Source organism: Aquarana catesbeiana, linkage group LG07, assembly GCF_042186555.1.
Source record: "Aquarana catesbeiana isolate 2022-GZ linkage group LG07, ASM4218655v1, whole genome shotgun sequence".
NCBI lineage: Eukaryota > Metazoa > Chordata > Amphibia > Anura > Ranidae > Aquarana > Aquarana catesbeiana.
In genome coordinates this window covers 239184507-239256595 of record NC_133330.1, presented here as the reverse complement: position 1 = coordinate 239256595, position 72089 = coordinate 239184507, and the positions used below count along the sequence as shown (strand labels likewise).

General features: G+C 40.1%; 1 protein-coding gene across 1 annotated transcript; it reads right to left on the bottom strand.

Annotated features, from left to right (window-relative positions):
• Positions 1 to 20666: 20666 nt before the first annotated feature.
• Positions 20667 to 69506, bottom strand: GFI1 (growth factor independent 1 transcriptional repressor). The gene is made up of 7 exons (XM_073593146.1): positions 69221 to 69506; positions 43898 to 44304; positions 41338 to 41514; positions 34573 to 34958; positions 34223 to 34360; positions 31867 to 32032; positions 20667 to 24220 (listed from the first exon to the last, which is right to left on the bottom strand). Exons 2-7 carry the CDS (start codon positions 44013 to 44015, stop codon positions 24042 to 24044), a joined length of 1164 nt encoding a protein of 387 aa, XP_073449247.1. The 5' UTR covers positions 44016 to 44304; positions 69221 to 69506; the 3' UTR covers positions 20667 to 24041.
• Between the last annotated feature and the right edge of the window lie 2583 nt (positions 69507 to 72089).

Genomic DNA, 72089 nt, shown 5'->3' with positions numbered 1-72089 from the left:
CTGCTGAGCACAGATTCCATTTTTGTAACTAAAACACTTAATTAAAGGTTAGTGATACTTGATGTGACCTCAGGACAACAAATTGTGATAAAAAAGGAAGCAAAGCTTTTCACATTCACTACACTTTGTAGAAGTTGAAATAGCTGCACTTTCTGGTCACAGATTGCTCATTTCCTCCCCTTACCGTAAAAACATTACTCTCTGTTTGGTCTTTTCTCCCAATCTGATATTTTCCAGTATATGTCAGGTATATTTTAATATCTCCATTTGATGTTACACAAAGGGAGGTTACAGAAAATATCCACTTTTATCATTGCATCATAATAAATCACAATTGAACTGTACACAAGCCATGTATTTTCTATTTTGTATTTTCCATATATAAAAAGGTATAATTGTTTAAGTGCAGACACATGTGGTTCATCCTGTCTTCCCTAAGCAAGACATACATTAAGTAAATTACCTTCAATGATGGTATAATCTAAGTTTGACAGTGCTCAATTAGAACACTTTACTAATGATACTATGGGCTTGATTTACTAAAGGCAAATAGACTGTGCACTTTGCAAGTGCAAATGCACTCTGTAATGCACAGATGTTCCAGAGCTTAGTAAATGACGCAAAGCTTCACTTTAAAAAGAATACCCAATCATGTGCAAGAAAAAAAACAAAAAAAAAACATTATTTTTGCTTGACCGTGATTGGATTATGGAAGTCAGCAGAGCTTCCCCTCATTTACCAAGCTCTGGAGCAGCTGCACCTTGTAGAGTGCAACTTCACTTGCAAAGTGCTCAGTCTATTTGCCTTTAGTAAATCCACCCCCCTATAACACGTAAATGGTATGTGTAATAATACATACGTAGACTGGCATCACAACGCAAAGAACTACAGTGCCTTGCAAAAGTATTCACCCTCCTTGGCATTTTTCATGTTTTGTTGCCTCACAACCTGGAATTAACATGGATTGTTTGAGGATTTGCATCATTTAATTTACAGAACATTTCCACAACTTTGAAGATGTTTTTTTTTTATTGTGAAGCAAACAACAAATAGGACAAAATAACAGAAAAAGTCAATGTGCATAACTATTCACCCCCATAAAGTCAATACTTTGTAGAGCCACCTTTTGTGGCTATCACAGCTCCAAGCCGCTTTGGATAAGTCTCTATGAGCTTGCCATATCTTACCACTGGGATTTTTGCCTATTCCTTCTTGCAAAACTGCTCCAGCCAGTGGCGTCTCCAGCTTTCATATTTAGGGGGGGCACATGGGGGGGACAGGGACAGGGACAAAAGTAGGGGGGGCAACTATAAAACGCAATATATATATATATATAAATATATATATTTATTTATTATTTTTTCCAAAGGATAGAATGCACTCCAGAGGTCTTGTTAGAAAGAGATATGTTAGCCGAAGATTGCAGCTGCAGGAGGCCACTTAGATTTAAAGAGTGTAATTGTTCTTTTAATGTTGGGCTAACATACATGCTCATCAATGCCGCCTACCAGTGCAGTTTATCAGTGCCCATTGATGCTGCCTATTAGTGGTCAATGCCCATCAGTGCTCATCAATGCCGCCTATCAGTGCCCATCAGTGCAGCATATCAGTGCTTATCAATGCCACCTATCAGTGCCGCCTATCAGTGCTCACCAATGCTGCCCATCAGTGCTCATCAATCCCACCTATCAGTGCCTCCTATCAGTTTCCCTCTATTGCCTCCTATCAGTGCCCATTAGGGCATGCAGCGAACACTCGAAAGTGGGAATGGCCTAAGAGAAATAGGTTAAATAGAATCTGAAAAATGTGCATAGAAACTAAAGTGCTTAGTGGTAATTCACTAAAATATTTTAAAAAATGATAATAACATGGAGAAAACAGCACACTGCAGTGTGAATAAACAAACACTTAGAGAAATACCTAAATATTAAATAAATGTGCTAATTCATGCCGATTTCATGCTGTGCAAAATGAATTAAAGTGCTGAGTGCAAACAAAGTGATACATAACTAGAGTAAGTGAATAAAGTTGAAGCCATCATATTAAATTAATTTATGCATTACGAACAAAAGTGGATCTCCTGACGGCTATTAGCCACCATTTCATTGTTCCTCCACCAAAAATAAAGTGATGTGCAATAAAACAAAAGTTCATCTGGATATTTGAGATCTTTACACCCACTTTGGTGTGCCACCACCACTACTGTGAGCATACAGGGCGCTACCAGAGGCTGCAGCCACAATACATAGGCCCAAACACACTTAATTGTAATCCGGCAACACAATCCCACTCTGACTGGTTCCAAATGAATAACCTGCATTGCAATTTTCAAAGGTTCGCCAACTGACATCATCACACGGTAGCTGCAGTCATAATAAATGCATAAAAAATAAAATCTACCATAGTGCATAAATCCTTTCAAAGATTATTTATTTGAAAGTTCAAGTATTGCACTTTCAAATTTCAGTACAAACAAATGGCCACTGCCCTCACCTATAACTGGCCTTTGCTTCAAGGAGCACATAGAAGGGCAACCATGCAAAACAAAACCAAAGACATTCCCAGATCAACTTACTGACCAGCCTGCAACCAACCAAATGATCCTGTCTAACAGTGTGCGTTTTGTTGATTGCTAAATGTTGATTGCTCTTCAGAGGGCAAAACTAGTGTGCATGAGCCAAAAGGGTTAAAGATGGAGCAAGCAGAGACAGGAAAGGGACAGAACACCCAGACCTGATAGATTCCTTTCTTCCTGTCACAGAAGTCTCTGTAATAAACATGATTTTTGCTGATATAAATCAATGTATGCGGTCTGTGTGTTGTGTCTTCTGATGCTGAGGATCTAACAGCCTGATAATTACAACATATATAACTCATAAGAGTATGTTTTCCCCTTGTCCTGCCCCCCTATGGAGAACACTGCCTGCACTAAACCTCACACCTATCACTCTGCAAGCTGCTGCACATCCTTCTTCTCCCCTCCACGAAGAATACATAAAAAGAGACTCACATGGGAGTTACAGAGCTGAGGGGTGTGGCTTCTTTTTCCTCTGGAGCTGCCTGAAATCAAAACACGGTGCAGGGGAAGTGGGAGGGGTCGTAGCACAGGCACAGCTTGATTGGATAATACTGATCAGGTGCTTCCAGGATCCCTCCCTCCTTATGCTGCACGGGGCACAGGAATAAGATCCTCTAGCCCTGCAACTGACATGCTGTTTGTGATCTCCATACACTGGAGTCACTGGTAGCAGCACACCCAGGCTACAGTAAATATCTTCCTGAGGCAGCTGCTGACGGGGGTGCTGTTTGTGAAATTATGGGGGAGTTAAAGCACCCACCTGGCGCCACCCCTGTATCAGTTTTCCCAACAGCTCAGAGCCGGCATTGACAGTTCTCTCTCCCCTCCTTCCTCTCTCGCATGGAATGATGAGAGAGGAGACACAGCCAATCTGCTCCTTCTCCCCTCTCCTGTGTGTGTACCATGGGAAGTGTGAGCTCATTGGTTTCACACTTGACTTCCCTCGAAGCACACACAAGAGGGGAGAAGGAGCAGATCGGCTGTGTCTCCTCTCTCATCATTCCGTGCGAGAGAGAAAGGAGGGGAGAGAGAACTGTCAATGCCGGCTCTGACGTCACTGGTTGCTAGATGCGAGGCGGCTCTAGTAACCAGTGGCTGGGAGTAGACTCAGGTGGTGGAGGAGGAGCCAGAGCCAGCAATACGGCGGCTCAGTCTATACCTGTCCCATGCATTCCCAGTGTCCATTTTTTTAATTGGGGGGCACAGTATAATGTTGGGGGGGCCATGGCCCCCTCTGCCCCCCTAGTGACGCCACTGGCTCCAGCTCCTTCAAGTTGGATGGTTTGCACTTGGGAAAAGCAATCTTTAAGTCTGACCACAGATTTTCTATTGGATTGAGGTCTGGGCTTTGACTTGGCCATTCCAGCATATTTACATGTTTCCTCTTAAACCACTCAAGTGTTGCTTTAGCAGTGTGTTTGGGGTCATTGTCCTGCTGAAAGGTGAACCTCCGTCCTAGCCTCACTCACACACAGAGTGGTACAGGTTTTGCTCAAGAATATCCCTGTATTTAGCACCATCCATCTTTCCCTCAATTCTGACCAGTTTCCCAGTCCTGACTGCTAAAAATCATCCCCACAGCATGATGCTGCCACCACCATGTTTCACTGTGGGGATGGTGTTCTTTGGGTGATGTGATGTGTTGGGTTTGCGCCAGACATAGCGTTTTCTTTGATTACCAAAAAGTTGAATTTTAGTTTCATCAGACCAGAGCACCTTCCCTCCATATATTTTGGGAGTCTCCCACATGCCTTTTCGCAAACTCAAAACGTGCCATTTTGTTTTTTGCTGAAAGTAATGGCTTTCTTCTGGCCACTCTGCCATAAAGCCCAACTCTATGATGCGTACGGCTTATTGTCGTCCTATGTACATATACTCCAGTCTCTGCTGTGGAACTCTGCAGCTCCTCCAGGGTTCTCTGTGCTGCCTCTCTGATTAATGCCCTCCTTGCCTGGTCCGTGAGTTTTGGTGTGCGGCCATGTCTTGGCAAGTTTGCTGTTGTGCCATGTTCTTTCCATTTGGTTATGATAGATTTGATGGTGCTCCAAGATTTGGATATTTTTTTATAACCTAACCCTGACCTGTACTTCTCAGCAACATTGTCCCTTACTTGTTTGGAGAGTTCCTTGGTCTTCGTGGCAGTGTTTGCTTAGTGGTGCCTCTTGCTTAGGTGTTGCAGCCTCTGGGGCCTTTCAAAAAGGTGTGTATATGTAATGACAGATCATGTGACACTTAGATTGCACACAGGTGGACATCATTTCACTAATTATGTGACTTCTGAAGGTAATTGTTTGCCCCAGAGCTTTTTATGGACTTCATAGCAAAGGGGGTGAATACATACGCACATGCCAATTATCAGTTTTTTATTTCTGAAAAATAGTTTTATGTATATATTTTTCTAATTTTACTTCACCAACTTAGACAATTGTGTTCTGATCCATCACATATAATTCAGATTAAAAAAACATTGAACTAAAGGCTGTAGTGTAACAAAATAGGTAAAAAGCCAAGGGGGGGGGGGAATACTTTTGCAAGGCACTGTATTTAGGTGAACTCTACAGGGCAAGATTTTTTCTAAAATTTTCTAGACTATGTAGATTAGCTGGACAGTCGGTTACCCTGCTACATAGACATACGTACATCCAACACTTCACTATTGTTCATATGACTGGGTCCTGGACTGATATGGTAATCCTGTTGGTACATCAAAAGCCAATATTGTTAGTTGTTTCATTCACATTTCCTTATATCATACAAAGGTTACAAAGTCAGGGCTAGATCTTAAATTTGTGTTAACTGTTTTCCTAAAATAGTATAATTTTAAATAATTTGAGTATTCCTCCTCCATTAATGGGCTTTTTGGGTCAGAACTGCTTCTCTCTCCTTATTCAGGTCAATTGAAATGAAAACGTTGCTTGAAGCAGGTTGATGCAGGAGGTAAATACACCTGGGAATTACCTCTAATTTGATGTCAGAAGCATTTAAAACTGGTTTCAGATGTGAATGGCATGTGCCTGAAAGCACACTGCATTTTCCTATTGACACAAGCTCAAAGTCTATCGATACAGGTCTCTGCAAAACAGCACAGCCCCATCTAGAATGGCAGGGGACCAGAACTTTTGCTGAAGCAGCAGTCTGATTTAGACCCCTTTGACACTGGGGCACTTTTCAGGTGTTTTAGCGCTAAAAATAGCGCCTGTAAAGCACCTTGATAGCGCCTCTCATGCCTCCCCAGTGTGTAAGCCCGAGTGCTTTCACACTGGGGTGGTGCGCTTGCAGGACAGGAAAAAAAGTTGGGTCGGTAGGGGATGCGGTGTATACAGCGCTCCCAAAATGCCCTGCCCATTGAAATGAATGGGCAGCACTGCCAAAGCCCCTGCAAAGCGCTTCGTCAGCGCCACAATGCGGGTGCTTTTTACTCTTTCTACGGCCACTAGCGGGGGTTAAAAGTGCCCCGCTAGCGGCTGAAAATCAACGCTATAACAGTGGTAAAGCTCTGCTAAAACTAGCGGCGCTTTACTGTTAATGCTTGCACCGCCCCAGTGTGAAAATACCCTAACTCATCCCTCTGTCACTTTGTTCTTTCCTCCTATCAGCATGTTGTTTGATAGCACATAAACACTGCAGCACAACTAGGGTTGCCACCTCATCCCTTTAAAACTGAATACATATTATTTACACAGGTTCTGTGGCTAATTAAGGTGGTAATTAAGTTCACTAATCAGTCTTAACTTCATTGTCATTATCTGTCTTAACTTCATTAAATCACTTAATTGTCATTCATCTGTCTTAACTTCATTAAATTAGCCTCAGACCCTGTGCAATTAATATGTGTTTGGTTTTAAAGGGATGAGGTGGCAACCCTAAGCACAACAGATTGTCTCCTGGTGTTGCTTCTCCCTCTCCCAGTTTGAGCTCTGCTGTACAAGGACTGCAGTAGAACGATACCATATTATTTTTTTTAAGATACCTACATATGCTCTAAAAACACATATAAAGTTGTTGTAAAGGCTGAAGGTATTTTATCTTCATGCATTCTATGCATGAGGGTAAAAAACCTTCTGTGTGCTGCACCCCCCACAGCCCCTCCCCCCCTCCCCCATACTCACCTGAGCCCCCTCTCAATCCAGCAATGTGCACTTGAGTCTCGGCTGTCCCAGGTCTCTCTCTCCTCATCGGCTGGGACAGCAACGGGAGCCATTGACTCCCACTGCTGTCAATCACAGCCAGCGAGTCAATGAGGAGAGAGGGAGGAGGCGGGGATGAGCCCGGCTTTAAGTGTCTTATAAACGCATAGAGCAGGGCTGGAGAGCAAACACACACCAGTGCCCCCTTAGCAAGCGCCTTGTTGTTGGGGGCACTGGTCAAGGGGAAGGAGCGCAGATGAGGGACCTGTGAAGAAGAGGATCAGGGCTGCTCTGTGCAAAACCACTACACAGAGCAGGTAAGTATAACTTTTTATTTTATTTGTTTTTTGAGCTGAACCTCTAATTCCACTTTATTAATGTACTGTATTATTGAATACAGAGTTACAAAAAAAAAAAAACATATGTACAGGTCATTTTGTGATTTATTATTACTAAAATCTCTTTTCCATTTTAGTCTGTATCCAGACATAAATTTCCAAAAACTAAACTAACAAATTGAAATACGTCTTCATTGTAACCATGAACAACACAAGAATTCCCCAGTTCACTGTCCCACCTAAACAAAAGTTAAAGCTGAATGTGAATAAAGAGCTATATTAAACGTAAATGTCTCCAACATATGTTTTTCTTGTAAAGTATAAGAAGAATGTTAACTGATCTATATGAGGAGAGAGGGAGGAGGCGGGGATGAGCCCGGCTTTAAGTGTCTTATAAACGCATAGAGCAGGGCTGGAGAGCAAACACACACCAGTGCCCCCTTAGCAAGCGCCTTGTTATTGGGGGCACTGGTCAAGGGGAAGGAGCGCAGATGAGGGACCTGTGAAGAAGAGGATCAGGGCTGCTCTGTGCAAAACCACTACACAGAGCAGGTAAGTATAACTTTTTATTTTATTTGTTTTTTGAGCTGAACCTCTAATTCCACTTTATTAATGTACTGTATTATTGAATACAGAGTTACAAAAAAAAAAAAAAAACATATGTACAGGTCATTTTGTGATTTATTATTACTAAAATCTCTTTTCCATTTTAGTCTGTATCCAGACATAAATTTCCAAAAACTAAACTAACAAATTGAAATACGTCTTCATTGTAACCATGAACAACACAAGAATTCCCCAGTTCACTGTCCCACCTAAACAAAAGTTAAAGCTGAATGTGAATAAAGAGCTATATTAAACGTAAATGTCTCCAACATATGTTTTTCTTGTAAAGTATAAGAAGAATGTTAACTGATCTATATGGTTGTAATTGTTTGCTGTAAATCTGATCATAAGAATATCAAGAGTATGAAAATAAGGCTGAAACAAAAAACTCAGCAATTCTGATTCTTTTTCTTATTTTTCTTATATCTATTTTTTTTTTCTTTCCACCCAGAAATGATTCACCTTGTTATTGCCTTTTACTTCTCATATCATTTGAAATGCAAATTATGACTTAGTCACATCACTTTCCAGAAACATGCGATAGACCGTTGTATGGCGTTGGTTGGGAAATGAAGCTGATCAATCAGATAGAGTTTAGCAGGGCTGCATTCTATTAGCAATGAACACTTGATATGTAATGTAATCAGCATAGTGTGGATGAACACAGACTGAGCCGGGCTCTTGAAAGGTTAAGCCTTCCCAGAGATAGCTGTGCCTTTCCACTTTTCATGCCGGGATCGGAGCTTTACCAAATGGCTAGCTGGAGGTGTTATTAAAAATTTACAGGGAGAAACAAAGGTGTGCTCCAATATCTTGTGTTGCCTTCTCTACTGTTACTCTAGCAAACAAAGGGTATTAAACCTGCTTCATGAATAATGTGTTATATAATATGCAGCATGCATTTTTAATACAGCTAGGTAATAACATTAACAAAGATATTTTGCAATCTTAAAATGTCACATACTACCCAGTTCAGCAATGTGTACAGATTGTAGTTTAATTCACACTGTACCACATTCACACTTTAACTGTATAGAATATGTAAAGTTAGCAGTAAACTATAGATGTGCAGCAAACCATTTATAGAGTAAGGATGTTCAGTCAAATTTTACCTTTACTTTACCGTTACTAGTTCTTTACTTTATGAATTATATCCAATGTTAACCTTAAAGTGGTTGTAAAGTCAAATAAAGATTACTGCCAGACCCTCTGTTCTACTAAGCTAAACTACACTGTGTACATGTTTGTATAAAATACCTTCTTTCAGCTCTTTTCTGGTCGTCATGTGACCTCCGGCCACTCTCCTCCCCCGATCTACAGGCTACAGCGGGAGGGGCTGTGATCCCTCTCTGTTATCAGCTGGGAGGTCACATGACTGCTGTGCTGTCCACTCAGCCTCTCCCACTGTAGCCCTTAGATCAGGGGAGGAGAACAGCCGGGGGTCACATGACCGACCAGAAAAAACCTGAAGGAAGGTATTTAGAGGCATAATTTTATGCAAACATGTACACGGTGTAGTTTAGCTTAGTAGAACAGAGGGACTGGCAGTAATCTTTCTTTGACTACTGCCGACTACGAATAGCAGCAAGAGGGGAGGGAAAGATATCGCTCATAGTCTCACACACAGGAGCTTACAGGCAGGAAGGGTGGGGGAGAAGGGGGAGAGAGGAGAGCAGCTGGATAACAGAGGCACGTAAACTCACCACAGTATCATGGATCAGCAGCTGTAATTACCATGGTCAGGTTGCATAAAGGGACACAGGAACAGGCAGGATTAACCAGGTTTTTTACAGCATAGAAAGGGACAGAGTAGACAGCACAAGCACTGTGAAAAAATAAAGCGTATCTCGCGCCACATTTAAGTGAAAAAAAATGCTAAAATATGTATATAACTAAGCTGCTAACCCTAAACTAATTGATATATATCAAGCACTGTGCTGTTTAACCTGCTATAAGGGAACAGGATATTTTTTTTTAGTTGGGTTAAAACCTCTTTAGTACTGTTTAGAATTATTTTGCATTTATTTGTTCTTACTTTTGAGATGAGATTATCTTATGTAGTGATGCTCTAGTTACATTGCAACCAATCAGTTAACTTTTGTAGCCTGAGGCTCATGTGGGTTTCCCGAAACCTGGTGCAAGGCTTCATCCAATTGAAGGCCCTAGAATGCACACTGTGAAGTGCACAGTGCATTGGAGGCGCTCGGGGGGCAAACATTCCGCCGAGTACACCACAAATTTGTGTGTTCGCTGAACAGGCGAACAGGCAATGTTCAGGCCGAACCTTTGCTTGGCTCGAACTGTTTGCGTAACACTACTTGTGAGTACTGCAGCACCCCTACTGTAACATGCAGCTCTATGGTGAGTTATGTGAAAATTATGCAAAAAAAGTGCATTTAACTGCCAAATTTTTCGAAAAGCTACGGATACATTTTACCTTGTAAAGTGTTCAGATCTATCCAAGAAAGTTCAGCAAATGTTTTTAATTCAATGGTGCCACTATAATGTGTTTGGTGTAAACTATCAGTGTAGGTAAGCCAATACCTGGGGAGCCAGACAGGGGTGGATCCAGAGTCTAGTCTCGGGATGGGCACTGCCAGAAAATACGTTTTTTGAGGGGGCAATTTATCGGGGAAATGGCTGGTGTTGGCGTTTCAATCTTCATGGCACCATGGTTGTTATGGTGTCAGGATGATTGAAGTGCATTATTTCTATTATTATATTAGTTTGGTCCGAATGATGAGAACACCCATTCTAAAGACACCTCATCCCAAAGAACATTAAATCAAGAAAAAGGGGAAAATAGGAGATGGGGGGATTTTTGCGGTGTCTAGCATAAATTTATACACTTGACTTATTGTAAGTAAAAAATATAGATTTTATTAACATATTCATTTTAAAAGAAAAACAGACAATACAAACTTTTGAGTTAGCAATAAAATATTATATGCATTTGGTGGTCATCGTCTTATATAGGTGGGTAATAAATCGCAGCAAGAGATATTGCACATTAGCCCGACATGTTTCGCTATTTTAGCTTCCTCAGGGGATGTGCAAAAGATTTATTAAAATTGAGACCACTAAATAAACAGAAAAAAGCAGAGTTATAACACAAATTTACAGATCACTATATCATTTACACATACAGAGTATCAATGTTGATTATGAACCCAGTTGCTTATAGATATTTAGACACTTACCCCATGCAATATTTGCACCTTTAAACTGCCTGGCCGGTTCCCTGACTTGATCCCAGATACATCGAATCCGAGGGAGTCAATATGGCAAGGTCATAGATGGCTGATAGGGAGACACTAAGGGATATTGGGGTTGCCATAAGGTTAAATCTTTGATTAAACGTGTTTAAAAATAAAATAAAGTTTATAATTTATGTGGAGAAATATTTGGGGAATGGGGAACTGAGGGGAAAGATGAGGAGAAACAGTTGGTGGGAAAGGGAAGAGAGAGGGGGGGAGGGGGGAAGGGGGGGGGAGAGGAAAAAGGAAAAAAAGGGGGGGGGGAGAAAGGGGAAAAGAGGAGGAGAAAATGGAAGGGAGAGAAGAGGAAACGGAATGTTTGAAGAGAAAGGTGGGGGTGGGGGGGAGGGAAATCGGTGTATCTCATTATAGTAATGTATAGTTTTATACTCACACTGGGTTCTATATTAATTCGATTATCTAAAAGTCCATGAGAAACACTGGCGATTGAAGAGTTTTGATCAGATCTTACGTGGATTTAACTGCAGAGGCAGACTAGAAAATAATGATGATGATAAAGAATCTATCTTTGAAGTTTCTATTTATTTTAAAAGGAGCAGGAAAGTGACAGGTTTGTTTAAGTGAAGTAGAAGTGCAGGCGGTTGTCTAGATTATTTGAGTTGTTCGTTCAATTCAAATGGCTTCAACAGTTTCCCTGTAAGGAACAGGTGGAAGCATTGAGAAATTTAGCCAACCGACCGGAGTAGCTGACTACACAATTGACAGAGAGATGGGTGAGTGTTTAATAGAGAGCATTACAGGTGACAAAAGGTACAGCTCACCACATATAGGTGCTCTGGCATGGGATAGATAGTTGTCTGATAGCCGGCTTCACGATACCCGACACCCAAAGATGGGTGTCTAACCACACATCGTAAATAATAGTGTGAGCTGATAGTTCTCAGGTGAGAGCAGATTCATGCAAAGTTGCATAGTAGTTTGCAATGTGAGTTAAGAAAGAGAGGATGCGTCCATGTCTGTGTCATCTTACCTTGCAGCTCGCTGGTCACAACACTAGTGTCGCCCTCCGGCTCAGGCTGATCTGACAGCCTGACGCGCCGGTATATATCGGTCCTCCAACGAGCCGGTAGTATAGTGATATAGTGATCTGTAAATTTGTGTTATAACTCTGCTTTTTTCTGTTTATTTAGTGGTCTCAATTTAATAAATCTCTTGCACATCCCCTGAGGAAGCTAAAATAGCGAAACATGTCGGGCTAATGTGCAATATCTCTTGCTGCGATTTATTACCCATCTATATAAGACGATGACCACCAAATGCATATAATATTTTATTGCTAACTCAAAAGTTTGTATTGTCTGTTTTTCTTTTAAAATGAATATGTTAATAAAATCTATATTTTTTACTTACAATAAGTCAAGTGTATAAATTTATGCTAGACACCGCAAAAATCCCCCCATTTCTATTATTACATTGTTATATAAAATGAAATAGTGCAACTCACCATAATGCAGAATCAGTGGGAGCCCTGAGCGTGTCACTTGCCACGTCGCCTGCCACTAGATGCGGATTGTCACTTGCCATGTCGCCTGCCATGTGTTGCAGAGTGTCACTTGCCACATCACCAGTCACACATTGCGAATTGTCACTTGCCACATCGCCTGTCACCAGATGCAGATTGTCACTTGCCACATCACCTGCCACACGTTGCAAATTGTCACTTGCCACGTCGCCTGTCACCAGATGTGGATTATCACTTGCCACATCACCTGCCACTCATTGCGGATTGTCACTTGCCAGGTCGCCTGTGCCCAGATGCGGATTGCCACTTGCCACGTCACCTGTCACACGTTGCGGATTGTCACCTGCTTTGTCACTTTCCTGCTAAGGTGGTCTCCTGCTGTGTCCCAGAGTCAGGCAGCAGATTACCTGTGAGGAAGCAGAGAGATGATGTAATCTCTCTGCTGCCCACGGCTGCCTGCACAGTGAGGGCTCCCTGATTGGCCAGCAGCCCGCTCACACACAGAGCCGCACAGCTGCTCACCCGCGCTCTCACCTGCAGAGACACTCACTCACCCGCGTTCTCAGGAGGGGTCAATAGCCCCGTTGCCCCCTCGGATCCTACCCTGGAGCCAGAGCATTACAACCAGTTCAGGTTGGGAATGAGTGGTGGCCTGGTGAAGGTGGGTCCACCTGCTTGGTGGTGGTAGGGAGGTTCTCCCAGTTACACACTCCTGGTAACCTAGACCCCCATAACTCATGAGCATTGGGTGCTTGGTAGGACCCCTGCGGACTAGGCCCAGAGCCATTAGAGACAGAGAGGCCTCTTGTAAGTATCTGCTTTCCAATATGGCTCTAAAGCTGATTTGAATGTGGCACTTAAACCGTACAGTGAACCAGATGGATGGTTGCAAGAGTCTAAAACCTCTATTCTCAAGGCTTCCAGTGATTCTAGTCAGTAGTGAACTCTCCCCGAAATTCCTGGCTCAGGCCCTCTAATAAACAAGGGGTGTGAGAGGAGTCCAGGTCCTTCTGCTCGTAAAAACAAGCACAAGAGTGAGGGTAAGACTCAATAGAACATGGTCCTCTAGCCAGAAGCACAAAAGATGTAAACAATTGAATGATAAATCAATCCACATAACCTGAAAGAATAGTTTTAGTTGGAATGACCCTTTAACTAAACAGGTAAACATTAAACTTAATCAAGGGCCTCAAGAAAACAATTAGGGCCACATTCAGTATATAAAGAAAAACTGTTGCTGTCTGCCCCTTCTAAGGCCCATATATACTTCTGGTTAGATTGCTGTACAAGAGTATCACAGACATGTATAAACCTCTACACAATCAATTTAAAAAAATGTAACTCTTCCATTACATATGATTTGTATACAGTAAAAATTGTCAGAGAGCTAACATTTTATCTGAGCCAACCTAACAGAAGAACTTCACTAGAATAGTCAGGAACTGCTCAACTACCGGCAACTGTTGAGACAATTAACAATTTGATGAGAACTGATGTGATGTATAACATAATGTATATAGTGCAGGAGTGAGAATGTCTGTATAATTCCCCCCTCTCCCCTTCACTCTTCGCAGTCCACCCATCTTCACAGTCTCCTACTATTCTCATGCTTCACAACCCCCTTCCTCAGTCTTTACAGTGTCCCCTCATTCACAGCCCCCCACTACCTTCAGGCTCCACAACCCCTCACCCTCAGTCTTCACAGTCTCCCCTCATTCACAGTCCCCCCATCCTCAGGCTTCACAGTCCCCCACTACCCTCAGGCTTCACAGCCCCACCCTCAGTCTTCACAGTCTCCCCTCATTCACAGTCCCCCCATCCTCAGGCTTCACAGTCCCCCCATCCTCAGGCTTCACAGTCCCCCCCATCCTCAGGCTTCACATTTCCCCCATCCTCAGGCTTCACAGTTTCCCCCATCCTCAGGATTCACAGTTCCCTCATCCTCTGACTTCACAGTCCCCTCATCCTCAGACTTCACATTTCCCCCATCCTCAGGCTTCACAGTTTCCCCCATCCTCAGGATTCACAGTTCCCTCATCCTCTGGCTTCACAGTCCCCTCATCCTCTGGCTTCACAGCCCCCCATCCTCTGGCTTCACAGTTTCCCCCATCATCAGGCTTCACACACCCCCATTCTCTGACTTCACATCCCCATGCTTTACAGTTCCCCTTCCTATCCTCAGGCTTCACAGTCCCCCTCCCTATCCTCTGGCTTCACAGTTCCCCCATCCTCTGACTTCACAGTTCCCCCCATCCTCTGGCTACATAGTCCCCGTATCCTCTGGTTTCACAGCCCCCATCCTCTGACTTCACAGTTTCCCACCCATCCTCAAGCTTCACAGTTCCTATCCCCATCAGTCTGCAAAGTTCACCACACCCTCAGGCTTTTCACAGCCCCCTTCTATCCTCAGTGTCACCAGCCTCCGCCAGCTCATCTGCACAGACTCCTCCACCCAAATCCACACACCCCACCAGGCTCAGACACATCTCTTGCAAGCATGTGTGATTCCTTTCTCCCAGGCTCTAGTGGGTGACATCAGCACCCTGCCCCCTCCCAAAGAAGAAGTACCTGCCCCCAGCTCGAGATGTGTCATCCATGGGTGTAGAGTGTGTGAGAGCACAGTGCCCCCCCCCCCCCCTCAGAGCCCACAATTTGCACCCATCGATGATATGCCACTGATTTTGATCCATCAATGGCAGTTCCCATTCACAATAAGTCAATCTAAAAATCGACTTTTTACAAACGGGCTAATTGGAAAATTTGTGTTTAATCAGTGCCGCAGCCAATTAGGAGCCCACAGTCAGAATACAATAACACAGCGGGAGGATTCCCCCATCCACCTTGCTTTTACTGGGTCATGTATGGTCAGTTTTAGGTGACCCAAGGCCTTGAAGCCAAAGTGAGAAGTCAGCAATGGCAGCTATCAAAATTCTATTAAAATGCATTTTAACCCATTGACGTGGACTCTATCCAAAGAAATTTCCTTTGCACAATAAATATAGCTTTGCTGTTGTATATTTTACATTGGAACAAACTGGTTTCTAGTTTCTGCAGCAGTCATGCAGTGCTTACTTGAGGACAACCATTACCGGGTCTCAGACTTAGATTTTCCTGCCAGAGAACAGTCACAGCGCACCTGACTTAACCGCTAATTCCTGATGGCTAGCAGCATTGTCTTCCCACAATGAGAACAGCAGTTCCTCAAAACACACAAACTGTCTCCAATCCAAGTTTATTTGTATGCTATCTGACATTTTAGTCACTGAGAATATGGCTCTCATAGTCTTTCACTTCCTTCCTAGAAAACAAGAATGGTTTAGAAAGAATTTCCTTCTGTATTTTCGAGGGAGCAAAGGAAATTTAAAATAATTGGGCCCAATAATCATATTTATTTGTTTTTAACTCTGTATCATTATGGGTTTTTACAATAATAACACAAAAATAGTGAAAAGTAGCTTGTGTGTAGCTTATTTCCATTACATCTGAATAACAATGCAGATGTATGAACAAGACAATAATATACTAAAGTCTTTATATGATCTAGATCTATGTCAGGGGTCAGGCTTGGAGACCAGTAACTATAGCAATAGAGAGGTTCCCACCGACCAGCAGGATAAGTATATAAGCAGGTCACCTAAGGGGGGATGATGCAGGTTTACCCAAGATGCCTTAATCAGTATTCACCAGAGCTCCTGAGCAGGCTGGAGTCCAGTATCAGATATAGCAGGTACAGATCAAGCAGAAGCATAGTCAGTAAACAAGCCACAGGTAGGTAACAAGTGGTTGCAGGTTGGGATGAAGCAGAAGTATAGTGGAGAAACAAGCCAAAGGTCAGTAAGGATTGGTAGCAAAGATACAGTCAGCAGCAGGATTGACAAGAGCGAGATATTGGCTAGAGGAAGCACAATAATCTGGCAATATCTCTGTGGCTCAATCAGGGAAACATATGGTTCCATAGCATAGTCTCTATAAGACCCAAAATCAACAGAGAGTCATGCTGTGAATCACTACTTTGGGAAAACAGTTCAAAACACTTGCAATTATTCTTATAAATAGCATCCTTCTCAGGGAAGTCCAGGGTAGCGCTGGTAACACAGTTGAACAGTTGGAGGTATCCAAAGCTTGATGACATTATGAGGCCACCCTACTGGAACTGCAGTACTCTGGTATCAATCAGGGAGGGGCTCCCCACAATGGCTGGAGCTTCCAGAGCAGCTGTGTGCTATTAGTCTCTGGCATGGCTGCCCACACCCCAGTTCTGACAGTGGAGGGCCTCTCATCTGACTGCAGATCACTTTCCCAGTTACATCTGCCTTATTAGATGTGGCCTCTCTGAGCTGCTAAGGGAGAAAAGCAGCGGAACTTATCTTTCCTGGACGTCTTCCAGGAACCTAGGGAGTTGTGGGAAAAGCAATAAAGGGACCTGCGCCTGCATCTGAGCATGATGAGTAAATGGACACTCTGCTATAGTCTGAATAAACTTTTCAAAATAGGTGCCCAAGAAAAGGTAGTCTAGGCTTGTGACTGCATGCTAAACAGTCTTCATAGGAGTGAATTTAGGAACTATTAGCAGAACATGTATTACAAATAAAGAGACTCAGTTAAGGTAAAAATGGGCAACGAAATTCCCCAATTAAAGGCATTAATATAACCAAGGATAGGTTTGGGTTTTTCCACTACCATGGGTTTGAGGTGAATTCTACAGGTTTGAGATTTGAAGTCCCTGTGAATTATTGTGCAAATTTATCCAGGAGATATTTTTAAAACCATAACGCACTGCATGGCCTTTGAACTATGACCAGCAGGTTTTTAAGGTGCTATAAGTTGGCATTTGGATAAATCAGCGCCCTCACTATAAAACGGAGCACAGAACAGTCAAGCTAACAAACTGAATAGAGAGATTAGGGTCAGTTAAGAAATGGTATTTTAATTCTGATTGTTAGCTTTTTATGCAATCAACCTCTTTTCCTTTTTTGTTTCTTTGTTTGTTCTTATTATTGGGACTTTTTTTAACTTTCATTTTATTTTCTGGTTGATTTGAGGTCAAATATGTCACTGAGATTGCCTGTGAAAATTGTAATGTTCGGTAACATAACAATGCAGCTTTAAGGCATCCCACAAGTATGTAATTTAAAAGAACAGTGTATTTTTAATATTGTCCTCTAAGCCACATGGACCCTCTGTACAGCATTTTTTAAACTTTTTTTTTTAAATTTGCATTGGTACATGTCCCCCATGGCAGTGCCCAGCTTCCTGTCATTTGATTTTGACAGCAATTTGAGTAATTTGTAATAAGATTCAACAAACCCTTGGCTACGTAAAACCAGGCAAATTCGCCCATCACTAGTTACAATCTAAAACTATGTTATGTGTAATTATGCATTCCAAAAGATATAAGGTAAGGGTGCACCACATTCCCAAATATATAATAACTACAGCAAGAAGCCAAACCAGATGGGACTTTTAGCCCCTGTTCACACTGCCGTGACTTGTCATGCGACTTCAGAGTTCAAAGTCGCATGACAAGTTGCGCCCCATTAATGGCAATGGAACCGTTCTATGTGTGACCTAGAAAAAGGTTCCTGCACTACTTTGGGGCAATTCTGTTAAAGAAGTCGTATGCAAGCTGCAATTAAGTCACGCAGGGATGTCTGATTCAAAGCCGTGGCAGTGTAAACAAGGGCTTAAGATACTACAATAGTCTGGAAACTAGAAATATTATTAAAATAATTACATTTTTATTGGATATAAATGGTAAAAATGCATATGTACATAGACACAATTACCATATAAACTTCCATCTCAGGCTCATAGCAAGTTAGGTCAAACTCTTATGTATTGTCATTGAGTGCATATATTATCATGGGTCCAATAAATATAGACCTGTAATGGGCATGAAGCATTTCTTGGAAAACCAATCCACATCTTCAGGAGGAATCTGTGGATATAAGATTATATACTTTATAGTGATCCATATGCATCTCAGTATCAATACATACAATACAAATTTATACAGCCTGTATGTGTGACCTGTCCTCTTTGCTAACGTTGGGGAGTACCCCTGGTGTTTGCCAGGTGAACATATGAGTCCAGCTATATAGGGGAACCAATTCATGTAATAGGATGTATCTAAAATTTACCCCAAAAACCTTTATATTGAACCAACAACAATAAATGACATATAAGACTCTCTGAAATTCCTCTGACCATCCAAAACTATAGTGGATCTGAATACCAATGGGTAAGGTGGGCTTCCTTAAGGTTATAGGTGGAACTCTATGGGTGTGCATCTGTTCACAAAGTAGGTGACCCTTTCCTAGAGCCAAAGGAATGATGCTGGAATTAATGCACCAATTCATTCCTCTACATATGACTTGTTTTAATGTGGAGTTAGAAAAACTTTATTCATAAGGATGACCATATGGCTAATATACCCAATGGACACCTCTAGGAAGAACACAATAGAAATGCTCTACCTGCAGTCCAAAGAAGTAATGTAGAGGCAAATATACCCAACCCCCTTACTTGGTGGACTTATATTGATGTAGGGTTGAACAAACTATAACCTGTAAATACTGTACATAGCTAATGTGCCTAGTGACCCCCTAACCCATGGACCACTCAGTAATCTGATTGTACAATTTTTATTTTTGATTCCTGGACAAATTTCGACTGGAAAGACCTACCTAATCAAATACACAATTATGTAGGATGTAGACCCATTGCTTTGCTTTGGGAAATCTAAAGGCCATTGCAATGAGATTGTGCCAGCTTTAATCAATGCATATGTCTAGCTATTTTTTTAGTTTTAGTTTTGGATAGGGTATGAAATGGGTAGAATTTCTGTTCCACTGGTGACATTGGTGTCACTGAGGCAGGAAGTGAGGGAAAAATCTTTAGAAGTTACTCAAACAGTAACTAAAAGCTAACAGGTGTTCTAGCTTTTCACCACCCTACTAATAAAACTTTCCCAGTTTTAGAGATTTTCCCTCTTTCTGACTATTAAGGAAAGAAAAAAACACATTTGAACTCTAAAACTTGGAAGATTTGGAATGCTTAATTAATTCATTTCTAATTTATTTGGCAGGTGGGATTTTATGTAGCCACCCTGGCGGTATGATTATGTCAGATTTTTGCATCTCAAAGCAATACGTTGTTTTGCATAGAAATTTGGCGTTATATATTGTAGGCCTGTAATTCTTAGTAATAACTCACTTAAATCTAAATAAGAGTCTAGTAGACATCCCGGGTATGATAAATTTTGAAACACAAAATCATAAATTATACTATAATAAATAACTATAAATAATTATAAAAAATAATATATTAATAATAAAATACATTTCCCCACGATTCACTATCGCTCAATTCTGCAAGTGTTCTAATTTACTAAAACCACTTTTGACGTAAAGGGACACTTTTTGGTTGCCATGGACAATCTCAAGTTTCCAGGCAGAAAGAACAGTATATATAATATAAAACTGCATGCAGGGCATTGGACAAAGCACTAGGGACAAAATGGAAGTGAAATGATTTCATACAGTAATGGAATCTGTAAGATTACAGTGTACTGTATGTGTTATGAATTTTGTACTTTTTGAATTTGCCCCCATGCGCCACGATGCTCACAGGGAACGGAGCCTGGCACACAGAGGCATCGGGCAGAGGACACAGCCCGCAGACACAGTGGGGGGTACATTGTAAGATCCTGGGGACAAGGTAAGTAACCTGGACCAGGATCCTGAGATGCAATCCCGAGTGTGTCTCGGGGTTACCGCTAATGGTACTGAAATTTAACCCCGAGCCACACTCGGGAATACCACCAGGGAGTTTAAAGCAAAACACCATTGAAATTTAAAAATTAAATTGAAGTCCGGTTATGTACTTTTGATTTTTTTTTTTTACAAGTCTACCAAGACGGTTACTTTAATAGAGGGATGTGGAAGAGAGCAAAGTATGGTAAGTCAGTTATGGGGAAGGATCAGCTGCAGAGAGAGCCCCTTTAATACTGGTGATTTGTCCTCCTCTGCCTTTATTGGCACAGTTCCCAAGAGTTTGGTTTTCAAAGCCAGCTTTGGTTTCAGGATGTTTTTTTTTTTTTTTTTTTTTTTTGCATGGGAGCACTGACAGCAGGTTTTTGGTTCAAGAATATCAGACTGCTTTTCTCTTACCAGGGAGGCTTTGGTACTCATGTCCTTTGAGAGCCACACACTGTACTGATAATTTAATTTCTCTTACTGCTTTTTATAATTTCTTATAAATAAATGAATTAACCCATCAAGAAAAATCTTCTTTATTAATTTAAAACATATTTTCCAAATAAATAAGCATCAATAAACAATAACACTCCAAACGGCCAACGCCGATTTATATATAGATATAAATATTTACATACAGCCTTACAAGTGACAACCTTACCAGTTAATCAGTATGGAAATTCAGTTTAAGGCAAACATTTTCACTAATGAAATCTCAGAGTGTGGGCACACATCCTGATTGAATACCACACTCCATCTTAGTCAACTTACTAATGGGGAACAATTGTCACTTAGCTAACTATATGAACTTCAGTCACATACAAAAAACATCTTATTTTTTAATTGTCCTGTACCTGATTTGAAGCTCAAAGTCAATGTTTAGTTGGCTAAGTGAAAAATGTACCCCTTTAGTAAATCACCCCAATCGCGTCAAGCAGTTGTTGTTTTTTTTTTTTTTTTCATTTTCATTTTTTTAGTCTACACATTTCAGTGCCATCTTTTCACAACCTTTACCTACAACCCACCAAAGCTTTAGGGGAAAACACCCAACTTAGGAAGACCTATAGCAGCAATTATTAAACTAGGAAAATATGGATCTCAGGACCAATAAAATAATGCATTCAGAAAAGAAGAAAAAAAACATTTAAACTACAAGACTTGGAAAGATTTTGGAATGTTTCATTAATTTCTAATATATTTGGCAGATGGGACTTTAATAAAAGCAAAACTCCAGAAAAAAAAATTAAAAATGAAATTGAGGTCTAGTTATGTACTTTTTAAAGTTGTTAAAATACTGGTAGTATACCTGCCTAAAATTCAGGCTTTATTGTATAACACAAAATCATCAAAATCAGATTGTAGAACTGAGAGGAATTGAAAATGTATTTGACGTGTATGAAAGTTTGTGGCTGATGAAACAATTGACCTTGTAGATCAGAAAAAAAATACCTTTTCAGCTTTCAGACTCCACAATATTTTCTAATTTAATTTATATATGAAGGTGAGCCAACACTGTGCAATTTAGCCACTTGACCTAGGCATGGAAGAATAGAGTGAGGAGTTAATTAGGCAGGCTGGTAGGCTGGAAATTACAGTGGTTTCAATCTCTTTGTTTCTGAATCAGGAGCCTAAAGAAGTTGTTAAACCTTACCTATACCCAGTGAAGTGACTGGACTCATGTGATACACAAAGATGAAACAAATCCTCCTACATAAGTTGTACCTGTTTATCTGCAGCCTTTTCTACATCCATTCAAAATGCTGAATGTTTAAAGCTTGTCTGAAAGTTTAAAAAAAAGCGTATGGAGAGCTGAAGTTACATCTTGCAGAGCTCAGTGAAGAGAGTTATGTGAGCTGATTGGAGGGAGGAGACACACACCTCAACACACAGTTCACAGAAACAGAGCTGAGGCTGTCAATCAGCTGGAGATCCCTCCTTGTCACTATTTTTATCTTGGTGTCAGAACTACTTGTCAGAAGTGATTCATATTGATAGCAGAGGAACAAAACAGCAGACAGAAATTACCTCTAGTGCTCTCACTTGAGACAAGTACATACTTTAGAGGGATATGCTTTGTCCACATGTCATGTCTGGGGTTTACAACCACTTCAAGGAAGTGAATTACATATATATGATACAATGTTCACATATTAAATGAAATGGATAAACCAAAAAAAATCTTTTCAATAGCTATCTTGTAATGCTCAACTCCTCTGCTTCCTACAATGCATTTAGCCTCTTTATCATAAAATGCTTTAACTGCCTGCTGACCAATACTGCTGAAAAAATATTTTGTAGTCACCCTGATAGCAAGCAATTGTGTTTTAAGTTTGAAAATGACTTGCTAGGCTATTGGTAGACTTGCCAGGTCTCACAAGTTTGTTGCACAATTGCAGCAAGTCTGCATTGCAAGACTCCAGATTAACTTTCTTTGCAAACATTCTGCAAATCTTCTGCAAGTTCTGGTTTAGTTATGTTGTGCCATAGTCATCCCACCACAGGGGTCACTGTGGCTGAATTTTCATGCTGTAGACTTGCAGAGCTCTTGCTGTAGATTCGCCAACTTTGCTTTTGCTAGAGACTTGCTATGCAAATTTGCTACAAATTAGAAAAGTGTCAACTAGAACTTGTGTTTCAAGTGCTCTGCAAGTGTACAACTTGCCAGTGAAAATGTGCAGCAAGTTAACAGACTTACAATTCAACACTGCCATAAATTTGTGGCACGTTATCCTTGCTATCAGCGCAGGTCTCGGTGTAAAACTGGCCATACAGGCGTTGAATCAATTGATCTCCCCATCTACGATAAGCAATGTGGATAGAGGAATGTCAGCTAATATGGATGAAGGTGCTGTTTGGCTGAGAATTTTTAGACCAGCTGCTTCAACAAAAGTCAATAAAAAATTGACTCTTGTGGGGTGTGGGGTGGGGTGGGGGTTGCCAACAGGGTCACCCACAGATGGAATTTCCACAGGTTGACCAGTTTAGGGAAGAATAGTAGAAATACTGTATTTCAGACTCTTTCTGTAATATTACATTTCCAGGTGAGTAATCAGCTATATCTACATAGGAGCTTAGAATATTGTGATGTGTAAGCTTGTATGAATTAAATGTATTTCTCGTAATCATGGGGGGGGGGGGGGGGGGGGGGATGTGTCAATAATTTTGCAGGCAGAAAGTTTCTTCTTTGTCTATGCCACGGATAGGCTTTTGTCTACTCTGCCAAATGATATATTTAGCCCTGGTTAGTTTTATATGGACACTAAATGTAATTTCCTCCATTTGTTTACACTAGTCTTGTCCTTGAATAGATGTCATGTTGCATTCAACTTTAAACCATGCAGCCTAGGTATTTTAACTCCAAAGAACACTTTTCCATCCAAACACAATATAGGCATAAATTAAGAAAAGACTGAGTTCTGTAGATGTGACGACATATGCATGAATTAAAGCAACAAGGTCTAAAAACACAAATATGCCAAAAATATTTCCAGCTTAATTCAAAAGGGTTTCCATTTTCCACCCACAGTCTCCAACACCAAAGAATGACTCCTTGATAACCGATTTGCCAAGAACTGTCTGCAAGTATCCAGTTTAGTCCAAATCTTTTAATATCAATGTTCAAAGCTAGATAACTTGACCTTTGCCTGCTTGTAGAGAACCCCTAGACTTTTGTGTCTCCTGCAGGTTGTAGCTATAGAAGACTTGCTTCTTCAGAAAGTAAGGAAGTGATGGCTGATGGTAAACTGAATGAATAGTCTCTGAACTGAGATTTCTGCATATTCCACCCTTGTTAGTGGTCAATGAGTCAACACCACAAATTTCTTGATGAAGTTCACCTAGTGTTCTCGGATGACAAAGGTTTCCTGTGTGGAACAAGGACATTTTCATTTCTCGATCATTTGAGTCCATGCTGTGTTTCACGATGTCTTCGCAGATCCACCTTCCTCTGAAAACCTTTTCCACACAGGTCACAACCAAACGGCTTGAAGCCGGTGTGTTTTCGGCTGTGAGTAATCAGGTTTGAGCTCTGACTGAACGCTTTGCCGCATACTTGACACTTGTGGGGTTTCTCACCTACATAAAAATAGAAACATGTTTTCAATATAGCTACACATACATATTTTAATTCATACATTGTCATATAACATTCATCCATTGTGAAGGACGTTTTATCAGTTTTATCAACTTAATTTTGTATGGTTTAGGGAAGGGTTATAAATTCTGTTCATTTTTATTGCCATCATTGTCTATTTTAGGACAAACACTAGTACAAAACCTGCCAGAGGTTCTAACCCTTCTCTACTCTACTCTAAAAAACAAAAAAAACAAAAATGTTATCACTTTCCATGGCATTGTTGTGAAGATTTTGCTTTGTTTCCTGACTTGACCATAAGGAAATGACACACACTCCAAAATTTCTACAGAAACAGCCATAAAAACCTAATTTGCTCCATAAAGTTTTGGCCGTAGCTGTGCATATAAACTGCATGATCTACCTGACCTACCTCCTGTAATATGCTTAACCATTGCATAAAATGTAACGTGAGTGGACTAACAATAGTCATTCCATGTGCACTCTACAGGATCAAGCTGTATGCAAGCTTTACAATTGTTAGGCAAATATTTGGATTTGGATAAAAGCACTTAACTCCAATAATGCCAATAATGTTTCCATGTGTTCTGCAACAAAAGGACATATGTTTAATTTCTTTACCGCCAGATCAGAACACCAAAGTCTTACAGAGTAACATACCATAGTCCTTGCTAGTACTGAAGAAGCCATAGAGCCCCTACCTCTGTGTGCCTTCACCTATATAGTACAACGGGTTATCAGGGCGGATGGGTGCACTGCTCATTGCATCTGTCATTTTTGCTCACCTGTCATTTTCAGTGGCCTTTTAAATCAAGGTCTCACACATAATAGACTGCAAATCATCTTACAGAAAAGCCATTCTGAGCAAACACAGGGCGTATCATGTTAAAGCCACATTGATTGGAGTGGTAGGATTCAATTCATCAACAGATGCTAACATTGAAGAGAAATCTCTCTACAACTATTGATCATACGCAGACTTTGGCAGGGCGATGATGGGATTGTCATTTACAAACAATACCAGGACCGCACGAAATACATAATGTGTAAGTCACATAGTTCACACAGCAAACTCACACAGTTTTCACAGCAAAAAAAACTCCGTGTCATAAAATAACGTTTTTCAGAGGAAAAACTGAATGCTTTACATTAAACATAAACAGAATGTGGTGAGATGCATGACACCACACCCATTTACTCTACCAGCTCGCTTCTGTGCTTATCTATTATATCTCTAAAATTCATTTTCATCTCCGTTCAGAGATGTATACAGCAATAAGGTGCCACTCCAAGGGTACAAATACTTCTAGAACTACCACTGCTTTTCATGCTGTCACTGCTGCTACTATTACTGCTACTACTGCTCCTAATGCTGTCTTTACTGCTACTGTTACTAATGCTTTGGCTACTACTATTACTACTACTGGGTCTAATCCTGTCTCTACTACTACTATTGCTACTACTACTGCATCCAATAATGTCTCTACAGATAATAATATCATTACTACTGCTGTTTCTACTACTACTATTGCTACCACTGCATATAATGCTCTCTCTACTACTACTAGTAGTACTACTGCATCTGATGCTCTCTCTACTGCTATTACTACTGCTGTGTTTAATACTGTCTCTACTACAACTCCTAATACCATCCCTACCACTATTACCACTACAGTGTTTAATGCTGTCTCTACTACTGCTCCTAATACAGTCTCTACTACTATCATAGGTGTGCGCAGACTATTGCATTAGGCTGTGCACCCCAAAGCTCAAACATGTTTGCATAGGTGTGCATGTGTATATATACTGACGATGTCAGCAGAGCAATGGACAGTATCAGTAGAGCAAAGATTGGTGTCAGTAGGGCAGTGGACGGTGTCAGTAGTTTTTATCTTTATAATTTTTTTACTATTTTTTTAGGAGCCCCATTAGGGGGCTTTGGTGAAATATCAAGGTTCTAAACAGGGAGAATCTGTAACATATAGAGCCATAAGGGTGTGCCCAGGCACACCTGGCACACCCTGTGCGCACACATATGACTACTATTCATATTACTGTATCTAATGCTGTCTCTACTACTAATTCTGCATCCAATGCTGTCTCTTCTACTGTCCCTAATACATTTTCTACTACTATAACTACTACTGCATCTAATGCTATCACTACTACAGCTTCTAATACCACCCCTACGCTACCACTATTACCATTACTGCATTTAATGCTGTCTCTACTACTGCTCCTAATACAGTTTCTACTACTATTAATATTACTACAGTTAATGCTGTCTCTACTACTACTTCTGCATCCAATGCTGTCTCTTCTACTTCCCCTCATACATTTTCTACTACTATTACTACTACTGCATCTAATGCTATCTCTACTACTGCTCCTAATAAAGTCTCTCTTACTTTTCTACTACTACATCCAGTGCTGTCTCCACTACTGCTTCTAATACCCTCTATACTACTACTACTGCTACTACTACTGCATCTAATACTGTCTCTACTTGTGCACCTAATAAGAGTCTCTACTACTTTTACTACTACTTTGTCCAGTGCTGTCTCTACTACTGCTCCTAATACATTCTCTATTAATATTACTACTACTGCATCTAATGCTGTCTCTACTTCTGCTTCTAATAGCGTTTTCACTACTATTACTACTATTTCACTAATGCTGTCTCTACTACTAGGTCTACAACTGCTCCCAATGTCGTTCCCACTGCTATTATTACTACTGTTTTTCTAACAAACAGGCTGTACTTTTGCTGTTTTTCTTACTATTCAACAAACTTTATTGGAAGTGGTGCAAGTTCACAAAGTCAGAATGTAGCAAAGTCACTTACTGTCGCACCCTCTCCTACTCCTTCAACAAGTCTTCCCCAACTGGGGCTTAGGGGTCTCTACTACCAGTTCTGCTACTACTTATTATGCTGTCCCTTCTACTAATACTACTGCTGATTGTAATGCTGTAGATCAGGGGTCTCAAACTCGCATCCTCTAGCTGTTGCAAAACTACAAGTCCCATAAGGCATTGCAAGGCTGATAGTTACAAGCATGACTCCCACAGGCAGAGGCATGATGGGACTTGTTTCACAACAGCTGGAGGGCAGCCAGTTTGAGACCTCTGCTGTAAATACTTATATTACTGCTGCTTTTAATGCTGACTCTGCTACTAATACTACTACTACTACTACCATGCTGCAACTAATTCTATAAAGACTCTAGCTGATCCTACTACAACAATTACTCTCGCTTATGCTTTGTTAATATTGCTTGTAATGCTGTAGCTACTCCCGTTACTACCGATACTATTGCCAGTGCTACTACTACTACTTTGAAGGTTGTAGCTGATCTTATTACAACCATTATTAATGCTAATGCTGCTACTACTGGTTGTATTGCTGTAGTTACTCCATTGCCAGCGCTATGCTACTACTATTGCTTCTAAGTCTGTAACTACTCTCATTACTACCACTACTACTGCTATCATTACAGCCTATACTACTTATAATTATTGTTATTATAAAGGATTTATATAGCGCCAACAGTTTGCGCAGCACTTTACAACATGAGGGCAGACAGTACACTTACAATACAAATCAATACAGGAGGGATCAGTGGGCCCTGCTCGTTGGAGCTTACATTCTAGAATGACCTACAAGCTAAGCTAAGCTGATGGATACGATTTAAAGTTATGGCTTAGTACCAGAATGGAAGTCACATAGTGCTATGCAAGGAAGTAAAACTTCTTATTACATTGAAAACCTCAACCTAAACGAGTTGTTAAAACTTCCTCTTCAAACGGGAAATAAAACAGTAAAATTATGTTTGCCTGAATTGTCGTCTAACAATATGTGGTTTTGCTCACCAACTTCTTTCACAATGGACACATTCAGTATGATTACATTCCTTATTATCTATTATAGTATCCCATAGTGTTATCAATAAAGGGCACTCATGCAATGCTCTCTTATTTCTGAACAAATTCAGAAGTAACTAAAGAAGGAGCGCTTGACAACTTGGATTTTGTTTACGTATGTAATGACTATTCACTGAACCTAAGCTGTGTTCACGTTGAGTAGCCCTTTAAGGAAACCTAAAAATGAGAATTTTTTGCTTGCTTGAGATTGGATTCTTGTAATGACAGCTTCTCCTCATTTACTAAAGCTGGCCATATACTTTAAAATTTCCCACAGGTAGAACAACAAAAATCACTATAACCTCATAAAACTAAAAGTTATTGTAAAGGTTAGTTTTTGTTTTTTTTTAAAATAACAAACATGTTAGGGTTTTGCACAGAACAGCCCCAATCCTTCTTTTCTGGGGTGCCCTGGAGGTGCTCCTGTCTTCCCCTCTTCATCAGGTGCCCCCGCTTTCCCTGGGGGAACCCATGCGGGCACGCTCACGAGTCCCGCTGCTGCGTCCATTGACACAGACAGCAGGACTTGGCCCCGCCCCCCCCCACTCCCGTGTCACTGGATTTGATTGACAGCAGCGGGAGCCAATGGCTTCCACTGCTATCAATCTATCCAGTGAGGATGGAGACAGTGGCTGGAGCCGCTGGGCTTGAGCACATCACTGGAATGGATGGGTTCAGGTAAGAAAAAGGGGGGCTCTGGGGGCAGCTGCAGCACAGAAGAATGCATTAAGGTGAAAAACCTGGTGACTTTACAAACCCTTTAGGCCCCTTTCACACTGGGGCGGTTTGCAGGCGCTATTGCGCTAAAAATAGCGCCTGCAAACTTACCCGAAACAGCCGCTGCTGTCTCTCCAGTGTGAAAGCCCCGAGGGCTTTCACACTGGAGTGGTGCGCTAGCAGGACGGGAAAAAAAGTTCTGCTAGCAGCATCTTCGGAGCGGTGAAGGAGCGGTGTATACACCGCTCCTGCCCATTGAAATCAATGGGACAGCGCGGCTATACCCTTTCTCGGCTACTAGCGGGGGGTAAAACCACCCCGCCAGCGGCCGAATACCGATGGTAAAGCGCCGCTAACAATAGCAGCGCTTTACCACCGACGCCGCCCCTGCCCCAGTGTGAAAGGGGCCTTAAGGTCTCCGCTCAAGCCCCTGTAAATCCATACAAGTGCTTCCTGCAATGGGTGCTGGCTTGGTAGGAGTCCCTCTAACTGCATAGAGAAAGGTCCCAAACACCGCACACCTAGCAAAGCCATTAGTAAACAGAAGAAAGCAACCTCAGCCAGCTTAATTCAAAGCCAAGGCCCCAACGCATTTCACCCTACCCACAGTGATTAAGCCTCATGGGTGGATTGAAACGCATTGATGCATGGCTGGCTGAAGCTGCTTTCACCTGCTTACTAATGGATTTGCTAGGTGTGCAGTGTTTGGAACTTTTCTCTATGCATATCAAAAAAGAAAATCACCAGATTTCCCCATTCATGCTAAATGGATGAAACTGTAGTGTCGGCTTTTGTATTATGACAGCCAACACCCATTTCTGTCAGAATACCAGAACAGTGCCTGTATCTGACTGTATGATAGTATTTTTCAACCAGCTGCTTCAGCAAAAATTGATTGAAAAATCAACTTCTGTTGAGCCAGGGGGTGCCAACAGGGTCACCTGCTGAACAAATCTTGGCTGATTCAGGAGGAATCATTCAAAATATAATCCATGTATGGCCAGCCTAACCAGTTTGTCATTCCGTGTAGACGTCATATGAAGTCCTCCTGGAAAGTGCCTCGTACACGCCCATGGGCAGCGCTATCTGTCACCAGCTGTGTCCAACAGACACAGTGGATGCCTGATCAGTGTACCGGCCGCTGCCAGTACCATGTGATAGCTGTTACCAATCACAGAAGATCACGTGACAATTGTACAGAATGAGTGCCTTTTTATTCATGCCATTCTTTCTGTACTATTGTGTTGATCTCTGTGATTGGTCACAGTGATCACATGGTACATACAGGGTCAATCTCAGCCCATCTGTACCATATGATTAGGTGTGGCCAATCACAGCTAACCACAATAGTAAACACTGTATTAATCCATTTCATTCAGTAAAAATTGTTGCTTATAACAGTGAAATTCACTGGTGTAAGCAATCATAATGTTTAAAAAATAATAATAATGATCACTTCCCAAGAGTAGTAGAGTGTTGGTATGGTAAAACCTTTTGCTCTGGTTACAGTGTGTTAAAAAAAACTTGTAAAAAAATAAAAAATGTAATAAATAAGTTTAAAAAAATTAAAATCAATTTTTATATTTTTTTTATATACATACTGTCACCAGTCAAGGTCCCTGATCACCATCATACCAATAATATGATGATGCTGTACTGAACTGGTGACAGTATGTAAACAAAAAAAAATGTGTTTAATTTCTTTATTTTCCAAAAAATTACAACTTCAAAAAGCTCGCCTTGTCTCTTACTAAATACCTTGACTGTCTAGTTTCCAAAAAGAGGCCATTTGGGGGATATTTGTACTGTCCTAGCCTTTTTGGGCCTCAAGTAAAGAGATTGATCGATTTTCAGATATACTGCATATCCATAGTTTGTGGACTCTATAACTTTCCTACAGACTAAATAATATACACTGATTTAGGTTATTTTCACCAAAGAAATGTATCAGAATACAGTTTGGCCTAAATTCAAGAAGAACCATTATTTATTTGCTAAATTTTTGAAAAAGAACAAAGAAAAATGCATTTTCTTTTTCAAAATTTTTTTTGTTTATTTAACAAAAAATTAAAAACCCAGTGGTGACTAAATACCATCAAAAGAAAGCTCTATTTGCCTGAAAAAAAATTATAAAAATGTAGTTTGGGTAGTGTTGCATGACCGCACAACTGTCTTTCAAAATGCAACAGCGCCCAAAGCTGAAAATTGGCTTGGGCAGGAAGGGGGTAAAAGCGCCCTGTAATGAAGTGGTTAAAGGCTAAGCTCCCCTTTTGCACCCATATTTAGGGTATAACATGTAACATGGTGCTCTGTGACAGCGTGCAGGGATTCTTCTCCCCCCGCAGCCGATCTTAAATTTAGTGGGACTGTGTGGGGCTCCACCTGCAGAGCTGCATTATTCATTCACCAAGATCTGTAATGCCCTGTACACACGACCAGTTTTCCCATTGGAATAAACTCTGAAAGTTTTTCCAACGGAGTTCCGACGAAATTCCGCTGAAACTGTCTTACGCACACACAATCACACCAAAGTCCGACCGTCAAGAACGCGGTGACGTACAAAGCGTACGACGGGACTAGAAAAAGGAAGTTCAATAGCCAGTAGCCAATAGCTTCCGTCTCGTACTTGCTTCAGAGCATGCGTCGTTTTTGGTATGTCGGAACAGCATACAGACGAGCGTTTTTCCCGATAGGAATTGGTTCCGCGGATATTTAGAACATGTTCTCTTTCTAGGTCCGTCAGAATTTTCAACTTAAAAAGTCAGATGAGGCCTACACACGACACTCCCGTCGGACTTTTTCTGATGGACATTCCGCTCGTGTGTACACGGCATTACTGAATGAACTACAAAGTCCCGTCTGCCACCACAGCAGACAGACTTGTTGTTCTCAAATGATTATGGGTGTGGCAATCAGATTTGCTAAGCGATCTAACGGTTAAATGTGACATGTCCCAGGGACAGGATCTTCAGCACATACGTACACTCACCTGTATGTATAAACGTGTGTTTCTTCATGTCTGACTTCTGGTGGAAACGCTTGCCACAGTACTGACAGGGGTACGGCCTTGTGTCTGAGTGGATTAGTAAGTGTGTGGAAAGCGTTGATGATCTCTTAAAACTTTTACCACAGATTTTACAATCAAAACTTCTCTCCTGCAAGAAATTCAATAGAAAAAACAATAAATATAAACGTGAAGATGCCGATGATATACATATTGCTCAAGAACAGAATTTACTAATTCCGCAGCAGGGCAAAAATGTCACTAATATTTCCCCTGTTTTCTATTTCTATGGATTGTGAAATATGCCTTTGTTTAGAAATGCATACGGGCAAGGAATTCAAAATGTACAAAAAAAACATGTACAAAGATTAACGCATATATAATGTTCCCACTTTTTGGGGAAACTTAATATATTTTAGAATTTACTTTAGTTTTTTTAGTATTTTATTATGTAATATATTTATTTTATTTATGACTTTTACTTGAAATCCCTTATTTCAGGCTGGGTAGAAACCACCATAGAATTTTTTTGTCGGGTTTCCTTAGTTTTAAAAAGCTTGTGATTTATTTTTTTATTTTATGATTTATGCGTTCAGCTGCTGATTATGCTTTATGAGTATTGATGTATTAGTAAATGCAATAATAATTACAATACAAAAATCAGAAACAAATACACATCCCTTCTAAACAACAAAATTGTGAATTTTAGTAAATAAGATGAAGCAATGTTTACTTTAATCATCCAATCATGTGCAAGAAAAAACTTTGAAGTGAACCCGGATTTGCTTTATTTACTTTGGCAAGTGAGCAGTCTCTGTTCCTTTAGTAAATGAACCCAAGAAGGTCATACAAAGAAGTCAGGCAGCTCGATGAGCACTGGCCGCTCCTTTAATATGCTAATGAAATGTTACATCAATACAGCCTAGAAATGTGACTTCAGTGTAACTCATCAGGTGCATGATAATATATTTCTATATGCATCCAATTCATTCACAATTTCAGCTCTTTTCCTGCAGTCTTAAAGCGGTTGTATACTTATTTTTTTAACTTTTACCTACAGGTAAGCCTATAATAAGGCTTACCTGAGGTAAAAAAAATATCTCCTAAACCTGTACGGTTTAGGAGATATTCCCCTCGCAATGAGCCGCTGACTGCAGCGGCGCATGCGCACGGGGGATTCTCGGCTGAAAGCCCAGCAGACGCCGGACCTTGCCGGAAATTAGTCTCCCGCGCACACGCGAGGGATTGACGCCACTCACAGCGCCGGAGCCGCGATACCCAGAAGACACGCCGAGGGGAAATGTCAGCTCCCTCGGTGTGGACCGGGTGAGATGCCGGCGCCTCGTTCTAAGGTAAGTATCTCATAATGAGCTAGTATGCGGTGCATACTAGCTCATTATGCCTTTTCCCTTACAGGTGTAGGGGAAAAAAAAAAAGTCAGCGGGTTTACTACCGCTTTAAAGTGTTACTAAACCCAGGGCCCTGCATTCACTATATCTGGCCTCCCACAGTACACAGAACATGGAAATGCAATTATTTTAGTAAATGCCTTTTCTCATCAGCAGTTAGAGCAGTCTTGTGACTTCTATCGGTGTCCAGCCAAGCACTGGTTAAAGCTTGTAGGAGGAGTTTTCTGACTGTCCTATGAGACTGCAAGACTCCTGACCCTCTACCTGGACAGTGTTGATCACATGCATTCTCCCAAGAAAAAATAACTCTCTAGCAATACATACCAAACTGAGCATGTACAGCCTGACTCCATAGACTATGTGTTATCAGGAAATTATCAGGGGACAGTGGAAGGAGGAGATGATCAGAGAAGACAGGATCAAACAGTCTTTTTACATAATGCAGAGGATTAATCCATAGGTTCCATAGTGAGTATAACAAGCATGCTTTACTGCATATACAGACTGATTTTTACTGTTGTGGGTTTAGTAATATTCTAAAGCAAACCTATGCTTTTCCCATTGCCGGGTAGAACATAGAACAGAGGGTTTGCCTACCCCCCCCCCCCCTTCTTTCCAGCAGCATATACTTACCTTTTCTTCACTATCCTCCCACTTTTTTTAGCAACCATGAGCAGAAAACAAAACATTCCATACTAAAGCATCTGACTGACTCCATGTGACAGTGCTGGGCCAATCACCAAACACCCTCACTGTTACATGGCTTCTTCTGCTTATGGCTGCTGAACAGGGCACTTGAGGAGTGAAGGAAAGGTGGGTATGTACCACTGGGCAGGATGGGGAGGAGGATTAACGAGAGCCTCTTACTTTTTCCTGCATAGCCAAATAAAGGTTCACTTTGAGCACATTTGCACATTGTTCTTTCTTCTTACCTGAGAATGGACCGCCTTATGTTGCTCTAAGCTGACAGCATGGCCAAATGTCTTTCCACACATTTCGCATGCAAATGGTCTTGTTCCACTGTGTGATCTCCGTACATGAACCTCCAGTCCATGAGGTGTGGAGAACACCTATGAGGAAATAATAAGACATGGGGTTTGATTAAATATAAACCATTGCTAATGCCAAGTAGGTGTTGCTAACTATAGAAAGACAGTATAAATCAATATTGTGAGTCATCTCTTATTTGAATCTATTCCTCCAAAAATCAATTAAAGGTAAAACAGTTGTGTTGTATTGTATATAGTTGTGTTGTGTTTTAGGCACGTTAATGTGTTCATACCTTACTACACTTTATACATTTGTAGGAGCCGGTATTAAGCAGCAGTCGTGTACACAGCAGATCAGACTCCACCTTGATGCCTTGTGTCTTTTCTCCATATAATGCAGTGGCAGAACAGGACTCCCCATAGTGAGGCACTCCTTGTGCATAGTCCCCATACAGCCCATGAACACCCCTTTCTGAATTGTACAGAGGTGAGGGATGAGTCGGAGGGTCCCTGTCTCCATAGAGTCCTAGGGATGAACTTCTCTCCAGTCCTGATGGCCTGTAGTTCTGCACCAACTGTCGAAGTTCAGAGCCAACCAAACTGCCCCATGTATAAGACTTGAAGGGTGGAGGAAAAGGTGGAGAATCTTCCAGAGACGGACAGGCTGACTTTTCTGAGGCTAAGGAGAGAACAGAAGCAGCTTTAGATTAGGAAATAGACATCTAACATTTATGTACAGTGATAAAACTTCCAATAAAAGCTCATTAAGCGGTTATATTAAAAAAGTAAAAAAAATTAAAAATAATAATAATTTTAAAGCTATTCTAACTTCATTTAGCTTGGTGATAGTTTATAAAGGGACAAAGGTTGGCATAGTTACAGTATCAATATACTGCATATACATCAAAAGGCCACTGGGGTTGGTTTACTAAAGGAATAATGGGCTGAGCATGTTCACTTTGTAAAATAAATGTTCAATTAACTTACAGTATTGAATGACATGAAGATATTCACTTCAGTCACCAAATCATGTGCAAGCAAATATCCTGTTTTTACATCGTCTTTGCACATGATTATGCATTCCAAGTGAATACAGCTTCCCCTTATTTGCTAAGCTAAGTGAACATTCACAAGTGAACAGCCTTCGCTGCTTTAGTAAATCAACCATTATTTCTTTTAACACACCCAGCATTGGGGCTCATTTCTACCAAATCTATTGTTTTACATATTACTGGATTTTGCAGTGCAAGCAGAATGCATGGACATCAGAAAACTCATTGTTTTTTTGTTTTTTTTAAAGTCAGTTTTACCACTGCATTACATCACAGAGCTTTTTGCCATTAAAGTATTTGAAATAGAGTCTTTTAAAAAGACATTGGGGTTGATTTACTAAAACTAGGGAGTACCAAATCTGGTGCAGCCATAGAAACCAATCAGCTTCCAGGTTTTTCAAAGCTTAAATGAACAAGCTGAAGTTAAAAGGTGATTGGCTACCATGCACAGCTGCACAAGATTTTGCACGCTCCAGTTTTAGTAAATCAACCCCGATGGGTCACTTTTGAGTTAAGCTGCCCATACAGTAAACAATTTTCTTGTTCAATTTTCATTAAGCCAGCCATAGATGGAGTGATTTTCTTTACTAAAACCATGGGTTGCAGCAACCCATAAGTGTTGATGGGGGAATCCCTCCCATGGGGAGAACACAGTGATTACTGATAGCGGCTATGATAGCCACTAACAATAATTCCATGTAAAATCTGACAGGCTAGTTGTACCCAAGTTGTTTGATCGGTCAACTTGGGTACATTCAGCCTGCTCATACATTGTTTGAATCCCAGCCAGTCCCTACTGAATCATCTGAAATTCAAATCATCTATGGCCAGCCTTAGATTTACCTTCAACTATGTTGTGGGAGGGCCTGCCTGATTGCATACAAATTGAAAGTGTTTAGGTTTTACCTTCACATTATATTATATGGATTTGGTAAATCTAAAGGAAAATTGTAAAAGAAAATTGTATAAAGTTTGGCCAGCCTTAGCTTGTAAGAGCTTCTATTAATTATTATTATTATACAGGATTTATATGGTGCCAACAGTTTGCACAGCGCATTACAATGTAGAAGGGGGACAGAACAATTACAATACAGTTCAATACAGAAGGGACTGGAGGGCCCTAAACTTTAGTAGATGCCCAGTTTATAGTCAACCCTCAATTTATTTGCTGTCTGAGTGTCTTTGCTTAAACACAATAAATTATATATTTACTTCAATTATCCAATCATGTGAAGATGAAATACATACACAGGGATTTTCTTTTCACATGATTGGATAATTGAGATGATGAACAATTTATTGTGTGAACCTTTTTTCTCCTTTAGTAAATCAGCCTCGGTATGTGAATGTCTAATAGTTACATAATTTGTAAAAAGAATAATAAAATAATCCCATATGTATGGCCAGCTTAAAGCTAACTTCATATGTAAAGCAGAATGTGTGGAAAAGAAAAATAAGAAATTGTATAACAGCAATAATCACTTTTAGTTTTTATTCATGTTGCCAGTTTAGATTAATCAGCAGAGAACAATCAGAGATTTCCACCCTCTATAAATTTCCAGATATTCAGACTGCTCTATTTTAGATGCTGTAGGGAATCATTCACAATGATTGTGCCCAGAGTGAGAATTGAACTGTTCTGAAACACTAAAGCAAACATTGAGAGCCTATTAGCTAATTAGTGAATCATTGCATGCCAAGGTGCACATATCCTGGGGTCAGCTAGAGCAGAAGAAAACCAATGATAATACTAATGTATATTGTGCAACATGTCTATTATAGAACTTATTTATATATGGAAGTGACAAAAATTGAAGATGGGAAAATATTTACTCCAACTCTACAAATCTATTTTTTAGCAAAGGAAATCTGTGGTTTATTCCAAACACCCAATCCATGATATTAAAAGTGCAAACATTTCCTATCTAAGCCAGTTTAAACCAGAACCAAATCAGTTATACATAATGTATAAAGCAATAAAGACAGAGAGGAAACAATTTAATGTACTATTTGGAAATAAAGGAAACCCAGTACTTTAGGATTTGAAGGATCCAAATAACTCATGGAGTCATTATATAAACTTTCAGTTCTGAATAATATGGCAAATGAGAATTCAAGGTGACTTGGTTAATAATAAAATAATGTGTATTTATTTTACTATGGATATGATGCATATTAACTTTAGAGAAATGATCATTTAAACTTTACAGTAATGATCCAGTCCTGCTACAAATAATGGATATTTTTTTTCTGAGTATAAACATCAAAGTTTTATTTTTTAGAAAGGTTCTATACATAGATTACATATTTAAAATGTCCCTGAGCTATATACGGCTGAGATCACACAGCCACAACCAATTATTATTATTATTATACAATAATGCATTGAAATGCCATTGAACCTTTCTATAATGCTAATTAGTGCCTGCCCTAGCATTTTCAAAATGCAATTGATCTTACTAAAAGGAGGAGAAAATGCTCAATCAGGTTAGGTGTTCAAAATTTCTGTTTTTCTTTTTTCTTTTTTGTAATTTCCCTGCACATGATTGGTTAGTCAAAGTGAATGTAGCTTTACTTTTTTTTCCTCTAGTGGATATTTAGTTTGCTAATGGAATGGATCCAATGTTACTTTGTAACACATTCCTCAAAAAATGAAAAACAGTCAACAAAAGAGACAGCGCTACACCTCCTATTGGATGTTGCCAATATTAGATTTAAAATGATTTAATACATTTTAATCTGAAGTAAAATTAATTTAAACGATTTAAAATGAATAAAAACTACAACTATAAGATTGAATTTCTATGACATAAGAAAAGGAATTCTTTACTAAATCAGCTCTTTTGCTGGGAGGAGCGGAGAGTTCTAAAGTAGGAGGAAAGACCTTTTCTACAGAAATATGAAATCCTTTGATTTCTTCCGTTGATACAAATGATAAATCTGAAAAGTACATCTTTTTTATTTTTTTTTTATAAAGCATTCCTGCTGTCCTCTTTGAAATTTTGCAGCTCTTTACTTTATTGTGACAGGATGGTTAAAAGATATAAGCACTGGGGGAAAAAAATGGCTATGCATAAGCAATCATTGATAATACATTAAAAAGGCAAATTATCCAAATAATAATAGTGTTTTTGAATAAAACAATGTATTATTTCCCTAAGTAAATATTTTATTTATTTATTTATGTATTTCATTGCACATTATATATAAGTGATGAATTCCATGTTCCATTTTCATTCAATATCTGGATCACAGCACATTTTTTTGTTGATCAGATATTTTCTAGCAACTGATGCAGTAGTGTTTTGTTCCTTTTAAATGCCTATATTGAGAAGTAACCACGTTTGGTCACCATGACATTGCCAAGTTATAATAACAAGCCCCATTATTTAGGAGAAAACCGCTGCCAACATTTATATTTTTATATTTAATTTCAGGTTGATTTTTTTGGAGTTTGATGCCTGAATAACAGGATTCTGTCAGAATTTTACTTCAGTATTTCTACCTTCTTTAACTTTAGTTTTACTAAAATGTAAAAAAAAAAAAAACACAAAAAAAAATGCTGTTCGGAATTAATTTTGACTTGTATAACAATGTAATATGAGCAGTCTTTACATGATTAGAAACTACCTGCATTGTAATAAACAGACTACGTTCTGCACCAAATTCACTATCAGATAGCTATTTTGTAACAAGTCCATATGTAATCAAAACACTTACAACTTTAGAGGAAATATTCACTATTTATTACATCACAATTCAATCAACCATATTTTCTGCACCCAAATGTAAAGCACTACCCTATTTTTGTATTCATTTTTTTGTTGTTTTAAGTTATTATAGTATTTTAAGAAAACAGACATATCAAATGGAAAGAATCTTCACATCTTTTAGAAGATTACCCAGTTTTGGCATGCTGGCCAAATATTACCCAATTTTGTAAGAAAGTGGAACTAAAATGATGTAAAAAGAAAAGGGAAATGATAATGAGGGTGTTTACATACAAGTACTAACATACCAATAATATGTACACTACAACGTATGTTATACTACAATACAGAATATTAGTGTCATTAATGTATCTATTATCAATAATGTATCTACACACACACACACACACACACACACTACTATGTATCTAATCTGACGTTTCTACGTTTTACATCTTTATTTTCAGCCCGGTAATTTACAGTTTTAGTATATACCACCAATGACATGCTGGGACTTGGAGTCCTGCAGCCAGGGGAAAGTAATGTTGGGGGCTATACTGTCCCTATAATATCATTGTCCATGATGTTAAAGCCATTTGATAAGAAATCAAGACTAATAGCTAGTTACACCAATGAGCATCCTTGTCACTGATATGATAACCTAGCAAAGCAATGAGTCTCCTATAGGCAGACAGACAGACGTCCGGTGTCAGTACTAAGGAAGGACAGATCATACAACATTACTGCTTGTCTTCTCTGATTACCAGCTCCAAAGGTTACATAGCTATATACCCTACCAATCCGTATACCAGCTACCAGTATCATAAGATTCTGTATAGAACATTCATATCTAGCATGTTTCTGTACCATAAGACATCCATATGTATTATGCTTCTATACCATAGGACATCCATGTATTATGCTGCTATAACATGGGACATCAATATGTCTTATGCTTCTATACCATAGGACATCCATATCTAGTATGTTTCTATACCATAGGACATCTATGTGTATTATGCTTCTACAACATAGACATCTATACCTAGTATTCTTCTATACCATAGGACATCCATACCTAGTATTCTTCTATACCATAGGATAGCCATATGTATTATGCTTCTATAACATAGGACATCAATATCTAGTATTCTTCTACACCACAGGACATCCATGTATTATGCTGCTATAACATGGGACATCCATATGTCTTATGCTTCTACAACATAGGACATCCATATCTAGTATTCTTCTATACCACAGGACATCCATATGTATTATGCATACTGTAACATAGACATTCATTATTTGTTCCATAAGCTGCAGACCAAAGTAGATCAAAGATCACCACTGAAAGGTTGTACATCCCTTCACCAATCACCTGAAAAAAACAGCATTGTGTGTTATGACTATAAAATACCCCCAGCACTCAGTATGTGGGGACTGTGCTATATATCCTACATGGGTGTTCTGCAATACACCATACAGAATATAAATACCAGATGGGGGTTTGGGATAAATTTGGACACCCCACAACCTAGAAATCCTGTTACTCCAAGCTCTATATTTGGGTAAATAAACAGAAAAAAGGGAACTAAATACAAACATTAAAGGAACCCAATAAATGCAAATATCCTCACCCCCAGGCAACTGCCTTGTTTGCATAGGTAGTAATCACATCACTGGCTATGGGTTCTATTTTGGAGATAAGAGCTACAAATCTGACTACAGCGACCTAAATACTCTTTATTTGCATTTCACCTAAAGATAAAAAAACGTTCTCATACAGAGGCAGTGCAAGATGAATGCAATGGGGTTGCTTAGAGGCTTTTCGCTATAAATGTGTGTTAGTATTTCGGGTGAGTTTGCATACACACTGGTGACCCAGTCATCAATGAAGGTAATGCAAAAAAACAGGATTTTGGCTAGCACATGAGAGATGTAGGTGAACATCTTCGCCTTATGTACTAAGCTCAGTGCTCAATCTTCTCCCTTAGTACATTCGCCCTCTGAACAAATGTCACACATTTTTTTAATGGATCAATGATATATTTATGATTTGTTGTTGAAATCTATATGAGATTAGGATATGTATTAACCCTTCAATTGTCCATAGAGTCACATGCATGTTGACCTAGACCTCAGCATGTGTGTTTGTCTTGTTGGGATCTGGACATGCCAGCAGGGAGGCTCGGTGTGATAAGGGGGGTGTAAAGGCAGCTATTTTTTATCAGTCTTATTTATTCTGTGTCTGGGACACCTGTCTGCTGTGTGTGTCTGGGCAGGATGTCATTACCTGGAGATGCGGACGGGGAAGGGGGTCTCCAAAAGTCGTCCACTTCTGACGCAGTTGTGTCGCACACACTGCTCTCGCAGCTAGGGGGCGACACATCGGACGACGCGTCCCCAACTTCACCTAGGTGGGATGACACTGGGGAAATGTTCCCTTCACTCTCAGAAACCACCTTACTCTCTGAAAGGCAAAAAAATCCAATTAGTTTATATACACACACACATATATATATATATATATATATATATATATATAGGAAAGCATAATACATATGGCTTTCCTATGTTATAGAAACATAATAAATATGGTTGTCATATATATATATATATATATATATATATATATATATATATATATATATATAAAATTATCATTTTATATATATATATATATATATATATATATATATATATATATATATATATGACATATTATGTGGTAATAAGGACCACATCATCACAATTGTCCCAATTGTTCTGTAATTCAATTAAAACAATACGTTTTTCATTTAATGTTCCTAAACTGCTCTATGACATAGTCTAAATTATTAGAAAGATAAAGTCAACCAATGAACTCTCATTTTTCCTAATTCTCCCTGCACTGAATGCTCAAATCTTACTGGCTGAGATTGCAATAAGGAACACATAGGTAGCGATTTATTATACCTGGTGCACTCAGAATCTGGTGCAGCTGTGCATGGCAGCCAATCAGCTTCTAACTTCAGCTTGTTCAATGAAGCTTTAACAATAAAACCTGGAAGCTGATTGGTTTCTATGCAGAGTTGCACCAGATTTTGCACTATCCAGATTGAGGAAATCTCTCCCATTGTCGGAACTATCCAATTTGCAGTGTAATCCATTTAAAACAATAATTTATTTGATATAATTCAATCAAATACTCTTATAAATAAAAACATAATGCTTGTTGTAAGAATATTTTACATTTTTGGAAAGCATTAGTTAAATTAAGACAACCAAAGCAGAGTTCTTCCTGCTTCTACACTGCTGGAAGCGACAATCTCATTGGCTGAGACTGCAATAAGCAGCACATAGTCACAAATCTATAAATGACTCTGTACACTATTTAAAATGCAAGGTTTATTTATTATATATGACATTTCTCAAATACTCTTATAAAATAATTACATGTATTTGTATATGCCGAATAATTGAAAATTAATGTATTGGTTATATAAGAGCAATAGAATAACGCATAGCAATCAATGAACACCATTGCTTCAGAATTGTCATTGCTCTTTGCTAATGATAGCTAAAATCTGATTGGTTGAGATTAGTTTTCGCAACTTTTCTCTTTCACAAGTCTGATAAACTCTCTTTTCCTCCACGAACAATCTCTGATCATCATAATAATGGCAAATAATCCTGACACAGGCTGATTTACTAAAGGAGTTTCAACCCGATAAAATGACACTTTAATTAACCAATCATGTGCAGCAAAAAAGTAGTAGTAGAATTTTCTTTTCATATGATTGAATAAATAAACTAATATTCACACGCTTTATTAGGTTAGGGGTCAACTCTTTTAGTAAATCAGCCTGATAAAATCTATGAAATAAATGCATATAAATAATAAATGAAATAAGACATCAGAAATTAAATATAAATAAATACATTTAAATAAATCCGATTATTCCAATGTTTCATTAGCGAAATATGCTATAAAACATGCTCCTTTATCATTATTATGGTTATTATTATTAATCATAATAATAATCATAATAATAACAATAATAATAATAACATACTTTATTATATATATATAGTCCTAGGGGTGAAATAAATCTGGGAATGGAATCACCTCTATTAAGATGCAACCAGATCGCCAGTCACGTGACCGAACCCATTCTATGGATCGCACGATCACATCGGTCATATAGTGTTCAGTGGATTTACATAGGAATAAAATATAGGACTGGTGATCAGTGAGTTTATTTGTTTACACAAAAATGAACATAGTATCACAGAGCAACCAAATGTGATAAATGTAACGGTTTTTCTTCTATTAGATTTATTATATGTATATACTTATGCTGTTAGTTTGCAAATATTGATGTTATCAGATAGTAAATTGATCGATCCAATTGTGATGCAGAAAAAGGAGCAATGCAGGTGTCAGTTACGTGTACAGAAAACAATGGTGGGGATTTTCAGTATGAGAAGAATGGAAGGGTTCAGACTGACAGCTGTCACATGGTGGCCATACATACTTCCACAAATGATCGATTTATTTTCCGATCATCTCTCCTGATAAGAATAATCGATCTATAGTTAACAACCCATTCCATGGACATGCCACACTGGGAGAAGTGGATTTTCACTGATAATTGGAAGATACAATCATAATTTATCCATCTATATAATCTCATAATCTATTCCACTGAAATAACATAGAATTCCTTAACACGATGTATAATTTTCCACCCTATCTGATCACCTCAGATTAATCCGATCAGGGAAGTGATGTCTATTGGATTGTTGGAACGAGATTGAAGCGTGTATGGGCACCATGGAGGGATGCTTTGCAGAGAGGAGAGGGATCGTACCTGCATACAGATGGGCCAGCACTGTCTCCTGCTGTAGCCGGTAGTCATCTCCATCCGTAGATCTGGGCTGGTGGTAGCTGTGAGCCTTCTTGCTCTTGACCAGGAATGATCTGGGCATTGTCGGGGCTCTCCGTCCTCCGGTCTCCTCTGCCTGTAAGATCCACAACCTGTCCGTGCTGTCCTCAGATCCTTCCTGTTATCTGCTCACTGGGGTCACATCCATTGGTAGGGATCAGGCACGAGCCGGGGATGGAGAAGTAAGGGGTGGGCGGGGATAGCCTGGGGTGGGGCGGGACTGGGGAGGAGCCTTGGACTTCAATAGAAGCTGCATTCACCAGGTGGCATTCAGACAGGTGGCTGCACTCCGACAATAGAGATCTACGAGCGTCCCAGCAATTCGCCTCCACCTGGAAATAAAAGGAGCACAATGAGTGACATCACCCAACCCCCTCATATCTCTCACTCAGTGACACCATCGTTATCCCCTATATCTGTCATCAGAAGGAGGGAGTGACACCATAGTTATCCCCAATATCTGTCATCAGGAGAAGGGGGTGACACCATAGTTATCCCCTATATCTGTCATCAGGAGAAAGGGGGTGACACCATAGTTATCCCCAATATCTGTCATCAGAAGGAGGGGGTGACACCATCTTTATCCCCAATATCTGTCATCAGAAGGAGGGAGTGACACCATAGTTATCCCCAATATCTGTCATCAGGAGAAGGGGGTGACACCATAGTTATCCCCTATATCTGTCATCAGAAGGAGGAGGTGACACCATAGTTATCCCCTATATCTGTCATCAGAAGGAGGGGGTGACACCATAGTTATCCCCTATATCTGTCATCAGAAGGAGGGGGTGACACCACAGTTATCCCCTATATCTGTCATCAGAAGGAAGGGGGTGACACCACAGTTATCCCCAATATCTGTCATCAGAAGGAAGGGGGTGACACCATAGTTATCCCCAATATCTGTCATCAGGAGAAGGGGGTGACACCATAGTTATCCCCAATATCTGTCATCAGGAGAAGGGGGTGACACCATATTTATCCCCTATATCTGTCATCAGAAGGAAGGGGGTGAAACCATCTTTATCCCCAATATCTGTCATCAGAAGGAAGGGGGTGACACCATAGTTATCCCCAATATCTGTCATCAGGAGAAGGGGGTGACACCATAGTTATCCCCAATATCTGTCATCAGGAGAAGGGGGTGACACCAATGTTATCCCCAATATCTGTCATCAGGAGAAGGGGGGTGAATCCATCGTCATCACCAATATCTGTCATCAGAAGAAGGGGGGTGACACCATCTTTATCCCCAATATCTGTCGGGTGACACCACAGTTATCCCCAATATCTGTCATCAGGAGAAGGGGGTGACACCACAGTTATCCCCAATATCTGTCATCAGGAGAAGGGGGTGACACCACAGTTATCCCCAATATCTGTCATCAGGAGAAGGGGGTGACACCATAGTTATCCCCAATATCTGTCATCAGGAGAAGGGGGGTGACACTATAGTTATCCCCAATATCTGTCATCAGGAGAAGGGGGTGACACTATCGTTATCCCCAATATCTGTCATCAGGAGGAAGGGGTATCACCATAGTAATCTCCCATATCCCCTATATCTGACATCAGAAGAGGCTCAGTAGCACCATAGTTATCCCCAAATCTATCATCATGAGGAGGGGGTGATACCATAGTTACCCCTTCTTAGCTGTCATCGGGAAGGACTTGGGTGACACCATAGTTATCCATCCATTCTTAGCTGTCATCAGGAAGGGGGGGGGGGGGGGGCACCATAGTTATTCCTTATACCTGACATCAGGGGGAGGGCGGGTGACACCATAATTAGAGACCTCTTGAGCAACAGACTGAACAACAAGAGCGACAGAAGACAGACACAGATAAGAGCTTGTGTAAGGAGACTTCACATTACAAGTGGAGCAATACCACACACTTCCTACAACCACTCCGACTACAATACACTGTATATACCAACATGATCCACTACAATACACTGTATATACCAACATGATCCACTACAATACACTGTATATACCAACATGATCCACTATAATACACTGTATATACCAACATTATCCACTATAATACACTGTATATACCAACATTATCCACTACAATACACTGTATATACCAACATGATCCACTATAATACACTGTATATACCAACATTATCCACTATAATACACTGTATATACCAACATGATCCACTACAATACACTGTATATACCAAAATGATCCACTACAATACACTGTATATACCAACATGATCCACTATAATACACTGTATATACCAACATTATCCACTACAATACACTGTATATACCAACATGATCCACTACAATACACTGTATATACCAACATGATCCACTACAATACACTGTATATACCAAAATGATCCACTACAATACACTGTATATACCAACATGATCCACTACAATACACTGTATATACCAACATGATCCACTACAATACACTGTATATACCAACATGATCCACTATAATACACTGTATATACCAACATTATCCACTACAATACACTGTATATACCAACATGATCCACTACAATACACTGTATATACCAACATGATCCACTACAATACACTGTATATACCAACATGATCCACTATAATACACTGTATATACCAACATTATCCACTATAATACACTGTATATAGCAACATGATCCACTACAATACACTGTATATACCAAAATGATCCACTACAATACACTGTATATACCAACATGATCCACTATAATACACTGTATATACCAACATTATCCACTATAATACACTGTATACACCAACATGATCCACTATAATACACTGTATATACCAACATCCCCTATTCTATGACTGGTGGTCCTGTGTAGTGGATAATATTCTATATAATAGACGTTATGTTCCCCTATTCTTTGACTGGTGGTCCTGTGTAGTGGATAATATTCTATATAATAGACGTTATGTTCCCCTATTCTTTGACTGGTGGTCCTGTGTAGTGGATAATATTCTATATAATAAAAGTTATGTTCCCCTATCCTATGACTGGTGATCCTGTGTAGTGAAGAATATTCTATATAATAAAAGTTATGCACCCCTATCCTATGACTGGTGGTCCTGTGTAGTGAAGACCACAGAGACTCCTCTGACCCACTTTGTGAATGGTAGGACAAGACTTGGGTGCTCCATGATGTGTTTGCAGGGCATGGAAAGTTGCTGGAGCAGATCAGAGAAGAAATGTGATCCAGCCGCTTGTTGTCTGTTTGTAGAGGAAAAGAGGAGCCAGCCTGCAGCCATAGCTCATTATCAGAGGTATCACCGAGCCTCTCATTTCCCCAATCAAGTCTCCTAATCACTAACAGAAACCTGATTCACACAGGTAGCCCCGGACACTGGGCACTCACCATGGGGCTATCACAGCCTGCTATCTGCAGAACTGGGCCAGCATCCCTATCATACCAGACTGCCTGCTGGAGATAGGCTGCTCTGCAATCATGTGCATGGCAGACAGATAGATGAATAGATAGATAGATAGATAGATAGATAGATAGATAGATTACTATATGTATTTATATAGTGCAACACAGCACTTTATTTACTGTACATTCACACCAGTCTCTGTGCTCAAAGAGTGTTTTACAATTTAAGGTCCCCATCTTACATATGTACACATAAGGGGGCCAATAGATAGATAGATTAGGTATTTATATACGGCCGACAATTTACACAGCACTTTACAGACTATATATTCACATCATTACCTGCCTGCCCTCAACGATCTTACAGTCTAAGGTCCCTATCTCAAATGTATGCACATACTAATCCCAATAGATAGATAGATAATTACAGGTATTTGTATATAGTGTAGCAATTTATGCAGCACTTTACATATTGTGCATTCTAATTAGTCCCTGTCCTCCAGGAGCTTACAATCTAAGGTCCCTTTCTTACTTGCACACACATACTAGGGCCAATGGATCAATGATAGATAGATATGTAGATAAAGGTGAACAAATACATCACCAGCAGCCAGCAGTATGTTTCCATGGCACAGAGAATTTCATTGGTCAAAACTTGAGGACATTAAGGGAAAACTTTCATAAGAGCGATTTGGAGACTGCTACTGCTGACCTCTCTTACTAAAAATACTAGTTGCCTGGCTGTCAAGCTGTCCTTCTGGTTACAATGCATTGGGGTTGATTTACTAAAGGCAAATAGACGGTGCACTCTGCAATGGCATTTGCTCCAGAGCTTAGTAAATGAGGTAAAGCTTCACTTTGTAAGCAATACTTAATCACATGCAAGGAAATTAAAAAAAAAACAGCATTTTTGCTTGCATGATTGGATGATGGGAGTCGGCAGAGCTCCTAATCATGTATTAAGCTCTGGAGCAAATGCCATTGCTTAATGCAACTTCACTTGCAAAATACACAGTCTATTTGCCTTTAGTAAATGAACCCCATAGATAGAGCATCTGATCATAATAAGTATACAAAGGATTTTGACTTTACTCTGAGATTTCTGATTTGCTTATTTTTTCTCTTTTCCTAGATCAGAGAGCAGAGGTTCAGAATGAGAGATTTACTGTAAGGCCGGCCATACAATTTATAATCTTCTTGTACAATTTTCTTTTAGCTTTACCAAAACCATATAATATGAGGTTAAACCTAAATACTTAAAATTATGTATGCAGTCAGGCAGGCCCTTGCACTACATAGTTGAAGGTAAATCTAATGGAAAATGAATAAGAAAATTAAATAATGTATGGCCAGCATAAATTTAGACAAGGTAAGCATGTGATGCTGTCGCTTTGGACAGCAGCTCCAATTGATGGTAAATTGTTGTTATGGTACATCAGGCCCTATGAATCTCATTTCCAAAACGGAATCAGGTAAGAAAACAGTAGCTATCAATTACATAGTGGGGGTTATTTATGAAAGGCAAATCCAATTTGCACTACAAGTGCAAACTACAAGTGCCAAGTGCACTTGAAATTGCAGTCGCTGTAAAACTGAGGGGTAGATCTGAAACGAGGGGAAGCTCTGCTGATTTTATTATCCAATCAAGCTAAAATTCTGTTTTTTATTGTCCTTGCATGTCCCTCTCTCATCTACAGCGACTGCACTTCCATGTGCACGTTCAGTGCAATTTCAAGTGCATTTTGCACTTGTAGTTTGCACTTATAGTGCAAAGTGGATTTGCCTTTAGTAAATAACCCCCAGTGTTTTCCTTTTTTAACCAGTATTGACAGTAATGTCAGATGGGACAACTGGCAGCCATAGGCAATTTTAGTACATAAGCCTAAGTATAAATGCAGATACAGCACAAGTTTTAATATGACACTTTCACCAACAGTTGTGTAAAAGTAAGTTGTGACTTTGATCTACATCAAAGTACGCTAAGATGTTCCTCGGGAGCAGAAAGATTTCTGATTTGCATTTTAATAATGTGGACGCAACTATCTCATATGACATTCTGACACATATTAACCACCATGAACCCACCAACGTTCACAGTGTGTCATTGTAGTCCTTGACACCTCCATCCAGGGCTCCAAGATCACAGCCATGGTCAAATTAGCAGATATACACAGTATAAGTAATATATCAGGATGGTAATTCAATTCAATCCTACTGGAGATCTGGAAAGCGTCACAGATGAGAGATTTTGGTGTGTATGGGGTGACTGGTGAAGCTTCAGCTATGCAGATGGGAAGATTTGACTCATATCACTACATGAACAGTTTGTAAGTGGTTTCTACTAGGTCGCAGCAAGCTGTGCTAAGTCAAATCTTTAACACCATGACCTAATGAACCCAACCTGATTTCTCACCCATGAACAGCTGCACACTCATTTATCTGCCATACATGTAGGTGCCCTAGTTTTACAATGAGCTATGGTTAGACAGAAAACATGCAAATTCATCAAATCTGCACAATGCAGTGATACAATGCGAATAATGTATTAGTAAATCATTGTGTTCAATGTATCTTTTTATTTTTTGTATCAATGCAGATTTTTCTATGGCATTCAGATATCAGTGAAAACTCTCCATAGTTAGAAAAAAAAATACTGAGTAAAGCGAGAACTATAACCTGTCAGTAACAATGGGCTAGAACAACCTTGCTCAACCAGTGTTCCTCCAGAGGTGGCTAGAGGTCCCCTGAGCAATGAGCAATATCTACCTCTCAGTGTATAGGTGTATATGTAACTACTGACACCAATGATCTTTTTACATATCTGTAAGAGGGGAATTTTCTGATGGACCACAAATGTAAGAAACATCCTTCCCACTGATCATCACACTAATGCACTGTGAGCTGCAGATAAGGGACGTGCAGTCAGGGGAGCATAAGTCCCACCCCACCACTGGGACTCTTACGACCTATGGTTTCAGAGATACGGGGCTCCTTGTGCAGCCTGTCAGAAGCTACATACAGAGCGGCCAGTTTAAATACAAGCTGGCACACTCTGTTTGCAGCAGACTGAGAGGATGAGCTCACAGTGCCTCTCCTCACTTTTTGTCAGAGGCACTGAGCTCAATGGACAGCTTGGAGTCTTGGACCAATGGTAAAGTACCATTAGCCCCAGCTGTCCAATAAAAATGCTGCAGTGGAGACACACCTCTGACTGCAGTGTCATACAAGACGCATGTGTCTAAAAGACACATGCTCCCTTCCAGCCCAGCCCTCTTAACTACAAGGAAAAAACATGTGTTTATGTGTATAAGAGTTACCTACAATCCCATGTTTTTCTCACACAGTTAAGAGGGAGTATGAGAATCTGCTGCCTGCTGAAAAGGTACTGTTATAATCAAGCTAAATCATATATTATTATGCTATATTTTATAAGATAATAATGTATTATTTATCTATTTATTGTGAAATTACTGGTTGAAAGTTATAACTTCAAACTTCAGTAATTTGTCAGTTAAGCCACCTGCTTGAGTACAGTTTTTGAAAATATAGTAAATTACCTTAAAAACAATATACAATAATTATTTATATATTACTTATGGTATTTAACTCCTTGCCACCCGGGCCAATTCTGACACTTCTCTCCTACATGTAATAATCATAATTTCTTTGCTAGAAAATTACTCAGAACCCCCAAACGTTATATACAATGTTTTAGCAGACACCCTAGGGAATAAAATGGTGGTCGTTGCAACTTTTTATGTTACACGGTATTTGCGCAGCAATTTTTCAAACGCGAAAAATGTTTCATGAATATTAAAAAAAAAAAAACAAAACACTAAAGATAACCCGATTTTTTGATATAATGTGAAAGTTGATGTTACACCAAGTAAATAGATACCTAACATGTCATGTTTTAATACTGTGCACACTCGTGGAATGGCGCCAAATTACAATACTTAAAAATCTCCATGTTTAAAGTTATAGAGGAGGTCTAGTGCTAGAATTATTGCTCTTGCTCTAACGATCGCGGCGTATGTAACCTGTGTGTATCTGGCTCTGATACTAGCCAGTGCCTCACCAGCCACTGGCAGGGCTGTCTTTAATATTGATTGGGCCCTGGGCAAAAATTTTCTTGGGGCCCCCCATGCAGTTTTGCTCTCCACCTGCTCTTTGACATACAATAAATAGCAGCTAGACTCAAAATCAGTTTACTGAATCAGATCAGACAGTGATTGCGATTGGTTGCCAGAGGTTACAGTGTATCATTACCACTCACTGACTGGTTGCTAGAGGTTACAGCAAACATTTCGGCTCACTGATTAGTTGCACATGATTTCTGCTTGTTGATTGGTTGCTAGAGATTAATGTACATCAATACTGCTCACTGATTGGTTACTGCACATCATTACTGCTTACTGATTGGTTGCTAGAGGTTACAGCACATCATCAGCATTCAGTATAGGTGATGGTGGATATGACCTCAGGGGGGCATGATATACATATGAATACCATCTCTGTTTACAGAGAATGCTGCTGGTCTGCCACTATTTACATATGAATGCCGCTGCTATTTATTTATCAATGCTGGTATTTACATGTAAATACAGGATCTGCAGGTGAGTCATCTGTACACAACAACAAGACAGAGCTGGGTAGCATTAATAACAGAACTTCACACTGAGATATTAGGACACAGCATGAGACTAAAACCTCAAGGGACGAGGGAATTTAATCTGGGAAAGTTGGCAAGTATGAGGCAGCTGCTTTGGGCCCCACAACAATGACAGGGCCCAGGGCAGCTGCCCCTTTTGCCCTGCCTTAAAGACGGCTCTGGCCACTGGCCTCACCACACGTCCCTGCTGCAGATATAGTATTTTTTAGCAGGGGTCCCCTGAGACAGCAAACTAAAGTGTTACTAAACCCGCAACAGTAAAATCAGTCTGTATATGCAGTAAAGCATGCATGTTTCATTCACTGTGGAACTTAAGGGTTTAATCCTCTGCATTATATAAAAAGGCTGTTTAATCCTGTCTTCTCTTATCCTCCCCTTCTTCCACAGTCCCCAATCCATCTGTTGATAGTACAGAGCATTGGGGATACTCTGAACATGCTCAGTTTGATTTCTATTGTTAGAGAGGTTTTTGGGGTTTTTTTTGGGAGGGTACATGTGATCGGCACAGAGCCAATCAGCACTGTCCAGACAGAGGGTCAGGGGTCATGCAGCCTCATAGGACAGTCAGAGGAGAATGAAAACTCCTCCTACAAGCTTTAACCAGACACTGATAGAAGTCACAGTATACTGCTGATGAGAAAAGGTATTTACCAGTTCTGTGTACTGTGAGAGACCAGATATAGTGAATGCAGGGTCCTGGGTTTGCTGGGCTCAAGGCTATTGCTGTTATGTACTTTGGTGCACTTTAAAGTGGTTCTAAAGCCTTAAGGTTTACCTTAATTCATTCTATGCATTAAGTAAGAAATCCCCCCCAGGCCCCATATACTTACCTGAGCCCCATCTCAATCCAGCAACGTGCACGAAAGCAGCAGCTCACCCGGTTCTGTTCCTCATTACTGGGCAGATTGATAGCAGCGGGAGCCATTAAATCCTATGATGAGGGAGCAGGGGGGCGGGGCTGAGCTCCACTGTCTGTGTCAACAGATGCAGACAGGGGGGCTCGGGAGAACTTGAAAAGAGGAGGAACAGGGCCGCCCCGTGCAAAACCATTGCACAGAGCAGATAAGTATGACATGTTTATTATTTTATTTAAAAAAAATGGAAGCTTTAATATCACTTTAATTCCGCCTGAAAGAGATCCTGTCATCAGAACAATTATTCCTAATTTCCTATTTCCCATAAGATCATATCTGCACTTTGCATATTTTATACATATTTTTATTTCTTTCAAGTGCCACTCCAACTCCATAGTATTCCCCTTTGCTCTGTTCCTGGCAGCTACAGAAAAGGTTATATAGGGAGTTGACAGGAGGGGCAAGGAGCTGGACAAGCACAGAAAATAATTAGACACTCCCAGAAGAGGAGAGGGCTGTAACTTTCCCTGGAGTAGCCACATTTTCTAGCATGTTTAAAGGCAAATTCACATTGCAAATGAATTTATGGGAGGGAAAAAAATGCAAGTTAGCATTTAAAATACCTGTTTTTTCAGTTTTTTTACTTGCATTTTTTCAAGTTGATGACAGGGTCTCTTTAAGTTTATCTACATAAACAGTTTATCATTTTTTATTAGTTTTTTTATAGAGAAGAAAAGGGTTATTAACCCTGCCATGTTTTTACTGCTGGGTGTACAAGGGGAAAAGCAACAAAAACAATATGTATAAAGTACAGATTTAAGTATGATCAGATTCTGATATCATAAAAATCCAATGAGTTTTTGGGGATCAAAGGGTTCCCTTCATCAGAGCTTGGTACTGTTGAATAAAGCGTGTACTAGACTGAGAGAATCAGAGGGATCCTCAGGAATAATAAGTATGATCGCTGTAGATGCAGATTAAGACTTATTCCTTAAGCAGACCAAAGACAGTTTGAAATCTCAGGTGGATCAGCAGGGACCTGCCGAGATTCAAACCATGTATGGGTAGGCAGCATGTACCCAAGTTAATTGATTGATTACCAGCCTGCCGGATTTTACATGCCATTATCGCTAGCAATAATCACTGTGTTCTTCTAGTTGGGACGGCTTCCCCGGCCCCCCACCGGGAGGGATTCCCCTGTCAACAATGACCTGTGGCTGCAGGAAAGAAATTTGCATTGTCTATAGCCAACCTTAGTGACCATTTTCACTGAGAATAAGAGTGGAAAAGTCTTCCATTGGAGCCCTGTATTGGACAACTGTCTAAGCAGGGATTTCCCTCACTTTGTTGAGATTTCCTCTCCCCTTTCTGTTGTGTCTACAGGACAAACGTTGAAGGGAAATCTGTGCAATGGAATACACGTCAAAAAAACTGAGAGGGGTTTAAACTCTTACCTACTCTAAGCTAAGCGATAAAAAAAAAGGTCTTGGCTTTGGACATTATCCTTATATCCTGTCCATTTTAGGAGGCTTGTTATATACAAATGCACTTGACTTTGGGGAAAGTCAGTTCTGGGTAGCTTGGGTTTCAGGAGGTGTCAAACAATGCTGTGGGAATATACTAATTTGGGTCCAGTTGACGAGTGGATTGTTGATGTGTTGGATCATTAGGGGCTTACAATGAGATAAGTCTTCCTCCCATACCTGTTTCTCAAAACCAGTTGACATCATTGTCAATGGAAATGAGGGATAAGTGTAAATGGCGCTTATTGTGTGAACTCGAGACATGTGAGAGGATACCCAGATGAACCATAGCAAAGCTGTCTTTCTGAGGCTACCTCCTCCTGACCTTCCCCTCTCTATAGGGATAATCACCAAGCTGAGTTAATTAATTGTTTTTTTATTTGTATTGTTTTGCCATGTTCTAACTGCCTTCCAAGTCTATGGGCAGCCTATAGTTGGCCATGCATGGGTAGGTCTCTTAATTAGAACAATAGGTTGGGAGAGAGTTGTCTGTGCTCCGAATCCGCAGCTATTTGTCTCCTAAACTTGTCCAGTGGTGCCAAGATATAAGTTAAATAAAAAGAGTGCTAAATAATTGTCTCAATGCCCAAAACATCTTTTATTATAACAACAGATAAGGAAAAGGCAGTCAATTCACTTTAGGAGTCCAAAAACTCCCACAGGTTCACACTGAATTCACCTTCTAGTAAAAAGATCAGATCTTGTATTTAAAAATACTTTCAAACCCTTTTAAATCTAGGCATTCTTGACGTGACATTACTTTCAAGGCCTGATAACGTTTTAGGAACCCCGGAAATGCTTTACTTTCCTGTTATTTGTGACAAGAATAAAGGACTTTCTGGACTCTCATACAATTTTTTGGTGCTCTTTTTGGTTCACATGCATATTTCTCAATTTGGGCGACTCCTATGTCTTGGGGGTTCCCTGCTTTGTGGGGAGCTGCTAATCTCAAGCCATCATGCTGAACCAGTTTTTCTTTTTTTGAAGGGTTATAGATTTGAGTCCAGTGCCTCACCTCTTTATGGTACCAGAGATGCATGTGCAGTGAAAAGGTATATTACTTTATTATAATTTTTTTTATTATGACCTTTTCTATTTTTATGACCTTTCCTATTAAGAGAAATATACATTCTTTACTTTAGTCAATAAGTGAAAAACAAATTCTAGATTGCTACTTTTCATATTACATTTTGAACATCTTCAATGTTTTTTGCAGTGCCTCATTGAACATACAGTACACATGTGTCTTCAAAAGAATATGCAGGTGGCCTACATGGCTTACATAGGCCCGTACTTTGAATTAACTTTCACCTGCATGACTATGTAGGACATACAAACTGATGGGAGTCTGGCTGTTAAACCTCACCTGTTTTTGTTTTTATCCTTGAGATTAAACGCAAGTGACTAGCACTACACAGCAACAAATCAGAGTACAATGATAAGACTATTGACACAATCTCCATTCATGAACAAATCTCTCCACTGCAGATTTCTTCTCCCAGACCAGAAAAAGTGACCAATAATTTGGAAGATATCATGAGTACTCCACTTATTTTCTGATATTGCAACACCCCATTTAAGGTAGCAAAGACTTTCCATAGTGTGTAATTGAGTTTTCTAGCAGGGATGTGCGGTGAGGTGAGTGGCTGGTGAGGCACTGGCTAGTATCAGAGCCAGATACACACAGGTTACATACGCCGAGATCGTTAGAGCGAGAGCAATAATTCTAGTACTAGACCTCCTCTGTAACTCTAAACATGTAACCTGTAAACATTTTTACAGTGTTGCCTATGGAGATTTTTAAGTACTGAAGTTTAGCGTCATTCCACAAGTGTGCACAATTTTAAAACGTGATATGTTAGGTATGCATTTACTCGCCGTAACATTATTTTTCATAGTATACAAAAAATCGGGCTAACCTACTGTTTTTTTTTATTCATGAAACAGTTTCTTTCATAAAAAAAACGTGTTTGAAAAATTGCTGCGCAAATACCGCGTGACATAAAAAGTTGCAACGACCATTTTATTCCCTAGGGTGTCTGCTAAAACAATATATACAGTATCTCACAAAAGTGAGTACACCCCTCACATTTTTGTAAATATTTTATTACATCTTTTCATGTGACAACACTGAAGAAATGACACTTTGCTACAATGTAAAGTAGTGAGTGTACAGCTTGTATAACAGTGTAAATTTGCTGTCCCCTCAAAATAACTCGACACACAGCCATTAATGTCTAAACTGCTGGCAACAAAAGTGAGTATACCTCTAAGTGAAAATGTCTAAATTGGGCCCAAAGTGTCAATATTTTGTGTGACCACCATTATTTTCCAGCACTGCCTTAACCCTCTTGGGCATGGAGTTCACCAGAGCTTCACAGGTTGACACTGGAGTCCTCTTCCACTCCTCTATGACAACATCACAGAGCTGGTGGATGTTGGAGACCTTGCACTCCTCCACCTCCTGTTTGAGGATGCCCCACAAATACTCAATAGGGTTTAGGTCTGGAGACATGCTTGGCCAGTCCATCACCTTTACCCTCAGCTTCTTTAGCAAGGCAGTGGTTGAGTTATTTTGAGGGGACAGCAAATTTACACTGTTATACAAGCTGTACACTCACTACTTTACATTGTAACAAAGTGTAATTTCTTCAGTGTTGTCACATGAAAAGATTAAATAAAATATTTCCAAAAATGTGAGGGGTGTACTCACTTTTGTGAGATACTGTATAATGTTTGGGGGTTCTGAGTAATTTTCTAGCAAAAAAAAATGATGATTTTTACATGTAGGAGAAAAGTGTCAGAATTGGCCTGGGTGGCAAGGGGTTAATTACCATAGGTCCATAAGTAAGTAATATACAAATAATTATTATATATTGTTTTTAAGGTAATTTACTATATTTTCAAAATCTGTACTCAAGCAGGTGGTTTAACGGACAAATTACTGAAGTTTAAAGTTATAACTTCCAACCAGTAATTTCACAGTAAATAGATAAATAATAAATTATTATGTTATAACTAGACATATGCACTGCCAAAAAATGTGTTAGTTTTCGTTTCATTTTGTTTTTCTTTGTCCGTTTTTCAGGTCAATTGTTATAAACACAATTCGTAAATTCAAAAATTTGTGAATTCTAAAATCGAAAAAAATCGTAAATTTGTAAATTCAAAATGATTTGTAAATTCGAAAAAAACCAGAAATTTGGAAATTGGAAATCTGAAAAATCTGAAATAATAATTAACTAATAATAACTATTACTATTAAATTATAGGTTTTGGAATTTCCTTTAAAACTTAGCTGTTAGTGAACGTAACAAATACGAATTTATCCAAAGTTACAAATGGAACGGAACATATTAACAATAAATAATAATAAAACTTTTTCATTATTATTATTGCAATTTATTATTATTAATTTGTTACGTTCCATTCATTTAGATATGCTATTCGTTATTTTAGATAATTCGTAACTTTGGATAAATTCGTATTTGTTACATTCACTAACAGCCAAATTTTAAAGGAGATTTTCAGGTTTTCGAATTTTCGAATTTACGAATTTACAATTTATTTTCAAATTTACTGATTTTTTTTGAATTTACGATTTTTTTTTCGAATTTACAAGTTTTTTTGAAATCACAAATTTTTAAATTTATGAATATTCTGAAAAGTTCGTTAAAAGTTTCGTTTGGATATTTCCGAATTAACGAATTTGTCGAAATTCGTTAAAAAATGAATTTGGCACGAAACGAATTGCACATATCTAGTTATAACATATTGCAGAATAATATATGATTTAGCTTGTACCTTGTCAGCAGCAGCAGATTCTCATTCTCCCTCTTAACTGTGTTAAAAAAACATTGTGGGTAAATCTTATACACATAAACACATGTTTTTTCCTTGTAGTTAAGAGGACTGGGCTGGAAGGGAGTATTTGTCTTTTAGACAAATTCCCCCTTTTATGACACTGCAGTGAGAGGCGTGCCTCCAATGCAGCATTTTTTATTGGACAGCTGGGGCCAATGGTGCTTTACCATTGGTCCAAGGCTCCAAGCTATCCATTGTACCCCTGACAAGAAGTGAGAGGCACTGTGAGCTCATCCTCTCAGTCTGCTGCAAACAGAGTGTGTCAGCTTGTATGTAAACTGGCCGCTCTGTATGTAGCTTCTTACAGGCTGCACAAGGAGCACCGTATCTCCGGAACCATATTGGTGGGTTAGGACTTCGGCTACCTACCCCCCAAATTTGGGGTCTCTGTGACGCTAGGTCCAGGTTGCCGAGCTATGACCCTCGAATCTATATCTTTGCCTCACCTGCCCCCCCTAACTGCACGGTCCTGTTTTCTAGGTCTTTTGTACACCCTCGGTAATTCTTGCACCACTCATGTTAATGGTAAATTGAAGAATTGCACCCTCTTAATATATTTCTTCGGAAAATAGATTACTCATGATATATCTTTCTATATCAGATTTAACAATTTTTTAAAAAGACGAAATCAAGGGAAGTCAAATTTCTAGAGAAGTTTGAGCAAGCACCGAACTTCTCACTTTGATAACAGACAGAAGCCATTGTGCAAAAATCAAGCAGTATTTTTGGTACAATCAGTTAACAAAAGGGAACAATACAAAACTGAGCACTGTAGTCTTTAAAAACTATCCGTGATAATGAATAGATTGCCTGTTGCACAGTACTCACCATTACTGCATTTGTGAGCATTATGGGACATGCAATCTGTTGTTCACCACCTCCACTTCGTTTGAGTAGTGTGATTACTGAGTACTGCTCCTTGGGGGTGGTCTGGGGCATGTTTCATTTGTATTTGGCACGGTACACCTACATGTGATCGCTAAAGCATGCCAGAGCACAGAACTCTCATGGCTCACAGAGCACTTATGAAGAGGAAAAATAGGGATCACTATGATTTGGCTGGCAGAGATGATGGTGTAAGCATGCTATGGCCCAGTGAGCGCAGACCAGTAGGGAAGTGGACACAATGGCCCTTGGCAGTGTCAGGACAAGGTCATCTAGTGCCCAGGGTAAGCATGCCAAACTGTCCCCGCCCAAGATGTATGAGCATTATGTGTCAGCAAAAATCTCCCCACAAAAACACTGAGCACTAACCTGCATGCTTACCCCATAAGCATAAATTCCCCCTCCACCCAGTACAAATCCATCCCCCTGCTGAAATCCCCCCCCAAAAAAAAAAAAAGATTCACCCCTCCTAGCACAAATTCTCTACCCCTAAAACTTCCCCTCCTACTACACATCTCCCCCCTCCCAATTTATATCTTCCTCCCAGCACAAATTTCCCCCAAATACCCCCACCTAGCACAAACCTTCTTCTCCCATCCCCCTCCCAACACAAATCCCCCCTTAATCACCACTCTTAGCACCTCACCAAATTTTCCCTCCTAGAAAAATACTTACCCCCCGCAGCCTCCCAAATTCTCTCTTCTAACACAAATTCCCTCCCCCCAATTCCCTTGTGGTGCCCCCTCACCTCACATGATACCACATTGCCCAGGGCAGCTTCCCCTCCTGCCCACCCCTTGTCCCAGCCCTGGCCTCTGGGCATGGTACCAGACAATCATGCTTAGAGTGGGTACATCCTTAAAGACTTTTGAGCATATTGTGACCACTCACTCCTGTAGCCAGCTTACACATCATTCATCAGCACAAAGATATATAATGTGCAGATGTGATTTGACTATCATGTCAATCTGTGACATTTTGAGGTTACCTGTTTTCTCAAGCTGTCTGGCAAACACCTGTTTTCTGGGATAGCCTTATGTTTGACACACAATCATTTTGCAGTTAGATCTGCAGAGATATATAGCCTCCCAGCATTGATATTAGATTTCTTTAGTTAATCATACATCATGTTTTGATTTTATGATGTGTTTAAAATGTATTATAGGATGATAGGGAAAAAAAGAAATTACATTTTTCAAATATATGCACTAATTCCTGAACTTTAAAAATACTGTAAGTACAGAAATCTGCTTGCAGAAATCCAATGTGCTTCTAATGTCCTGTTTAGGTTGACAACACAGAGCCTTTGCAGCAGTGAAGCCCTAACCAGCGTTGTCAGCCCTGGACTACAGAACTCTGCTTATCCCCTACCTGCTGGCTTGACTCCCATAAGCCTGCCCATGCACTGTGTATATGGAAAGGGCTCTTAGTAGAATTAGTTCTGGGGATCTATATCTAAAGCAACTGAGCTCAAAATTATTGCAAGAATTTTTAAAAGCCTATTGATGATGTCATAGAAATAGCTATTTCTTGCTACAGGAAGGAGACAAAAAAGAAAAAGCCTAGAAACTGATCTTGAGTGGGAGAGAGAAACGTTTGGGGGTGAATTTCGGCAATGTCTGAACCTACACTAATTTATAATAAGAAGTAAATTGCATATTTTGTTACTTGTAAACATGATCGTTCAGGTTACATTCTCATTATGATCTATGAACAACTATGTAATACAGGGCCCTGCCTGACGAGATACAAATCAAATGGATTGTTTAGGTAAGCCCTCACAATACAATGTTTGTTGGAAAATTCAAACAAAATGATGCTGTCAGATTGCTATCCCTATATGATCCCTATTAGATCATATAGGGATATCTATAAAAAAAAGGGGGGGGGTTGTACAGCGATTGTACAAGCCAATTGACTTGTATGGCCAGCTTTAGTAAATAGGAGAAAACACTCACAGGTGTGTACATGTTGTATGAGGACACCTTCATAGGTTAAATGTGTGCTTTCTGACATAATAATAACAGTCAGTAGTACAACTAAAGGAAGCATAAGCTGAGGTAACACATAGGCTTCCATTTCTAACCAGTGCTTTGAAAAATGCTAGATACCTAGCTTCCAAGATGTCAACTTACATAATTCACTCATGGTAGGTTACCCTAAAGTGTATCTAAACCATGGGTCTCCAAACTTTTAAAACAAAGGGCCAGTTGACCTCCCCAAAAAAACTTTAGGGGGACCAGACTGTGGCCAACAGGAGTAGAATATGCCCTGGCATCGGTGAGAGAAAACAATGCCATAGACTTGGTAATCAGTGGAAGTTAAAAAAATGTACATCACTGGTGTCAGTGGGAGGAATAGTGCCCCATCATGGGTGTCAGTGGGAGAAATAATTCCCCATCATGGGTGTCAGTGGGAGGAATAGTGCTCCATCATGGGTATCAGTGGGAGGAATAATGCCCTATCATGGATATCAGTGGGAGGAATAATGCCCCATCATGGGTATCAGTGGGAGGAATAATGCCCTATCATTGGTGTCAGTGGGAGGAATAATGCCCTATCATGGGTATCAGTGGGAGGAATAATGCCCCATCATGGGTATCAGTGGGAGGAATAATTCCCTATCATGGGTGTCAGTGGGAGGAATAATGCCCCATCATGGGTATCAGTGGGAGGAATAATTCCCTATCATGGGTGTCAGTGGGAGGAATAGTGCCCCATCGTGGGTATCTGTGGGAGGAATAATGCCCCATCATGGGTGTCAGTGGGAAGAATAGTGCCCCATCGTGGGTGTCAGTGGGAGGAATAATGCCCTATCATGGGTGTCAGTTGGAGGAATAATGCCCCATCATGGGTATCAGTGGGAGGAATAATGCCCCATCATGGGTATCAGTGGGAGGAATAATGCCCTATCATGGGTGTCAGTGGGAGGAATAGTGCCCCATCATGGGTATCAGTGGGAGGAATAATGCCCTATCATGGGTGTCAGTGGGAGGAATAATGCCCCATCATGGGTATCAGTGGGAGGAATAATGCCCTATCATGGGTATCAGTGGGAGGAATAATGCCCCATCATGGGTGTCAGTGGGAGGAATAATGCCCTATCATGGGTGTCAGTGGGAGGAATAGTGCCCCATCATGGGTATCAGTGGGAGGAATAATGCCCTATCATGGGTGTCAGTGGGAGGAATAATGCCCCATCATGGGTATCAGTGGGAGGAATAATGCCCTATCATGGGTATCAGTGGGAGGAATAATGCCCCATCATGGGTGTCAGTGGGAGGAATAATGCCCCATCATGGGTATCAGTGGGAGGAATAATGCCCCATCATGGGTATCAGTGGGAGGAATAATGCCCTATCATGGGTGTCAGTGGGAGGAATAATGCCCCATCATGGGTGTCAGTGGGAGGAATAATGCCCCATCATGGGTATTAGTGGGAGGAAAAATGCCCCATCATGGGTGTCAGTGGGAGGAATAATGCCCCATCATGGGTATCAGTGGAAGGAATAGCACGTTGTATTAGTGGAAGAAAAAATGCCCCCAAGGGCCAGATAAAGGCAAGCAAAGGGACACATTCGGCCCCCGGGCTGCAGTTTGGAGGCCCCTGATCTAAATTAAAAAGTGTATTATATATTGTAGCTTACTAGACCTTAGATGTAATGTTGTAATGTTTGCATTAGTTATGTTTTCAGACTTTTATATTCACCTGTTGATCCTGCCAGTAACAAACGTCTTGTCCTGTGACAACAATCACTCACTGCACTGTATCTGGGGGGGGGGGGGGGGCAGCATTGTCATCCTAGGCTGCTCTCCTGATTTGGACTACAAACACTCCCCCCCTCCTCATTTTCATTACATAGGGAGGAGTTATGTAGATAGTCTAGAGTTTATTGTAGCTACTTATTTAGATCTGTAGGTACCTATGATGTTGACTAATGTCTGTATTCAGGTTCATGTTCCTCCTGACACCCGCCATTCTCTGCACATGAGGAAATAGTTTTTTGTACGATCCCTGCTGAACCAGGAAAATGTCGATCCATGTATGGCCAGCTTAACATAGAACTGCATTTAAAGGGATAAAAAAATATGCTGTAAGCCTTTGAATGCAGCATTTTTTGCCCGCGTGCATGAGGCCATACTAGACTTCTCCATGACCCCCCCTCCTTCTCCAATGTCTGAACTGCAAGTATCTGATTAACCAAATGTGCTCTCAGAGTTGTAATCTTAACTCTATTTCTGCCCAGCTGGAAATCTCTCTCCAGGTTTGTAATGTCAAGGCTAAATGCTGTGATAATTCCAGTTGTTAATGTGAGAAATGAAAGCCCCATCCCACCTGGCTGACTACAGGACGTAGAAGCAGCATATGGGAGACCTGAGCGTGGCTTATACATTTCACTGGGGGCATTTCTTCTACACCACCGCCTATAGAGCGACCTGTGCACACACCGACCCTATTGTTCTCTATACCATGCACCATGACTTATTGATGAACTCTAAGCATGTGGTTGATGTCTGCAGCGGAAGCTACCTGATTCATAATGTAGATAGCTGTCAGTGATACAATCAGATCATTAACACTCTAAGCATGTACAATATAGTCATGTTACATGCCGTTCCCTTATTACAGGCCAATATCAGGTCTCTTATGATTCAACCATCAATCAGATTCAGGTATTCCAACATCTCCCCAGCTTCACATCATTTTCTATGTTTTACAGACAAGTCTTTCAAAAACACCTAACTTTAATTGTACAGCATAACGCATCCTGCACACAAGTCATTGCCTTCCCCATTATTAAGGGGACACACACCCACCCAGTAGGGAAATGTTATCTTACATTGAAATAGAACTAAAGTGAAAACTTCTTAGTTTTAGAGTGGAGAGGGATTAGAAGACCTGTACGTTTTTTTTTTATTGCTGTCTGTGTTCTCGTTAGGACTCTTTCACAAAGATAATAAATTTTAAAGCAGTCTTTAACATGTATTAACCACTTCAGCCCCAGAAGGTTTTACCCCCCTTCCTGACCAGAGCATTTTTTGCACTTTGGCACTGTGCTACTTTAACTGGTAATTGTGCGTTCATGCAACACTGTACCCAAACAAAATTGATGTCCCTTTTCCTCACAAATAGAGCTTTCTTTTGACGGTATTTGATCACCTCTGCGGTTTTTATTTTTGCGATATAAACAAAAAAAAAACGACAATTTAGAAAAAATAAATAAAAATGTTTTACTTTCTGCTATGAAACATCTCCAATAAAAATAATAAAAAAATAAAATGTCTTTATTTAGACCAATATGTATTCTGCTACATGTTTTTGGTAATAAAAATCCCAATAAGCGTATATTGATTGGTTTGTGCAAAAGTTATCGCGTCTACAAACTATGGGATATTTTTATGGCATTTTTATTTTTAATAGTAATGGTGGCGATCAGCGATTTTTAGCAGGACTTTGACATTGCGGCGGACAAATCTGACACTAAATGACACCTTTTGGGGACCAGTGACACCAATACAGTGAGCAGTGGTAAAAAAAATGCACTGGCACTGTACTAATGACACTGGCAGGGAAGGGGCGATCAAAGGGTTAAATATGCTCCTAGGGAGTGTTTGCTAACTGTGTGGGGGGTGGCTTAACTGGAGGAAGGGAGAGATCCGTATTCTTGCTTAGCAGAAACACAAGATCTCCATCGTCCCATCTGACAGAACAGCGATCTGCCGTGTTTACTCTCTCGGGAGAGATCGGCAGGTGCCGGTGAACATCGGCTCCGCCAGACCTGTTGATTGACTCCCACTGTGTCCAATCACAGTGGGAGCAGGTCGCCTCAGACCCAGAAGAAGCTGTGATGTACAGGTACGTGATTTCACACCACACTGTTACGTGGGGCGGTCTGGAAGCGGTTAATAGTGTTATACAGGTGCTCAAGTTGCGTCAGGTGACGATCCTCAAATGCCCATGCATATTTTTTATATTTTACAATGCTAAAATGGGAAATGATTACTTCTGAAGCTTTGCAATAATGTCTTAAACACACGGTAAATGCCATAGACACATTTACACTGCGTTTACAGCATGCTTGTAGCACATTTCAATAGAAGTGCATGGAGGCGATTGCAAAGCGCCAATGACTGCTGAACTCTGCAGGCAATGTTTTTTTTGGCTTTGCCCCAACATGAAGCAAAACTAACACTGCACTTGCATCTGCTCCCTATTTTAAAAAATTTGAGTAGTGTTGAAAGGCACTTGGAAAACGGTAAAAACATGGCCAAACCACCTATTTTCCACACCTGTGCGAAAGAATCCTTAGAGAGATTCACCCATTTTTTCTGATGAATGTTATCACCGAGTCAAAGTGAAAAGAATCCCAAACTTTGCGTCTTCAGAACAGGTATAAAGGGGAAATCTTCCAATGGGGACATTAGCTTTGGCAACCCTGGTGACAATGAAGGATTTCCTTCACTGTGGCTATGGGACAGGATATGAAAGGATATCTCCCCAATGGGACACAGATGGCAAAAACATGTCAGGGGTGATAACCCTCCCTTACTCTATCCCCAAAAAAAAGAAAAAAGTTTTGGCTACATTGATAAATTAAAAAATACTATAATTACATCTATTAAACATAAAAGCATACAAATGTGTTTATTTTATTATTACTGTCACATCAGTTAACTTGATGAGCAGTTTCCTTACAGTGACAAGTGCTGGAAGACTGCCCCCAGTGGAGAGGAGAGATATGATATGGTAACACCAGAGGATTAATGGAGACAACTAGTCATTGGTTCATATGTGCCGTTAGCTGCTCTCATTCTGGCAGCTTAGGAGCTGGTGAGTGTTTAGTGGTGGAGGGTGGTGTCACACGTGGTGGAACGCAATTGATATAGTTGGAAGACATGACACAGACACAGCTATTTTGAACACCCTTTTATTGCGATATTATTTGCTGTTATATGATTAATTCACATGTCACTTGTATTGCTTTGTCCCTTATACTGTAGGCACTTTATATATATAGTTATATATAGTCCGGCCCCCCTCCTTCCCCCGAAGTCTTCTGGGACACATCACAGGCCCCAGAAAACTACGGGATCATTCACAGAGTGCAGCACAGCTCGCTCATGTGCAGTAGGTAACCGAATGTGGAGCTGCACGGCTTCACTTCCTGTTTCCCTTATTTGAGATGCCGGTGCCTGCACCCAAAGCCGATTGAAGAATTGTTTGGATTGAGGACATTGCTGGATTCCTGGACAGGTAAATGTCCTGATAATTAAAGTCAGCAACTACAGTATTTGTAGCTGCTGACTTAAAATTTTTGGGGGGGAGCCTGGAGCTCTTCTTAAATATATTGTCACCCAATATGGTTGGTAACTAGGCAAGCATAAAATGGATTAACAATGGTAACAACACAATTTAGCATACAAAGTAATTAACAGTAAGGAGTAGGCATAAGATGACATTTGGCATCCTAAATTCTAGTCCTAAACTGACTGGGTATGCACTGTCCAAAAAAAACGAGGATGGTAATGGAGGGGGCAGGGGAATGGCTGGCTTTAAGAGTGTTGGTGCACTTAAGTACTGGCCCAGTAAACCTGCATGCAGTATACATAAAGTATAGGTATGGTATAGTCTCAGCACAAGTGCAAGTTAGATGTGGTTCAGATACGGTAAAGGTTTAGTATAATGTGGTATAGGGCTGTATAGGTGCAGTCCAGGTTTGGAATAAGTGTGGTCTAGAGTGCAGGTGTGGTATGGATTGGGTACACTTGGTGTCCTGCAGTCAGTGGCTCAGTCCATGCTAGCAGTACCAGCAAAAAGGGCAAATAGCCCTCTCTCCAGTCCCTGGGATGCCACAGTGACCTCTCCACCCCCTAAGTGATCAGTAGTGGGAAGCAGAAGGTGAGTGGACATCCCAGTCTCCCTGTGGCAGTAGTGGCAGTAGTGCAGGTGTTGTTATGTGGGCGGTGCTGCGTTGCCCTGGGTGTTCCCACTCCCAGTCTCAGATCTCCACTGGTATAGTCTCCTGCTGGCAGGCAAATATCCAGACAGAGGTCTTCTTTCTCTAACTCCCTCAATGGCAAGAGGAAGAACTCCGTTTAAAAAAAAAAATCATCTCTCCACTCCTCCTACTCCACAGTACATATTGGGAACTGCAGTGTAAGGAGTCTGTTCATCCCATTATATGGCTGCCATCTCAAACTAAAACTCCCAGGATTCCCAGCACTCTGCATAGAAGTCTATAGGCTGCTTGACTTTAGCTCTCCCCCTGCTGTGCACTGAATTAAGACAGCCCATGCAAATAAATGGGCTTCTGACATACCAGAACAGACAAAAAACATGAGAACATGTAGCATTTTTTCTGCATAGTGTGCTTCAGTGTGTTGTGGTGCACTGTAATTGCATGTACATCAGAGGTTTGCTGCCTTAGTGTGTTGGGATGCCATTTGAAATAAATGACACCATAACGTGCGCTGTGGTAATCTGTCAGGTGCTTCAATGCACTGTAATGGAGAAGTGAAAATGGGCCCTGAGTGAAGTGAAGCTTCCAACCTCTAATTGTGTGCAGGAAAAATCCTTTTTTTTCCTCTTGTAGAACATGGAACGTTTATTTCAATCACCAAAAATAAAGCTGGCCATACACTTATAGATTTCTACCTAACAAATTCCTCCATCCATGCTAACAGCATAGATGATAGATCCTTCCTGCCGAGCTATTGTAGTCTAACATCTGATGCCGGCCGCCAGCTGTTAGAATACCCAAACCGTGAATGCATCTGATTGGATGCAGGTGCTGTTCCTCTGACAAAAGTTAATAGGGCGATCAAATTTTGTTAAACTAAGCGGTGCTGTCAGGGCCATACACTGCTTGAATTTCAGCGTCAACAGGAACCTGCTGATATTCTAGCAGTGTATGCCCACCTTAAAAATTATTATTTTAATAAAAAAAAAAAAAAAGCTTACCAGAGCTGGCCAGGTTAGACTAGGATTTCAGATTCCAGAGGGATTCAAATAACCACATAAGATTTTTCAAATGCGTTTAATTTTGCCCCTTTGTTTTTTATCAGATGTCTGAAAAGTAATTTGTCTCGCATGCTGATTTATCTAAAATAGCCCGATAATATAAAGCCTAAAAATATGTACATCCTCCTAGCTGATTTTTTGTTTTGTTTTATTTAGTTTTTTTTATATTAAAATATATCTACGGAGTCTGTTCATTGTAAGATTTCTAATTTAAACAAATTATTAAATTTCATTGTCAATTTAATTTTGAAAGAAGTCAGACACACCCCTCTGTATCAAACCATGATACATACAATACAATGGTATAGCTACACTTATGTCATAGTTGTTGCTGGACCTTGACAGAACACTGCTTTCTCTAAGGACAATTGTGACAGTTGCAATTTTCAGGGACAAAGCTTTAAAAATGTGGAACCTTTACTGGACATGTTATCAACTATTATGCCACATACACACGATCGGACTTTCCAACAACAAAACTGTGGATTTTTGTTCAAAGGGTGTTGGCTCCAACTTGTCTTGCATACACATGGTCACACAAATATTGGCCAACAATTACGAACGTAATGACATACAAGACGTACGTGATATCTCCATTACGAATGCTAGTTTTACAAGATCGAGCGCTTTCGGCTCGTCCTTGATTCCGAGCATGCATGGACTTTTGTGCGACGGACTTGTGTACACACAATCGGAAAGTCCAACAACAAACATTTGTTGGCGGAAAATTTGAGAACCTGCTAGCCAACATTTGTTGGCAGAAAGTCTGAAAACAAATAGAGCATACACACGGTCGGACTTACAGCCAACAAGCTCACATCCAACATTTCCCGTCAGAAAATCCGAACGTGTGTACGCGGCATTAGAGTTTTGGGTTTAGCTTTATCTAAATACTATTAAAATATTTAATGAAATGACAAAAATTTATATCAAACTTTGTAGCATCATTGTGTATGTTATATGAAGATCCTTCAATATAGTTAATGTGCAAGGCTTCAAATCAGGAAACCACAAAAACTGAAATAAATGAACATTGGAAAGCTTACCTAGCACATGGCGAGTGAGTTCAGACAGGTTGCATTACTTCTGTGAATTTTGACGGGCAGAACCTACAGGTGCTATTGGACAGATGCTTATTTTTAAGTGATGCTTTATTTTTTTTAAGCAGTGTTCAGACTTCAAAAGCCACAGAATCCACTTCCTGAGCGTTAGGACTTGAAGAAACCTTGTGTGAGCCTGGCTCAGCTTTCCCATGTGTTCTCATGCCTTGCAGTGTCTGGATTAAACAGACTGAAGGGTGGCTGGACTGAAATCTCCACGCTCTCAGGCCGAGAATACATCAGGCTGAAAATTCAACCCCCCCTTTCAACTTCCGTAATGACAGTCACAGATTTGGCAAACAGATTGAGTACAGATTCTCAGGTCTAAACTGACGTACACTGAAATAATGAAGTTGGAGGAATGAATTTCTCTATGTGAGAGATGGAGGTCGTTTACAATCCAACTATTCAATGTAGGTCTATGGATGACATTTTCAAGCCCAACTGCACACAACTTTTTCTTTTTAGTTTTTAGATAAAGTAGTGAAGAGTTAAGATTTCACTTTCATTTCCAATCATTTTTTTCTTTCTCAAAGAAGTGTAACACAATTACAAACACTCATTTAACCATAGCCATGGCTCGTGGTATTACCAAAACAGAGCAAAGGTATGATTGCCAATCTAAAACTGATGTACAACATTATACATTAAGTACATCCACAACACAATACAGGGAAAAGATTGGGTAAACAAATTCCACTGTGTCATCTCGTACAGATCACTAGCCAAAAGGCTCTATGAATTTCAATGCAGATAAAGACATTTATCCCCAGGTAGGAAAAGGAACAAAAAGGAAAAAAGGAAAAAGGATGTTAAAAAGCCAAAAGGGCACTAGGCATTCATAAAAATATTGGGGGAAGGGGAAAAAAAGGGGGGAATGGGCAAGCTATTCACTGATAGGTGGTCAAATGTATTAGGTGACCAACCACTGATCATTCACCTAGGATGGCGTTGTTGCTGTAACCAATAAGCAATAAGCATATAATGAACAAAGGGAGGGGAGAGAATTACTCGATCTAGAGAAGTCCGGGTAATGGAAAGAGGTTACTTTTAGCAACAAGAATAGATCAAGAATAATTCTATCAAAAGTATCAGATTTATTAATTAAAATTAATCAAGTCATCTTAAATTAGTCAAAAAATGTTCATTCAAACACATTGATATGTTAATAAAACCAATTGATCACAGTATGGTATTGAGCAAGTAACCATATAACACCAAAAAACCAAATAAAAATTTACCTTTAAAAAAAAACAAAAAAAACCATATAACAAATTTCGACAGACAAGACAACACACACAAAGTACAGGACAACGTTGAACACAGTCCGGACGCTTTGTAATGGTCAGTGATCCAGTATCTTAATCAATTAGTAAATGTAGGAACTATCCCGAGAGGATCACAATGGATCACTTAATTCACAGATTTTTTGTTGATAACTGGCACTGAGCAGTACAAAAATGGAGGGGAGACAGGATAGGTGGAAGAGCTGGGGGGGGAAGAGGCTGTTAGGTAAAGGTAACCAGGCTAGCAACAAAGGAATATCCTCATTCCCCGAGAGATATTTGATCCATGGGGTCCCACGTTTTTTCAAACCCTGTCATTTTATCATTCAAGATAGCGGGGAGTCCTTCATTAACCATTATCCAGGATAATTTAGCCTTAACCAAGTCAAACTGGACTATCGAAGACTTCCAAGACCTGGCTATAGCAATTCTTGCGGCTATATCTTGTGTACCTAGGAGCCTCTACTACAGGGTGGCCCAAGAGGGACTGTTGCTGTGGTACTTCTCCAGAACCCTATGGAAAGAAAAGGAAAGAGAGAGAATAAAACAGAAAAGTATGAATAATTAGGAGGGGGGGGGGGGGTAGAAAATACCCTGGGAATTAAGGGGTGGAGGAGGGGGAGGAGAGGCAACATTGGCATTCACAGGAATTTATCTCCTACAGACAGAAATAGTTTTCAGATGAGAGGGAGAGGTGGACGTAATGAATCCATAGAACGTGGACGTAATGAATCCATAGAGTCCCCACGGTTGGGTGTTTTTTATGGGTACCCAAGAGGATACTGGTGAAGTTCTTGTTATAAAAAACAGTATCCACACATTGCCAAACCTCTGTGAATTGTGTAAATTGTGAAGAGTTTGAATTTCTATCAGGTTTTTGGAATTGGAATCTTCTGACTCCAAGGGCGAGATTTTCTATGACGATGGTCATACACTGTAGAATTTCATTTGAAAAGTTTTTGTTTTTGGGACGTTCGTTACTTCTTCTAATGGTTAGTGGGTTCAAACTGATGATAGAAGAATTCAAAGGAGCAGGAATCGGGGCTTCCAGTTTTATTGATTGACTCCAATCCAAAGTAGAAGGTCTGGACAAAATTTAAGGGCTTTCAAACAAAATCAGTTGACTGATGGCAAGATTGAATTCTTCGATGAACAATTTTTTAGAATTTCTGACTACAATTCTACTGGTGTACGACCAGCTTTACTTCCTCTTCCTCCGTCTCTTTCTTACCCTTCCCTGCTCTATCCAAAACAACATTTTTGCTAGAGTTGGGTTTAGAGTTGAACGCCAAACAAAGAGCAAAATACACAGATAAAATGGGAGCTGTTATACCTGCCAAAAGATAAGTATTCCTTCTCATCCAGTCCTGAGATTTACACAGCTCTGCCACACAGCACATTCCTGTCTAGTAGAGCAGAAGACCTGTTTTTTTTTCTCTGCTGCAATTCCGTAAACCTTACAGGCCTCCTCCCCACTCTGCGATTGGAGAGTGAAAGTAGAAGCACCACACTGATGCGTTCATCTCTCT

Bases quoted from the DNA above. Each gene is read 5' to 3' on its own strand.
- GFI1 (XM_073593146.1), bottom strand. From the start codon at position 44,015: ATGCCCAGATCATTCCTGGTCAAGAGCAAGAAGGCTCACAGCTACCAC. The intron at 41,515-43,897 runs GTACGATCCCTC...TTTGCCTTTCAG, and splicing joins GCTGGCCCATCTGTATGCAG to AGAGTAAGGTGGTTTCTGAG. The intron at 24,221-31,866 runs GTGAGTGTACGT...ATTTTTATGTAG, and splicing joins ACACACGTTTATACATACAG to GTGAGAAACCCCACAAGTGT.